The sequence below is a fragment of the Pseudonaja textilis genome, chromosome Z, assembly GCF_049901715.1.
Source record: "Pseudonaja textilis isolate UNSWEBS1 chromosome Z, rPseTex1.2, whole genome shotgun sequence".
NCBI classification, from domain to species: domain Eukaryota; kingdom Metazoa; phylum Chordata; class Lepidosauria; order Squamata; family Elapidae; genus Pseudonaja; species Pseudonaja textilis.
Window position 1 is genome coordinate 99,512,955 of NC_142008.1, and position 72,089 is coordinate 99,585,043.

At 37.6% G+C, this 72,089-nt stretch overlaps 1 protein-coding gene across 3 annotated transcripts; it reads left to right on the forward strand.

The window, feature by feature from the left end:
* The first annotated feature begins 546 nt into the window (after positions 1 to 546).
* KAT7 (lysine acetyltransferase 7) lies at positions 547 to 38,137 on the forward strand. Of its 3 annotated transcripts, XM_087916854.1 has the most exons (15): positions 547 to 959; positions 3,987 to 4,134; positions 4,926 to 5,102; positions 5,545 to 5,784; positions 5,893 to 5,975; positions 6,284 to 6,373; positions 7,030 to 7,128; positions 7,756 to 7,866; positions 8,588 to 8,779; positions 10,370 to 10,459; positions 11,701 to 11,841; positions 30,814 to 30,907; positions 32,196 to 32,342; positions 33,146 to 33,252; positions 34,852 to 38,137. In XM_087916854.1, the coding sequence occupies exons 1-15, from the start codon at positions 945 to 947 to the stop codon at positions 34,951 to 34,953; spliced, it is 1,836 nt and encodes a 611-aa protein (XP_087772980.1). In that variant the 5' UTR covers positions 547 to 944; the 3' UTR covers positions 34,954 to 38,137. The 3 variants fall into 3 exon arrangements, with proteins under 3 accessions (XP_087772980.1, XP_087772982.1, XP_087772981.1); XM_087916856.1 differs by lacking the exon at positions 33,146 to 33,252 and having other exon boundaries at positions 711 to 959; positions 34,852 to 37,022; XM_087916855.1 differs by lacking the exon at positions 7,030 to 7,128 and having other exon boundaries at positions 716 to 959.
* Positions 38,138 to 72,089: the final 33,952 nt, after the last annotated feature.

Sequence of the window (72,089 nt, forward strand, 5' to 3'; positions counted from 1 at the left end):
AAATAAATATTAAAGGATTATATTTGAAATAATTGAAATGAAACAAAAAGATGTTTCGTTTGAGATAAATGAAGGTGGCTAGAATTAATGTGTTTCTCTCCTTACTGAAAATTTGGAATGGAAAAGGTAATAATAGAATTAAGTATGCATATATGAATGTATAATTGCTGTCATATTTGTATGTAAAGGTGATGACCCGGAAATATGTTGTCCACTAAAAAGAGATGTTTGTTTTTAATGTGAAAAACTGAATAAAATTTGTTTTTTAAAAAAGTTGTTCTTCATTGATCTGACCTACAGTACTGTGAACAGGCAACTTTGGTTTATAAATAATTATTTTTTCCCTAACGGAACGATTTTTCCTATTAGAAGAAAATAACGCAGTCTTTCGGTATAAACCAGTAGACTGCGACACTCTTTCACGCTCTCTGAGAGAACGCTTTTTGATTACAAAAGCCCGCCAAGTTCCAAAACAAAGATGGTGAATTAAGACGTCGAAGAGAAACACCTTACGGCAGTAGCCACACTGTACCAGCGATTCCAATTGCGGACAATCAGTTGCCCAACCAAAAAATGGCTGCCTTCCCTATTCGGAGATAGGGCTGTAGCCCACATTAAACATGTCCAATACACTTCACCGGCTAGAGACGCTCGACCCGATTCTAAGATGGCGGAAGGCCATTGGTGTGAGGTGAGTTCCTGTATCACGTGACAAGCAAGACGGGGTGGGGGGTGGGGGTGTGTGTATCCCCGTCGTGTGTCCCGGCGGAAGAGTGAAGGGAGTCGTCTGAACAGCAACATCTTACAGCAAAGGGAAAATAAGACGGCGCGACTAGCGCTGGAGAACCGGAGACACGCCAGTCACCACGGATTCATCCGTAGCCAACGCGGCGGCCGGGGCGCAGCCACCATCGCTGCCTCCGCCGCCGCTGCCTCCATTGAGGATGTCGCGCAGAAAGGTGAGCAAGTGCGGATCGAACCGGCCACCTTTTCCTCTTTTTCCTTTTTATCTGCTTAAGACCTTCGGGCTCCAAAACTAGTTAAAAACGTAGGCCTTCAAGCCCGTTTCATCTCGCGATACGATTGGCTAGTCCTGCCTCCCGCCGCATCTTCAATGGCTACCTTCGCCATCAGTCAAGCGCAAACTCTCCCCTCAACGGTTATTTGTTTCCCTCCACCCGTTCGATGACTGTTGTAGCCCACCTCCTTTCATTCCTAATTGGCTCGAGTCTGATCCATCATTGGTTGATCTCCTTATCACTTTCTACTGGCGCGCTTCCCCCCCCACCTCCTCCCGCTCTCCTGTATCCATTCTTGGCTGGCGTGCTTTAGGAATGGATGTTGAGGACGGCATTGATTGGCTGGGGTTCTGAATTGGCGTCCCTGAAATCCCACCCTCTACAGTTTCTCAATTTCTCATTGGGGAAGAGAGTGATACAAAAGTCCAACCCCTCACACTGGTAACGATTGCAGGCGAGGGAATATGGTAGAAATCAATCGAAGTATGGTAGACAGGATTAAACAGGTAATGGGTTGTTTTTTGGACCATTACAATTATATTTCCGTATTTGTTAGAACTCAGTTGAGTCTGCCTGTAAGTTAAATCTGTTTATAATGGAATTGCATTTTTAACATGCCAAACATTTTTAATGAGCTTAAAAACCAGGTTTCGTAACAAATTTATTTCTATTATTTTCTATTGAAGAGCAGGCAAATAAAATAGGGGGGTTATTTTGGCAGTTCCTACAAGAACGAGCGTTATGATATCGTAATTTAAGGCTAGAAAAGTTATTGTGGCTGAAACTTTTGTAAAAATATCGCTAGCTTTGCCAGGTCCGTGAAGAAGTAATTCATAATTATAGCTCTATATTTAGAGTTATAACAATAGATATATACTAGAGTCTTCTACCCTTATAGTGATCATATAATACCAAATGAGTGAAAAGTAATGTACTATCTTTAACTTACTTGAATTGTGTACTTGGTAATTATGTCAAAACTAGATTTGGGAGATGATAATTCCTTATAATTTTTTTTCAAAAGACTGATGTAGAAGATATATGGAAGTTTAAAAAACATAGGTCGTAGGATTACACCTGCCATAGGTGTAACCTTTCCTTCCCTCTGATATATTTTGATACTTTCAAAATTTAGCAATAGATAACAAATATTCAGCATGCTTTCTTGTCATTACATTCAGGTATTGGAATAAATGCACTGAATAAATTTACTGATGATACTTAACTGTTAAATTAACACAGTGCACTGAAAATGTATGTTGCTTTGTCTTTATGTATTGTAGGAACTCAGTCACTGGGTTGTAAGCCATGAAGTAAGGCATAGTATGATATATTATATAGCTGTTTGTTTGTTTGTTTGTTTTTGTTTAGTATGCTATGATTAAACTAAGACAGTTTGTGAATACAGAAAAGTGTGCTGTTGCTGTTTGCCCCCTTAGTCAATAAAATGCTTATAGCAGTGAATGTTTTGTAGTACTGCAAAAGAAAACGATTAGGCCTGGGCATTTGGAAAAGTTGAATATAACAATATACTCCTAAATGGGGCTGCCTTTGAAGTACATTGGGATATGCTACAACTTGTTTAGAATGTAGTGGCACATGCAGTTTGGGGTACATCTTGGTACACCCATGTAGCTTTCTTGCTATGTGTGATCCATTGTCTCCCAGAGATTTTCAAGTACAATTCAGGGTGCTGGTTGATATCTCTAAAGCTCTTGATGGTGTGGATCAGGTTATCTGCGGGTCTGTCTGTGGTTTTTGTGTATCCTACCAGATGTGACAGAATGGGCATACTCCTGGTACCTTCAGAGTATCTTCCTGATAAATCTCAGGAAGCATGCCTTTTCTGTCATGGTGCCTAACAAGTAGAACAGCTTCACATATACCTCTAGCACCATAAGATTTGGACGGCCTCAACTCTATTAGTCTTTTGAAAATCCAAGAAGATCTGTCTTCCCCCAGACATTGGGGTCAGGATGTCAGTGATGGGAACAGCTAGGCTAGGGTGTTTGTGATTGGTGTTTTCAATGATTATATAGAACCTTGACCTGTGTTATTTTCATTTAGTTTTTTTAATACATTATATGATACTAGGCACCTGTCTCAGAACTTATAATAAACTAATGTTGTTGTGGAGAAAATACGAGAGGAGGAATTAATTTTAGGTATGTTCTCTGCCCTGAGTCATTTATAATCAAGGCAGGATTTAAAAGTCTATCAAATAGTAAAATAAATAAAGGTTTGGGGCCACTAGTTTTGATAGTTGCCATTTTCCCATTAATTCCATGTTTTTACTGTGATTTCATTGTAAGAACCTGGGTGATTTTTTTAAAATCATGAGCTTGTTAGTTTAAAAAAAAGTATATTGATTTTTCCCTTAATGTAAGAAATGGCTTGCATGACCTGCCAATCTAAATTAGGAGGAACTAAATTTCATATGTGATATCTATGGCAAATTGACTTTATGATATATCACTATAGTCTTTCATAATTAAATGGATATTGGATACAAAGAGAGAATTTTGAAATTCACCTAGGTTTTAGTCAGAACTAAAAGACTCTTAGGAACATGAGCAATATTCTAAATTTAACAGTGCGTACTAATTTTTGAAGAAGTCCCCATTTGATATAGTATTTAAGGCATCAGACTCCAAACCAGGAGACTGGGAATTCTGATCCCACTTTAGGCACCACATCAACTGAGTGACCCTGAACCAGCCTCTCTCTCTCAACCCTAGAAAGGAGCCAGTGGCAAACAATTTATAAAAAACCGTGCCGAGAACACTGCAGGAATTTTATTGGGGGGATAATCAGAATTATCACCCCAATAAAATTGAGGAACATATCTGCATTAAAGTATTTGTCTTATGTGCTCTTTATTTACTTCTTTAAAACACGTATATGGCTATTCAACTTTCAACCAAATCTGGGTGCTTCCCAATTAAAAACTAAATGTTGGCTTTTCAGAGAAATGCAGGAAGCAGTTCAGATGGAACAGAAGACTCGGATTTCTCTACAGATCCAGAGCATACAGACAGTTCAGAAAGTGATGGTACATTACGCCAGTCTGCCCGTGTGACACGATCTTCTGCTAGGCTCAGCCAGAGTTCTCAAGGTATATCTAGATCTTTTAAAATTCTTCATCTTGGGTCTTAAATTTTTGCTTTGAAAGAAGATGCTTGAAATGATTAGATGTTTTCTCCTAAACTTTGTCTAAATGTAAGTTGTATCATATGTCAATGAATCTCCACTTATTCTTCATGAACATAAAGGTGAGATTATGGTGAACCATCTTCTAGTTTTGCTCTCACTTATCCTGTGGCAATGTATATATGAATTGTTTCAAACTCTGTTCCTTTGGAAAATCCAAAAAAACCTAGTATATAATAGAATATTCTCTGAATCATACCATCTTTAGCACCATCTTTGATCATTATTTAAACCTAATGTTGGTTATCAACATTTCAGGAAAGGAAAATCCAGGTTATTAAAACAATTAACACACGTGTGTGTGTACGCATGTGTGTATATGTTATGTAGGAAGGATATAGATTTAGATAAGTATTTAGGCAAACTAATATAGCACAATAAAGAACTATTTTGTTTATATTCCAGGTTCCTGTATTCCAATACCATTACGAACTGAAGATTTATATTATGAACTGTTTGTGATTTACACTTTCCTTTAAATTTCATTTATACATGCAGTAATGCAAGGAAGTAGATATCATTAGCTGAAGAATGTATAAAACTTGCCCATTTTATAGTTTCTAAATGAAATAGCCATTTTTGTCTACTAGATAAGAACCACAATGAACTTGGTTGACACGTAATATAGGCTCTGCTGTGATGTTTCCTAAAGCGAGATGCTACATTTTTTCTTTAACAATCCCTTTCAATCCATAGATTCCAGCCCAGTTCGCAATCCACCATCATTTGCAGTAGAAGACCCTGTTTATTCTACTCGAAGAATAACCCGCAGTCAACAGCAGCCTACTCCTGTAACTCCAAAGAAATATCCTCTGCGACAAACACGTTCATCTGGTTCTGAAACAGAGCAAGTGGTTGATTTTTCTGATAGAGGTTTGTATATGTGAATTGTTGTGGAGGGTGCCCCTAATAAATGTTGTCATATGGGAAGATGGAGAATTGATTCTTAGACTAGTATTTGGTCAACTTCCTTTGTAGAATGCTTCTCTAGTAACATACTAGATTAAAAAACAATATCTTTGCTAAGACTGTTTAACATCCTAGGTATTGCCTGATCTCACATGTGTGAAAGGGATAGTGACAAAAAAAAAACCCCATCAGTGTTTTAAGCTAGTCTTGATTATCACAATTTTGGTTGACTGATTTTCTTGTTTGTCTCCAGATTATCCTCAGTCATTTACTAGGAAGGAAACAATATTTCTCTGACACTGTTCCATTTTTTGTGTAGTGCTAACACACAGAAATGACCCAGGAAGCATTCTTTGTACGTTTTCTAATTTGGCAACATTGTCCTAATTTTTTCCCTTCTCAACAGACACAAAAAATGCAGCTGACCATGATGAGTCTCCACCCCGCACTCCAACTGGGAATGCTCCTTCATCAGAGTCTGATATTGATATCTCTAGTCCCAACATGTCACACGATGAAAGTATTGCCAAGGATATGTCCATGAAAGATTCAGGGAGTGATTTATCTCATCGTCCCAAAAGACGACGTTTCCACGAAAGCTATAATTTTAACATGAAATGTCCCACCCCTGGCTGCAATTCATTAGGTACAGTGGAATAATTTCTGATCTGACTTTTAATTATTAGAATTTTCTGTTGTCCAAACGTATATTCTTTTGGTAAGCCATAAACTATACTTCTTTGGCTTTCAACAGGACACCTGACCGGAAAACATGAGCGACACTTTTCTATATCTGGATGTCCTCTATATCATAATCTTTCAGCTGATGAATGCAAGGTAACTTATTCTCAGGATGTGTGTAATGAAGAAAAGCAAGTGGAAAGCAATAATTGTAACAGGAACCGAGCAAGAATTCATATGCTTTAACACATCTTTGCACATTGCAGCTACCGGAAGATAGTCTGTTTTTTACATTGTACCAAGATATGAGTTATTTTAACCATGGCTTGAGGCTTGGTGGTTCCATGAAAACAGTTTCAGCAATTTCTAAGTTCAAAATCCATACTGTGGCAGATTCATATTATTCCTTTAAATTACACGATGTAGGAAGGAGATTTATATGTAATATTTCTCTGGGTTTCAAGGTGAGAGCTCAAAGCCGAGACAAACAAGTGGAAGACCGGATGCTTTCTCATCGACAGGATGACAACAATAGACATGCTACCAGGCATCAGGTAATTTCTACTAATTTTGTATGTATTGTTCAAGTCTGTGCTGGCTTAAAGAACTTCACTGGGGACTTATTCCAATTACTCAGTTTTTTAAAAATAGCAATAGCACTTAGACTTATATACTGTTTCACAATGCTTTTACAGCGCTCTCTAAGTGGTTTAAAGAGTCAGCATATTGCCCCCAACAGTCTGGATCCTCATTTTACCCACCTCGGAAGGAAGACTAAGTCAGCCTTGAGCCTAGTGAGATTCGAACTGCCAAATTGCTAGCAGCTGGCAGTCAACAGAAGTAGTCTGCGGTACTGCACTCTAGCCACTGCACTACCATAGCTCATAAATCTATTTTGTTCACTTATGTACACATTGTTTTATGTTTTTTGCTCAAAAAGGGAAAGGAGGAAATTTTTGTGTATGTTTATTACTGAAGAATTACCACATTGCACATACAACAGCTATGCTGATTTGAATAATCTTTTCATCTCATGTTTGATGCAGTTATGCATTATAAAAAGCTGTCTGATTCTAAACTAGAGGGGGGGATACAGAAAACAAATTCATGAAATACTCGAGAACCCGTGGAATATTGGCAAAGCCAGATAGTCATCTGTCTGTGTTTGTCTGTCTCCCAATCAAATATTTTATTTCCTACTCCCTACAAGGCACCAACTGAAAGACAATTGAGATATAAGGAGAAGGTTGCAGAGATGAGAAAGAAGAGGAATGCAAGCTTAACTAAGGAGCAAAAGGAAAAATGCATGGTATAGAAACCTCATTTATTTTCCTTAGAGAATAAGCCAAGTGTCAAGACATCCTTTGTATTTGGTCTCTCTAAATGTGGTTTTACTGTGCGTAACCAGTGTATATTAAATCAGAAAAATGAAAGTTAAAACAAATGGCATCTGAATCAATACTTTTCATGCCATGGATTTGCAAAGAAGAATTACTTTGTTTGAAACAAGCTCTGAGATGGATAGCAGTAGCTGATATGGATAATAGTGATCTAGTGAACATTGAACTGTGTTATGAGCTTTGCGATTACAGCATGTCTTTCTATAACACAGGAAAAGAAGTGAGTGGGGTTGTAATAGTCTTTTTTCCCCACTAACCATGTCAACATTCTTTGTATTTTTTCCCATTATCCAAGCAGCTGAATTTTCTCTTCGACATTAAATGTTTTTCATAAAAGCCTTTCAGTTCTCTAAAAGTAATCTGGAATATAGTGATATCACTGGAAATAAATTTTTAGACTTTTTCTTCGACTCTTTATCCATCCATGCCCACCCCTGAAACAAATAGGAGGTGGTTATCAGGAATTGCTTCCCTAAACAGAGGAGTCATTTTTTTCTTTGGGTTTTTATGAGATATTTCTTCTGTTGTTACTTCAGGAGCACAGACAAACCTATGGTAACACAAGAGAGCCCCTTTTAGAGAATCTGACCAGTGAGTATGACCTAGAACTATTCCGAAGAGCACAAGCAAGAGCTTCTGAAGATCTAGTAAGTAGAGCTGAGCTCATTCCATTTCATGTCCCAGCTGTGAAGTAATAAGCCAGTTGTACTTGATTCACTGCAATGTATGCAAATATGTATAAATGGATAGAACCAAACCAAGCTGATGGGAGGAAGCAAAGCTAAAAGGTTGATTGCACACTTCATAGCTGAACTCACAATGTTTTGAAGAGTAAAGATTGGTCTTGACCTAGTATATATTGGGGGTACACACCAAAAATAGATAAGTACAGGATCAAAATAATTTAGAATGTATTTCAATTTTATTACATTGAATGTAATTAAATAACTTAATATTTGCTCTCAGGGTATTTCATTACTTATCTCTTTGGCTATTTAAAAAAGTATAATTTAATTTATAGGGTTATAGCTAATTTCAATGCAGTAAAAAAAACCATTAAGAGCAGATGAGTGAATCAATGAATCACTTCATATAGAAATGAATGTTTCTCACTTGATGGCTATAATAAATGTTTGGCCTATCTAAATAACATTTTTGCCAGTCAGCCTTGATTTTGTGCTGCTTGGCATTTTATCATTTTTATTGACTTATAAAGAATCTTACTACGGTTTTTCTGAGGTTTGATTCAATGTGAACAGCAAAAAAAAAAATTTTTTTTCTAGCAATAATTATAAGATTTTTTATAATGGCTTAAATCATTTTCTCCATTTTTCTCTTCAATAAATGAGTCATTATTTCTGTGAATAGGAAAAGCTGCGACTTCAGGGCCAAATCACTGAAGGTAGTAACATGATCAAAACTATTGCTTTTGGCCGCTATGAACTGGACACCTGGTACCATTCTCCCTACCCAGAGGAGTATGCCCGGCTTGGGCGACTCTATATGTGTGAATTCTGCCTCAAGTATATGAAGAGTCAGACAATACTTCGTAGACACATGGTAAGTTTTTAACTTCGAGGTGTACAATGGAAAATAATTTCTTCATTCAAATTTGTTAGAGGCAGTCAGCCAATCTCCAAAACAGTCTAGACAGTATACAAAATAAAATTTAAAAAATCTAAAAAACAGGTAAAATAAAAAAGCACATGGACAGCCCAGATTAAAACAATATTAAAAATAACATATTTTAAAAAATCATTAATACTTTTTATATTGTTTTATTTGTACTAATGTGTAATGCAAATATGTATATTAAGGTACATTAAATTATTTTTAAACTTGAAACAAACAACAGCAACTTTGATGACCTGGCAATTCAAACCTGGTAGCTTTAACCTCTTGCATTTACAGCTATTTTTTGCTCTGGTGATATGCTCTAATTTCAGGAAGATGTTATTTTAATCATGTTTTGTTATATATTTCTTCTAAATCTATATTTTCTATGTGTAAACATAATTTTGCATATGGTAAGGCCTTTTATTGCTTTGGAAATGTAATCTTGTAAAAGATGCAGTTTGTGAATTTTCTGAGAAATGATGGGAAACGCTACAGAGAAATCAGTTCTGCTGCCATGACCTCATCTTGAGTAATCATCTCCAGCAGCAGAAAATCTAGTTTGGGTCTTCAGCTTCTTTTTTCCAGTGCTTATTTTTGACTACGTTACTGCTTTAGAGAAGAACACCTTTCTCCTTTCAAACAGCTTCACATTCAACTTCCAGTATGTGTGACAATGGTTACTTTTGCCTGTCAGTCATAGCTGGGATAGAACCTGCAATGTTTATGACAAAGGGGAGGGAGGCCAAATCACTTGTTGAGTTATACAGGCTTAGATGCACTATTCGTTTACGATCATCTTAAATTCAGATGCAGTCATTGATTATGTGCAATGAAGTTGGTGTCGACACGTAGATTTTCTCCATGACAATCTGTCTCTAACTTGGTCTTTCAAGATTAATTATTAGAATCCAATTATTAGAGATCTCTGTAATTTTCTTTTTCAAATTCTGCCCATTCTGAGCCAAGCATAGTAATTCATATAAGTTATTTCTTGTTGAACACAGTGAGTATTCTCTGCCTGTAAATGTATATATGAACATTGTTAGAATGATCTGCTCATATTAAAATGAATTTTATTGTGGAAAAACTTTAGCAGACCTGTTTTGTCTGATTAAAAGGAAGGGAGGAAACACTTTTGTTCAAAAGATCCATGTAATATAAATTAAAAGCCTTCAGTAGAATGAACAGAACCTGAAAAAGGCTCGATTGTTATCTAGTGAAAGGTTTGAATTTACTATCGGTATTAGAGATATTTATTTTATTTTATTTTATTACATGTAATGTACTATCATTTATGTAGATGTAACTATGCATCCTTTTAATTGATTTCATATGATGAAATACTTTTAAATAGTTTACCTATTCTTAATCAGAGCTCATTAGCCAGTAGCCTATATCAAATGCCATGTTCATTTTTTTTTTCTGAATAGAGTAGGCCTCATTGCTTCTGAATCCAAAGCAATTATTTTTCCTGTTCAGTGGTATATTTGAAAACTAATTATGACAGTAATGATTGTTTATCACTGTCCATAGGCAAAATGTGTCTGGAAACATCCTCCAGGGGATGAAATTTATCGCAAAGGTTCAATCTCAGTATTTGAAGTAGATGGGAAAAAGAACAAGGTAACTGTGTTAATGGAGTGGATTTTGGGAAGGGAGAGAGCTTGTGCATTTTGTAATCAATTTGTAGGTGGTTTTGCTAGAAATTTTTCATGAATGTTGCTTATCATCCTGAAACATCTCACTTCATGCTAGTCCCAAAGGTGCTTTTTTTTAAGAGGCAACTGAAATCTGTTGCTTTTCTTCGAAGACATTTCGCTTGTCATCCAAGAAGCTTCTTCAGCTCTGACTGGATGGTGGAGAATTGAATTATATGCCTTGCAGATATACTATTTGCATTCTTTTTGCGGGTTATTAAGGCCACCTGGAGGCTTATCTGTGTCATCAGGTCCTTTGAGTAGTGCAGATGGGTGTGTGGAGTCTTCTTGGAACTGTTGAAAGGACTGTGTTGTAGACTGGAGATAGATGATGTCATATCTCTCTCCCTCTGTTGAGAGAGGGCTGTTCAATTTTGACATAAATGTCCTCTTTGACCCCTCTTCCAAATGATCAGTCAGTTGTCTGCAAGAAATATAAATTCTTCCATTCCCTGCCATCCATTCAGAGCTGAAGAAGCTTCTTGGATGAGAAGTGAAACATCCTCAAAGAAAAACAAAATCCAGTTGCCCCTTGAAAAAGCACTTTTGGGAAAACCATGGCATGGATGACTGAGAATTTCCATAGTCACTCCATGCTACTGCTTATAAAGGTTTGAAGCAGAGATATGTAGATAAGGTGATGGCAGTCCTGGATTGTACCAATTCATTGCAGATATGGATTCATGTTTTTGTTTATTGCTTCAAAGCTAAAGGGGGGAGATTTTGGCTCACCGTTGTTTGGTCTGCAACAATCTTTGGAATAGAGCACCCGAAGGCCAGACAAGGAATAATGGGTGGAAACTGAACAAGGAGAGATTTAACCTGGAAAATAAGGAGAAACTTTCTGACAGTGAGAACAATCAACCAATGGAACAGCTTGCCCTCAGAAGTTGTGGGAGCGCCATCACTTGAGGCTTTCAAGAAGAGATTGGACTGCCATCTGTCAGAAATGGTTTAGGGTCTCCCGCTTGGGCAGGGGGTTGGACTAGAGGTCCCTTCCAACTCTGATTATCTGGCATCTGAATACCAAGAAAGCTCTGCCTATTAGCTATCTATAGATTTTTTTGTTCAGTTTCTATGCACTTATCACTATCTTGTGATAAGTACTGGGAGGGTAGATGACCTGCTAATCAATAATATCTTAATTCTCTTTCTGATTTTTTTCAGATATATTGCCAAAACTTGTGCCTCCTGGCAAAACTATTCTTGGACCATAAGACTTTGTATTATGATGTTGAACCATTTCTTTTCTATGTCATGACAGAAGCTGATAACACAGGATGCCACCTAATAGGTTATTTTTCTAAGGTTAGTAATAATTACATGGGATCTGCTGTATAATATAGTTCCCAATCTGACAGAGCAAACCCCCCTCTCTTTCTGCTATCCTGTAACAATTTTAACTTTATTCACTATATTTTTCCCAGCCAAATAAACTTTGATATTAATTTGTTTAACTCTTCAAAAAATATCTTTCCTAACTTTATTGGGGTCACTTGGAACAAAAACAAAATTTTTGGCTATATGTTCATTTTTATTGTGGCAATTTGTCCTATAATTATGTGAGAGTTGTAAATTCTTCCAATTATCCAAATCTGTCTTAATTTTTGTTTACAATTTTGTATAATTATCTTTTTTAAATAAATATACTTCCTAAATGTTTAACTTTTTAAACAATGTGCATTTCCAATTTTTCTTCCAATTCTTTGTTCTGTTTCTTAGTAAGATTTTTTTGTTATGATCTTTGTCTTATTTTTATTTATTTTAAGACCTGCCACTTTTTCAAATTCTTATATTTCCCGATTCTAACTGTTCCTCAAGCACAAATACCAAATCATCCGCAAAAGTTTGGACTTTATATTCCTCTTTTTAAAATTTTGAGACTTTTTATTTTTTGTTCCCCTCTAATCTGTCCAAGTAACACTTCCAAAGTCAGGATAAACAACAATGGTGATAGCGGACATCCTTGCTTTACTCCCTTCAATATTTGAAATTGTTCAGTTAACTCTCCATTTATTATTACTTTTGCCATTTTGCTTGTACCATTCTTATATTATACAGCAGCAGCTGTTACGTGGATCAAACATTGGGTAATGTTGAAAAATAAAAGAATATTGACAATTGAAGGACATGACTTAAAATTAGGGTGGCATGCATTTTTATGGGAAGGGAAAAACAAGATGCATAGTTATTTCCAAAGATACCAAATAAGAAATGCCTTGCTATAGATTTGGGAAAAGATTAAAAGAAATCATAATGACAAAATTCCGATCTGGTTATCAATTATGGAAGCCTCAATATATCCAAATGCATTAAATCTTAATAAGACAGTAAGGTATAAGGACATCTTAAACGAGCAAAGGATATTAAAAATGAAAGAAGAATTAAAAGAGCAAGGAATTGAGGTAGAGTGATGGATGCATATGCAAATATAAGCAAGATTCAAGAAAGATACAGAAATATATGGGATACATAGAGAATTATCGCAATTAGATAAGATTCTACAAGGTCCAGAGGAGAAATTGATTAAAAAATTATATAATTATTTGTTGGATTATAAGATGGAAGTGGAGAGGGTTAAACAATGATTGGGCGAAATTTTTTGGCTATATGATAGAATTGGAGAAATGGGAAAAATGTGAGAAAAGAATTATAAATTGATGATGTCTGCATCATATAGAGAAAATTTGTACAAAATGTTCTACAGTGGCACTGTTAGATTAGCAAAAATGTTCCCAAACAGACCATCCGAACATTGGAAATGCAAACAAAAGCAAGGAACATATTACCATGCATGGTGGACATGCCCTGTAGTGAAAAAATATTGGATGACAAAAAAAATGGATAGAAGAAATAATTAAACAAATTGAATTAAGATCGGAGACTTTGCTATTAGGTATAATAACGGGAAAATATGATAAGAAAACAGAGTATTTAAGGCTACATTTATTAACGGCAGCAAGAATAACTTATGCACAGAATTGGAAAAATGATAGTATGCCACCAGAGGACATGTGATAAGAAAAATACTAAAGCTAAAGAAAAGCACTTGCTAAAGGAAAAATTTGCTCAATAGGATTGAAATGACCAGGCTATTAAAGGGGTGGGATTATATAATTTTTCAAATGTAGAGACCCACTTTTATTATATCATATTTTTTATTACAGATACTTAAATACAGATAGTCCTTAAATACTAAATTACAGATAGTCCTTGACTTATGACCACAATTGGGGCCAGAATTTCAATTGCTCAGGGTGCCATTGAATTATGTCACCAGACCTGATTTTATGACCATTTCACATGGTCATTAAATAAATCCAGTTTTACCAATTGACTCTGCTTATTGGAAGCTGACAAATCATGATCATGTGACTGTTTTAAATGTGAGTCAGTTGCCAAATACCCAAATTGCAGTCATGTAACTAAGGGGAGGAGGTAGTGTGATGGTCATAAATTGAGGAAGGGTCATAAGTCTTTTTCTGAGGCCCTTGTAGCTTTGAACTTGTGGTTAAATATTTGTAAATCAAGGTCTACCTGTATATGTAACTTGGTTTGCTTATGAAAGTATAGTTATATAAAATGGAAAAGTAATTTATTTAAACAACGATAAATAACATTGATTAAACTTTCTTGAATATGTTTTTAATGTTTATTCTTTATTTGTTTCTCTTTATTGTTTTGCCTGCCTATAACTCCTAATGCTGAAAACTGAAAGTAACAACAATAACGTAAAGCAAAATAAAATCATTCACTGTGTCAAATAGTAAATAAGGAGCAAAACTCAAATTTTAACATATATATTTTTACAACATGAAAAGTTATCCATTCAATACTATCAATAGTTTCTTCTTTTGATCTTTTGATTTTTTTTGAAAACTAATCAGACTCCTCTCTCTTTACATGTTAATTGCTTGATTTTTGCCTCTTTTTAAACTGACTAGTGTGTTCACTGTCTGAATTTTTTTGAAAATATTTTATTTAAAAAAACAAAAATACAAATCTCTATTCACATTAACAGTGTTCATGTCTTGCTAATAAATACATCTCCTTTTATACATAAAAATCAAATCTTATTTCTATCCTCCATCCATTTGTATCGCCTATCCCAAACCGTGTAATAGTCCGAATCATCTTTGCCTCTTAATTCCATTGTGATTTTATCCAGTTCCGCACAATGCATTATTTTTTGTGTCAAATCTTCTTCAGATGGTATCTTTTCTTTCTTCCATCCCTGTGCGGAGGCTATTCTTGCCCCAGTTATGATATGTATAATGATGACCTTGCTCAAATTTCCCTTAATTATTCCTAATAAGAATATTTCCGGTTCGAGTTTGTGTATTTGTGATCTGTAATTTTTAATATCCATCTTTGTACCCTCATTCAATATTTTTAACCTCTGGACACTGCCACCACATATGGAAGAACGTTCCTTCTTTATATTTACACTTCCAAGATTCTGCTTTGGTGTTTGGATACATTTTGGCCAGTCTTGCTCTGGCTAGGTTGCCATCTACAAAACATTTTATATTGATTTTCTTTAAATGCTGTTGACAATGTCAATTTCCAGTTATCCGTCCACATTTTTCCCCAATCCTCTAAATTTATATTATGCCCTATATTTTTTGCCCAGGCAATTATTGATCCCTTTACTATTTCCTCTTCTAATTCCACTTCCAACAAATAGTTATACATTCTTGTTATAAATTTTATCTCCTTGCCTGTCAAAATTTGGTCCAGTTGTAAGTCCTTTTCTATCCCTTGTTCTTTTAAATTTTCCTAAATTTTGTCTGAATTTGTAAGTATGACCACCAATCTATAATTATATCTTGTTCTTTTAATTTATCAATTGTTTTTAAATTCCCCTGAATATCTAATAATTCTTCATATCTGACCATTTTCCTTGTATCCCTCATATTTGGGTATAATATTGCTTCCATTGGGAGACCCATTTTGGTATCTTCATATAATGTTTTTTTTAACTTTTTCCCAGGTTTGCAATGATTCACTTATCAAATGTCTATGGAAATATGAATGTGTCTTGTTTTTTTTTTTTTTTTTGTTTTGTTTTGTCCCATAGGAAAGCATGCCACCCTGTTTGGAGGTCATGGCCCTCAATTAACAAAATTCTTTTATTTTTCAAATTTATCCACTCCTTCACCCATAATAGTACTGCTGCTTGGTAATACAGTTCCTATTTTGGGAGTCCAAGTCCGCCTCTACTTCTACTATCTTGTAGCATTTTTAGGTTTATTTGTGCTTTTTTACCCAACCATATAAATTTCATAACTATCTTGTTTAGCTCCTGAAAAAATCTCTTATCCAATTTTATAGGAATTGTCTGAAAATAGTATAATTTTGGTAGAATATTCATCTTTATCGCTGCTATCCCCTCTAATAAAGATAGGTGCAGTTTTCCCCAATTTGTCAGGTCCTTCTTTATCTGTTGAAGTAATTTCTTATAATTGTCCTCCTTTATTTTTATTTTATTTTATTTATTTATTTGATTTGATTTGATTTGTCAGCTGCTTACGAGATAATAGGTATAAGTATAAACATGAGTAAGAATACAGAAAATAGGTACAATTAAATGGGGACATTAGGACAGGGATGGGAGGCACGATGGTGCACTTATGCATGCCCCTTACAGACCTTTTAGGAATGGGGTGAGGTCAATAGTGGATAGTTTGAGGTTAAAGGAGTGGGAGTTTGAGGATGTAACTACAGAGTCAGGTAGTGCATTCCAGGCATTGACCACTCTGTTGCTGAAGTTGTACTTTCTGCAATCAAGTTTGGAGTGGTTAACATTGAGTTTGTATCTGTTGTGTGCTCTTGTGTTGTTGTGGTTGAAGCTGAAGTAGTCATTGACCGGTAGGAAATTGTAGCAGATAATTTTTTTTACTACTCTTAAGTCCAACCGTAGGCGGCGTAGTTCAAGATTGTCCAAGCCCAAAATTTTAAGTCTGGCAATATAGGGTATTCTGTTGCGAGCAGAGGAGTGTAGTACTCTTCTCATGAAATACTTCTGGACTCGCTCAATTGTATTAATGTCCAATATACAGTGCGGATTCTAGACAGATGAGCTGTATTCGAGTATTGGTCTAGCCAAAGTTGTGTATGCCCTAGTTAGCAATTCAATTGTTCCAGAGGAGAAGCTTTGTAAGATTAGATTTACAACTCTTAATGCCTTTTTGGCAATGCTGTTACAGTGAGCTCTGGCGCTTACATCATTAGATATGAGTACTCCTAAGTCCTTGACAGTGGGGGTCATCAATGAGGTCATATCCGCCTAGTTTGTATTTGGTGTACTGACTTTTTTTACCAATGTGTAGGACAGAGCATTTGTTGGTCGAGATTTGGAGTTGCCATATGTTTGACCATTCAGACACAAAATCAAGGTTACTTTGAAGAACAGTAGTATTATCGGTGGTGTTGAATAGTTTTACATCATCTGCAAAGAGGATGCAGTTGCTTATAAGGTGATCACAAAGGTCATTTATATAGAGTATAAAGAGTGTAGGTCCTTTATAGAGGAACATGTCCTTGATACCAAATTCCCAAATATTTAGGTTTTTTTACCATCTGCAATCCCATTTTTTTCTTATAAATCTTTCTGTCAAATTTTTAGCTAATATTTTGGTTTTTTCCTTATTAATTTTTAATCCTGCTACTGCCCCATATTTCTCCAATTCTTGTAATAAATTTATCCCTGTCTCCATTGGTTCTTCAATAAAAAACACCAGGTCATCTGCAAAAGCCTTTACTTTATATTCTTATCCTTTAATCCTCAATCCGCCTATTTCCGTGTTTTGTCTGATCTGGGTTAATAGCACTTCCAGAGTCAAAATGAAAAGTAGAGACGACATTGGACATCCCTGCCGTTAACCCTTCATTATTTTAAAACTTTCCATAGTCTCTCCATTTATAATCACCTTAGCTTTTTGGTATACGGTACTTATCATTTTTCTACATTTGCTTCCAAACCCCATATTTTCTACCTGTTGAATTAGGAACTGCCAATTGAGATTGTCAAATGCTTTCTGAGCATCCAAGAAAATCAATGCTGCCTGTTTTTCCGGGTGGGCCTCATAGTATTCTAATACATTAAACACTATTCTGGTATTATTTCTTATCTGTCTGGAAGGTAGAAAACAGTTCTGATCTCAGTGTATAAAATCATTTCAACCTTTTGAGACATTATTGTTGCAAATATCTTATAGTTTGCATTCAATAACAAAATTGGCCTATAGTTTTTAATTTGGTTGTGGTCAGTGTCTTCTTTGGGGATTAATGAAATAAATGCTTCTGTCCATGATTCGGGTAGCTTGGTGTGCTCCAATACATCATTATACAGATCTACCATCACTGGTACGAAACATTCATACAGACATTTATAAATTTCTGCTGGGAGACCATCCAGCCCCGGAGTCTTATTTTTCTGTTTTTTAACCGCCATATCTAATTCTATAGGCGTTATTTCTCTATTTAATATGTCCCTTTGTTCTTCACTTATTTTTGGTAGACCTTTCTCTTTCAAATATTTTTCTATCTTATCCTTGTTCATCTTATCCTCCTTATATAATTGTTCAAAATATTTTTGCACTATTTCTTTCTTTTCTGCCATTGTATTTGTATTGTAGTTTTCCATTTTCATCTCTCAACTCCTGAATCAGCCTTTTCTCTCTTTCTATTTTTAACTTATGGGCTAACCACCTCCCAGGCTTATTAGCATGCTCAAAGAAATTCTGTTTCACTCTTTTGACCTCCTTTACTCTCTCTACCTGGTTCATAATATTTAACTTATGATTAACTAAAATCATATCCCTTCTCATTTTCTCATCTTGTGGTGTTTTTTTGTAGTCTGCTTTATATCTCTTTAATCTCCTCTTGTAACCTTTTTTGTTTTCCCCACCTTTCTTTATTTCTTTTAGCTATACAGGCTATTGTTATTCCCCTCAAATACGCTTTTGCTGTGTCCCATAATGTCTGTATTGATGTTTGTTAAACAGTATTCTCCTTAAAAAATAACTCCATTTCTGTTTTAATTTTTGATGCAAATTCTTTCTCTTTTATGATCTGGGGGTTTAATGTCCATCTTCTCATTTTTTCCTTCCCTTCCAAATTATTTTTAATGGATTGTGGTCTGCCCATACATTTGTCATAATCTCTACTGACTCTAATTCATTTCCCAGTTCTACGTTCATCCACGCCATATCTAATCACAACCATGACTTAGGTGGATTGGAATAGAAAGTATATTCTTTTCCCCCCCAAATTTAGTCTCCTCCATTTGTCCACCAGGTTCAATTTCTGTATCATCTCAAAGAAGGATATTGGCAGGATTTTCCTTTTTATTTTTTATACTAACATAATTCTTTCTTATGTCTATCACCACATTAAAATCCCCCACTATACATATATTTCCTTGTCCAATTTCTAAAATTTTATCATATAAATTACTCTAAAATTGACTTTGATTTTCATTCATAAATTACAACTAATAGCCTTTGCTTCTGACATATCTCTAATTCAAGTATCAACACTCTTCATTGGAGTCTACATATTTTTCTACTGCCTTTATTCCTTCTTTGATATATACAGCTATCCCTCTCTGTTTCTGATCCGCCAGAGCTGTAAATAACCTTCCTAGTTTTGGGTATTCTAAGCATTTCCAAAACTGTTCTTAAATGTGCACTTCTTGCAGACATATTATTTCTACTTTTTGTTTAGCCAATCTTGTTAATATTTGTTTTCTTTTAATAGGTGAGTTCAGTCCATTAATGTTTAATGATATTAGCCTGATTTCCTCTTCCATCATCCTACCTACGAGTTGATACCTGCCTTCTATTCTTGTGTCTCTTTATGGGTGTGATCTTAGTCTCATGTCTTCCTCCTCTCCTTGCTCATTTTCCTCTTTACTTTCTTCTTGTTCCGTTTCTCCTAGTTCCTAGTTCCTGTCATTGGTCTTCTTGGCTCCCTGTCTCCAGCTCATCCCTGCTACTACTTTCTTCTTCCATTCCTCCTATTTGATCGTACAGGTCCTGTGCTTATCCTATTTTCAACCTCTTCTCCTGCCTTGTTACTAACATCCCTTCCGGGATAATCCATCGAAAAGCTACATTTCTTTTAATCAATTGAATTGCCAGAAATTTATAATCTCTTCTGTCGTTATCTGATATATTATACCTTCTTCCTAGCAAAACTAACATGGACTTCTCATGGAAGTCTTATTATATCTCACATAGCTGGTTTGAATTCTATAGGCTTCGTCAATTTCTAATAGGATCTCTCGACTTTCTGTAAAACTGGTGCAATTAGTTCTGCCATGATAGTGCTCAGATCTTCTTTGTTCTCCATGATGTTCTGGAACCTCAGGTAAAAAAGCAGCACTGTCCATTTTGAGATGTTTAATTTGTTCCTCTAATTCCTTATTCATTGCCATCATCTTTCCGTTTACTAACTCCAGTTTTTTCTCATTTTGCTCAGATGTAATTTCCACTACTTGTAATTTTTGTTCATTCTTTTCAATAGTTTGTTGTATTATGTCTACTTTGTCTTCTAACTTGTTGATGTTCCCCTTCATTTCCATATGGTTCCTTGATACGTTCTCCTGCATCTTCATCTGCTGCTCCTGCATCTTCATCATGGTTTCTTGGATTGCCAGCAACGATGCTTGTATTGTTTGCATGTTAGAAATTGTACTTTGCTTTTCGGCCCCCAACATTTCCTCAATCGTCTTCTGGCCAGCAGGGGATGGGACTGTCAATACTGGGCTGGATGTTGTCTTCTTTTTCGTTCTTAAGGTTGATATTATGGTACTTGATATGTTTTTGAAACTTCTATTTACTTTTGCCCACACTAGCATCCACTTTATGTTCTATTTTAAAGTTTTACTTTGGTTGATCTCTTTTTTTTCCTTTTCCCTTCCTACTTGTTTCTACTTTAGAACCTACTCCTGTATATCGGGCTTTCCTTATTTTAAATATTTAAACCTTTCCAGTTCACTGTATCCCTACAAATCACAAAACATTCCTATCTACTTCTCAGCCAAGCTCTTTCTCGCTATTCCTATCCTATTTATATACTATATCACAATAATTCCTTTTAATTCATATACTAAATGTTCTTAAATCTATTCAATTAACTAATAGATATCTCAGATTTATCTTAAGTAACAATTCATTAATATTTCAATAAGTGAAATAATAATAGCACTCTAACAAACTAATTGATATTTCTCCACTGAGCTGAAGGGAGAATCCAGGATGGGTAGTCTCTAGTCTCCTAGCTCTGCAGACCAAGTTGAAAAACAGGACACCCCCCCTGGTAACGGTCCCCAGTTCTTCACTCGGCCTCAGTGTGTTCAGACCACCCTTTAAGGGCTCTGAATAGTTAGGATTGTAGAAGAATATTCACCCCCTGGGGTAAGCTTTTTTTCTCAGAGAGGCTTAGATCAGGTTTAACAGCTAGCCGGCTAGCCAGTTTAGCATTTTCATTTTTTCACGCTTTTTTCCCAGTTCATGTTTTTTTATTATTGTTGTTGTTGTTGTTGTTGTTATTTTACTTTCCTTGCTGGTAGACTGTTTTTTTTCTGATTCTTTGTTAAAATTTGGGAGGAGGTGACCCTGAGAGCCTGTGTGGGCCGGGCTGTGGGCGGGAGTCAGCGTCTTATTCAACTCGCCTTCTCCCGATCCACTTTCCCTTGCCTGGGACGAGCCACAACTGCCACTAAGCACTTCTGTCCCTTTTTGGCGGCGGTGGCAGCCATTTCATTTGGGGACAATCTTGCAGTTTGTCTCTAGCATTTTTCCTTTGGGGGGTGTTCTGGCCATTGGGATTAAATCCTGACCCCCTATCCCCAGAGCACCATGGCAGCTGCACTAGTCTCACAAGCCTCTGACCTGTCAGGGCTTGCTGCAATTCAAAGAGTCAGCCATTTTTCACCTTTTTTTCTCTGACTCAGCTTTTGAATTGCAGAGCTGGGCTGAGCTCACCACTTTGGGTTGCACTAGCCTCCTGAAGTTGTGGACAGCTACTGTGGCTGTAGCAGACAACATTAGGCTAAATAATTTTTTTCTTTACTTCTTTTTTCCTTTCCCCCTGTCAAGTGACATATTTGGTGGGCTCAAGATGGCTGCCAGGGGAGCTGATCAAGAATTGTCAGTTCCTCAGCAGGGTAGAGAGAAGGCTGTAAAGGGATCACCTAAGCCCAGGTCTGGACTGGAGACAGGTGGATTGGAGACAGGAGCTAGGATTAGAGCCAGGGCTCTAGCCCCTAAAAGACCCTCTAGGGCTGAGGATACGCAGGCCAGGCATAGACAAAAAGCCATAGACAAACAGTTTTACAGGGCAGTGAGAGATTCCAGGATGGCTGAAAACAGGGCCACCTCTCCTCTGCCTCCACAAGATGACAGCCAGCCAGACCAACTCGCAGATAGGCAGTATATGACTGCCTGGTCTCCTGGTGGCTCAAGTACTAAGGATTTGCAGGGAAACCTCCAAATCAGGGCAGAGACCTCTCACAATTTTTCTGAGCTGCCTCAGGGGATCTTGATTGCGGCACCTGCAATGAAAGTCTCCAGCAGAGCCAGACCTGTGCCTGCAGCCACCTTTACACCTACAGCAACTGGCTTATGGCCTGAGGGGACCCAGATGCAAGAAATGCCATCCTTCGTGAGAGCCTGGATCTCCCAAACAATAAGACAGGAATTGCAGGCAGAGGTCAAACAGCTGCACAGCTGTCTTATTTGGACACAGAGGTGTGTCTTATTTGGACACAGCCGATCCACTTCACAGAGCGCTTGGCCTCCCCTTCAGAAAGCAGCCAATTTTATGGCTCCGAGAGGGACCTCCTTCCAGAAAGGGATTTTTCAGATGAGGAGTCGGAGGTAGCAGCTCCCCCCTCCTTTAAGGGCGTTTTCTAGCCTGCTCTCTTCAAGACTCTGCTGGTTAAGGCTAAGAGCACAGCTCATCTTAAAAAGGACACGGTCACTCAGGACCTTCCCACGGAGGGTCAGGATCAGGAGGATTACCTGTTCACTGAGAAAGCATTTGTGGTGGACGCTGTACCTGTGCCCCAGATGTTTCTGAACCTGATCAAAAAGCAGTGGAAGTCTCCTGGGGTGTACACTCGCCCCAGTGGGTCTGAGTCTACCTTAATGTGGACAAGGACCTTTTGGACATTATGGAAATGCCAAAGATAGATGGCCCAGTGGTAGCCCTAGCTTCCTCTTCTTTCATCTCACCTGATGTGGAGGACATTTTAAAGGCGGAGGACCAGAAGGAGGAGATGGTGCTCTGGAGAGCTCATCAAGCGGCTGCCTGGGCCATCAGGGCATCAACGACCACGTCTTTTTTTTATTTGGGCCTCTTTGCAGTGGCTGAGGCAGTTACAGTGCAGGATCCCACTTGAGCCAAATTTTCTTCTAGAGCCATGGCCTCTTCCATAACAGCACATAGGCTCCTCTGGCTAAGAAATTGGCACATGGACGTCAGAACCAAATGGAAGCTGGTATCTGCTCCCTTTAAGGGAGAGAGGCATTTTAGGGAGGCCCTAGATCCCTTTTTAATGGAAACCAGGGACAGGCGAAAGATCCTGCCCTCCCAGGAGAGGCGCTTTGATTACAGGTCTCCAACCTACTACAGGAAGCCCTACTTTAAACAGGGGGAAGCTGGGGCAGGCTTTTCCCGTCAAAGTAGGGCCTTCTTCCAGAGATCCTCATCTCAGGCCTTTGCCACCAGAGGGTGTCAGAGGCAAGAGGGCAGAAGGTCCTTTAGGAGTTCCAACAGAATCTTTAGGCGCAACAAGTGATGTCCGAGCCTCATCTCCCATAGGGGGCTGTCTGAGACGGTTCTGGCAGAGGTGGGAACAGACCACAATGGACACTTGGATCCTGTCAACCTTATGGTCAGGTCTCTCTCTGGAGTTTCTCTTCTCTCACCCCCAAGAGCCTTTGTGTGCTGCCCCGTCTCCAGGGACCCCTCAAAGAGGGATCTCATGGAATCGGTGATCCACTATGTGCTGGACATTCGGGCCATCCAGATGGTTCCGGAAGACCAGGAGAGACAGGGTTTCTATTCAACATTGTTTGTGATTCTAAAGGCCCTCAGGGGGGGTAGCAAGCAATCCTCAACGTGAAAGGGCTCAACAGACATCTAATCTACCGAAGGTTCAAGATGCACTCCCTCCACTCCATTCTAGAGGGACTGCAGGAGGGAGAATTTTTGGCCTTGGTAGACTTGACGGAGGTCTACCTCCATGTGCCCATACATCCCAACCACTGTCAGTTCTTGAGGTTTTGCTATGGTGGCCACCATTTTCAATACAGGGTTTGGCCTGTCGTCAGCCCCACAGACTTTTACCAAGCTCCTGGCAGCTGTAGTGGCACACTTCATAGTCTTACCCATAAGGATCCAATGCTATTCGATGACATCCTGATAGCATCCTCTTCCCGACCCCAGGCAGAGGAGGATCTGATGTTGACAGTCAGGATTCTTCAAGAGCATGGGTTCTCGATAAACCTGGACAAATGCCACCTAGTACCATCGACTTGGCTCTTGCATTTGGGGGCTATCATAGACACCTTAGCCGGCCAGGTTTTTTTCTCACAGGAATGTCGAGACAATATCAGGGAAGTCACATTGCTGATCCTCTCTTCCAGAGAGGCGCCTATCATCTTGCTGTCTCAACTTCTCAGCAAAATGATATCGTGCATCGGGATTGTCCCATGGGCCTGCTTCCATTCTCGAACCCTACAGTGGTTCCTGCTCCCATACTAGAGGGCGTGCAGGGGTGACTCACCAAGGAGGGTTCGTGTGCCCTTGCCAGTACTTCGTTTTCTCCATTGGTGGCAGTCCCAAGCCATGGACCAGGGATGCTTCTACAGGGAGCCCCAGAGGATTACCATCACCACCGACACCAGTCTGTATGGTTGCGGGGCCCACTTGGAAGTCCAGGTCAACCAGGTGAGGTGGTCACAAGAGGAGCTCGCCCACAACATAAATTGGGTAGAGCTCAGGACTGCCTGCGTAGCGCTCAAGGATCTAAGGCAGGAGGTGGTGGGGAGACATGATGTTCTCACGGACAAAGTGGCTACCAAGGCCCACATAAGGGGGGCACTCGCTCCAGATCTCTAATGCAGGAGGTGACTCAATTGTGCAGTTGGGCAGAGAGACACCTGTTGTCCCTACAACCAGAACATATCTGGGGAGTGTCCAACGTGCAGGCAGACTGGTTGAGCAGGGCCACGGTCAACCAATCGGAATGGCGACTGCATCCCAGTCTGTTCCAGGAGATGACGGAACGTTTCGGCTGTCCGATTCTGGATCTCTTTGCATCACCAGAGAACATGCAGCTCCTGAGGTTCTTTGCTCAATTCCCTGCACGGGGAACAGAAGGGGTCAGTGCTCTCCAGTGCAGGTGAGCCCAGGGACTATTGTATGCCTTCCTCCCCCCTTCCCCTAATTCTGGGGGCAATCAGGAAAGTACTGATAGAGAGGGTGAAAGCTCTGTTGGTAGTCCCTTACTGGCCCAGGCGCCCTTGATTCGCCAACCTGGTGGGCCTCTCAGTCGTCAGACCCTGGAGAATTCCACTGCACAAGATCTCCCTCAGCCAGGGACTGTTCGAGCACCCAGATCCAGCCTGGTTTCGGTTGACCATCTGGCGCTAGAGCGGGGGATCCTGAAACAAGAGAAGTTTTCCACAAGGGTCATTCAGACCATCCAGGTGGCCAGAAGACCTTCCATGACCAGGATATATAACGCAAAGTGGAAGATTTTCTGCGGTTGGTGCGCTAGTCACCAATTGGAACCCACTGTTGTTTCTGTTGCAAATGTGTTAGAGTTCCTGCAGGACAGGTTGGATAGAGGTCTCTCCCCCTTGAAGAGATAGGTGGCTGCCTTGGCCTCGGTGATTTCAGGCAAGGGCTCTACTACTCTGGTCCAACATCCTAGGGTGAAAGCCTTCTTAGGGGAGCCCCAAATTCGAAGCCACCAGTGGTCCACCACTACCCCACCTGGGATTTGCCTAAGATCCTGCAGGCACTGACTTCTCCCACATTTGAACCCTTGCATAAAGTCACCTACTCATGTGCAAGGTGTCATTCTTGGTGGCTGTTACCTCGGCCAAGCGTATCTCAGAGTTGGCGGCCTTATTCATCAGGAAGGATCTGTGCGTATTCCATGCAGACAGGCTGGTTCTGCGGTTGGACCCTACTTCTCTTAGGAGGACAGAAGCCCTATTTGTTTCCTTTCAGCTGTCAACTTTGGGTCACAGGGTGACGCTTTCTACAGTGGGTTGCTGGCTCAGAGACTGCATTGCAAAGGCCTAGGAGTTACAGAGCCTTCCTGTACCCAGGAGAATCACTGCGCACTCAACCAGAAGTGCAGCGACCACCACAGCCTGGGCAATGCAGGCATCGATTCTGGACATTTGTAGAGCTATGACCTGGTCATCAGGAACCCCATTCATAAGACATTACAAAATTGTCTCCTTTGACTCAGCAGAGGCGTCCTTTGGAAGATGAGTCCTGCAGGGGGTTCATGTAGAGTTGGGGACCTCCGACCAATCCAGATCCCACCCGTAGGACAGCCATCAGCCAGCTTTGGTATGTCCCATTCTGGATTTTGCCTTTGGCGCAGTGAAGAAGGGGCATTGGTCCTACTTGAACGCTTCTGTTCAGGTAATTTCCCGTTAGGAGAATGAGCTCATACAGGGAGACGTATTTGAGAGTAGTGTTTGAATAATACACACACAGCACACAGATAACACTGTACAGTAAATGTAGGGTTTTACTTCCAGAAACGGTTTAAGCAAAGTCCAAACAAGCAATCCAAAGTTATTCACAAGTAAATCAGTCAGTTTTCAATCCAGGGATAATCCAATGACAAAGTCCAGTGTCAAAAACAGTTCAGTATCAGACTTACATCAAATCCAGTAATATCAGTCAATTAGGAGGAACAGCAATACTCTCCAACAGAAGAAAACAGAGATTCACTGAGACTTCTTCTGAGACTAAGACTAAGACAATCCAGGTTTCTGGCTCCATCTCATGGCCATTTGAGAAACCACACCCAATTAGCATTCTTTCATTTTCTTAAAGATACAGTTTTAAAATGTCTATCCTGGTTTATATATTTCCAACCCAAATAGCTGTTAGGTGACTTACATTCCTAACAGCTTCTTCTCAGGGAGCAGAAGAGAGAATCCAGTCCCACCCTGTATTCTGCCAGGTCGGAATAGGGAGGAAATGTCCCCCCTTTTCCCAGTATCAGCTAAGCTATCAGTTTGAGGACGAGGAGCAGCTGAATTTGCTTACGTCGTTCAGAATTGGGAACCGTTACCAGGGGGTGTGTCCTCAGTTTTTCAACTCTGTCTGCAGAGCTAGGAGACTAGAGACTACCCATCTTGGATTCTCCTTTCAGCTCCCCGAGAAGAAGCATTCAGGTAGGACCAACGCCCCTTCTCTTACAGAAGGAAAAAAAAAAGGAAATGTGGTTATTGATTATAAATTAGAACTTAATTATGCATATGTATAGAAGTAGTATAAATATAAATATTTAAGTATAGATAAACCACTATAGTTTATAATAAGTTGTAGTAGAGCACAAGATATATATGGTATATAACTATAAATGTTCTGTTCCACCTGTATCCACAGATAAAACTTTGAGTAATATAGTTCAAATACTTTACGTAAACAAAACCGGAGTCAGGAGATTAATTGCTCTGTTATCACAGTCCTTTGGCAATCCTCCTAGAATCTGTCCGGCAATTCTGTAAAGCTCACAATGCAGTAAATCAAATGCAAGTCTTTCCCAGGCAAGATTCACTTTGTTTTCCAGCAAATATCTCAAAGTCATGCGCTCCCTTATATCCTCTAAGAAAGGGCATGTTAGTCTCATTAATTAATCTTTTGCTGGATCTCTCTTTTCTAATTGAGATTGACGTCTCAATCTTCTCCTGTTCTGGCATCCAGCCAGCATCCGGCAGTTTCATCACAGCTGGAATCCTCTGATACACTTTCCTGATTAACAGTCAACATCTGAGATGCAATCAGGGAGGGAGTTCCAGAAGAGGAAGAGGTCTCTGAAACTTCTAATAAATCAGGTTCATCTCTCAGATTCAACTTCTTGTCCCCCAGACTCCTCTCAAGGTCGCTCAGCAATGCAGGCTCGAATCTCAATGCCAGATCTTCTTCCTCACTCGAGCCCACATCTGCTGACTTATCAGGTTCAAGTCTTGGAGTCACAACATATAAATATATAAGTCATCTTATGGACATAGTCAAACAATATCTATAGATCCAGTTTTTTTTCCTTCAAGCTCCTTAAGTTTCTTAATTTAAATTTAACCAACAATCCAACGTTTGGAGTTCAATCACTCACTGTCAGTACCATCAGAAACTATCCTTCAATCCAGTTCTATTCTGTTGTCTCTAGTGTTCCAATCTCCTCCTTCCTCACGTCTCAGCTCTACTTTCTCTTTCCTTTGCTACTTTCTGTTTCTCTTCTCCATCTTAAACTTTCTCTTTCTCCTTTCAATCTCCTACAGTTTAGCGTCCGTCTTGTCTATCTCTTCTTCACACCTCACGGGTCTCACCGTCTCCTTCAATCAAATGTCTGTCCAGTCCTTCCACTCTCTCCAGCTCGCCATTCTTGCCATTTCCATCCTTCTCGTTTCACTGCCTCTGCTTTCCCAATTCCTTCTTTAAATCTTTCAAATCCTCTTCTTTCCGTATCCTCCTCTGTATGTCCGCTCGTCTTTCTTCGCCACTTCCCGGAATCCTTCACTTCAGTTCTGTGTCCTCTCTTTTCAGTCTATGCAAATTTGCTGAATCACTGTTCGTTCCATCAAATTGCCGCCCGTTCTTCAGGGATTTCCCACCTGCCAAAGCTTCCCTTTTCAGTAAAAAAAATTCAGGACTCACTTTCTTTTGGCAAATCACCACTGTTGCATCTCTGGGATTTTCTGATCAGCTTTAATGACATGTTCTGTTAGTAATCTCTTCACTTCTCATCTGTGGCTTAGTCACAGCCTCCGGTCTGCCATACTAGTATGACAGGCACTTTCACTTCGGGTTTCAGGAGTTTCTTTTCGTGGCGGCAGGCAATCGCCTTTCACTTCGCTGTCATCCAGACTTCCCTTCTATTCTGCTCCGCTCTCCAGGTTCTTCATGCCGCCGAAGGATCCCCAAAGCAAAAGAATGGGTTCCAGGAACGGAGGAGACCGTTCTCCTTTCACCATGACCTCACCACCGGAAGTCCCCTCTGTCTGAACTTTTTAATGTGTCAATGAAAATGTATAGCTATTAGGAAATACTTCAGAAATTCCAGATTTGGAAACAAGTTAAAACCCTATAATGATAACAATTAGGAAAAAACTTGGTTGGTTTTCACATTTTAATTTAGGCACTATGATACTCAAAGAAAAATCCAGAGAAAAGTAGCTTTGGGGTTTGTGTGATTTAGGCTCATATATAAAGATAAATGCATATGTTTAATTGCAGATTTTAATTTTTTTAATGCACGTGTGGCTTTCAATTCCATATATAAGCACATATATAAACACTTTTTTGGTACAAATGTCAGTTTTGTCTACACATTAACTCTTAACTAATCCAGATTTTAAATATATTCTTGTTTGTGTGGCAAGGACCTCCAATTGCAAGCACAAGCCTTAATAAAGCTACTTGCTAAACTAATAGCGTCTGGCTACTTTCTGAGCTTTCTTGAACAATCTAGAACTTTACCAACCTATGAATTAATTCATTAGATTAATTGAATTATCAGAATTGTCAGTAACAATTATATAAGCATCAGGAGAACCAGATTGGGATAAACTTATCTGACAAAAATTTGGCTTATTCAATCAGTTTAACTAGAATTGGTTTATGATAAGTTTCATATGTCTAGGAAGATTCTCAATCATCTAGATCTTGGCTGTCCCAAAGATGCTTTTCAAAAGGAAACTGCACCTTTTTTCCTTGATTATGTTTTACTTCGCATCCAAGAAGCTTCTTCACTTATGAACTGAAGAAGCTTCAGAATGGAAGAAGTTTCTTGGATGAGAAGTGAAACATATTCAAGGAAAAACGAAGTCTGGTTGCCTTTTGAAAAATGCCTTTGGAATATAAGTTTCATAGCTTTGCCTCTGAACTTTTACATAAGAAACATAACTAGCAGGCTGCCTTTAAAAGAGTTGGATAATCTAGTGTGATAAATATACCAGTTAAGTCTTCATCCCGGGATTATTGATTAAAAAGTATTGAAATTCTTAAGAGTAGCATGGTACTCAAGTAAAATACTTAAGTGAAATGGGGAAGGCAAACTCTAGGATGTGCTGAATATCTAAACAGTCATTATTTTTATCAGTCATGATTTATAAATAATTTTTGAGTTGATGAATGCAATGTAAGCAGCCAGCTTGGATTTTCTCTTTGTTTGGTAATGGGAAGTCATTTTTGAGAAGGGTCTTCAAGATTTGAATTTCATGTAAGACAAAAAATGTACAAGTTGACTGTTAAGATTCCAAAACTTTTAAATTTTGCTTTGCACATGATTTTATTGACATTATGTACATTCTTGCTTAGCTGTTTATCCTAAATTAGTTTTTAATTGCGCGCACACACACACACACACACACACACACACACACACAAACATACAATGAACTGACTGTATGCTGTTGGTACTGTTTCTATGGTTTTTTGAAGCCTTTTACTAGGCTTCTAGGCTTTAAACTTCTTTTAAATTTTTGGGGTAACCTACTATCCTGAGATGTGTCTCCCTATATCTGCTGTTTAAATCAGTAGCTACAGGCATGGTTCCTAGAGAATTGGCCCAGTGATAAAATAGGGAGAAGTTATTGCCCTCAATCCTATTAGTGAATGTTCTGATGCTAAATAAATGGGGCCAAAGATTACTGGTAAAGGCTGCTGAAGCAAGAATAGAATAATTGATTAAGAAACCAGATACTCAGGATTCCAGAATCTTCTGAAAGTAAGAGTATTTTGGAGAATGGTTATTCAAACCAAACAAAGAAAAGTTTGATTTGTCTCACTATAAGCTGAGATTCCATAAAATATTATTTGGCATACCAAGACAGAATGGAGGTAAAGGCTTAATAGTTCTTGGGTAGATAGGACAAATACACTTCACTGGGAATATCTTCATTTATTTGTTTATTGTTTTGCTCAGTTTTGGGCAGGTCTGTTATTACCTATATGCTTACGTAATTCTTACAAACCACTAGCCTGAAATGCTGCTTTGTTCAATTTTAGGAAAAGAACTCATTTCTCAACTATAATGTTTCTTGCATCCTGACAATGCCTCAGTACATGAGGCAGGGTTATGGCAAAATGCTTATTGATTTCAGTAAGTATATTTACTTATATGTGTGTTGTCAATACTGTAGATAATATTAGTCAATGATAACTAATAATAAACATAGAGGTATTCCTTGATCTACAATCATTTGTCCACTCCATTTATAAAGTTATAACAGTGCTGAATGAATGGGTAGTTATGACTGGTCCGTGGAGTTCTAGCTATCCCAGCAGTCTCATGATCATGTGATCATAAACCCTTTTAGCCCATTCACACTTAAGTTTGCAATCTTTCTAGCTGGCATTCCAGAAAGTCAACAGGGAGGGCCACAAGTTGCTGGCTTAAGTCTCCCCTGCCTGTCCCCTCACTTCCCCATCTCTTCTTCACTTGGACCATCCACTTGTGCACCTACCCCAAAGAACATGATGCCTCTAATGCATCTTTCCTAACCTACCTAGTGCTTCTCATACATTGTAGTGGGCTCTTCCTTTTTATTTCAAACTGCAAATAAAAGTGCCCCCACTTAATTTGAAGCTTTCATGGTTGTTGTACGAACTCAAAATGGCTTGAGGATTTTGATCATTCGTTCCTTTGTTTTTCACTTCAAATACCACAAGAAGAAGTGATCGCAACCCATGTTACCTGCTACTAGGAAGTCAGTGAGATTTGAAAGACATTTTTGAATTGAAAAAAAAATCTGTAAGATAAAACGAAAATAATGTCAGATTGAATCAGATCTTGGCAGAGAAACTTGACTTTTGATTACTTAAATAACAGTTCTGAGTTACTTAGCCAAAATAGAAGATAGTTGCTCACATTAGACATTGTAGGAGGTAGTTGTGATACTCCACAGTAGCTAAAAATTAGGAGGACTGTGGTAGCACTTTTTCTAATTAACAAATATTTGTTGAAAGGCATAAGCTGTTATGAGCTACCGCTCTGTTGGTTGCATACTTATTCCTGTTAATACAACTTGTTGGTCTGAAAGGTGCCAACAGTTTCCCCCATTTTTTTATTGTTCATACTTTTTTTCCCCATTAGCATCCATGGGAATTAATAGATATTTAATAATTTGTCCTGCCATTTTCAGCTCAGAACACTGCACTCAAATATTTTGCACATCCCTGGTGAGTACCAGAAAATATGAGAGCACCCTCCCAAGTAATTGCTAGTAACTACTATTTGCTATAACAAACAAAGGCAGCTCTCAATTTTTAAAGGTGATATCTTTTGTCAGCTGAAGAATTCTTTAGAACTATTTAAACTTTCTAAAGCAATAAATAAATATTTTATTTATAGACCAAATTTCAAAAATGTATCTGTGCTCTCTAAACAGGCTATTTACTCTCCAAAGTGGAAGAGAAAGTTGGCTCTCCAGAAAGGCCTCTCTCAGACTTGGGACTTATCAGCTACCGTAGTTACTGGAAGGAGGTTCTTCTCCGTTATCTGCATAATTTTCAAGGCAAAGAAATCTCCATCAAAGGTAAGTTCTACTTTTTTCCACTCTTTCCTTAAATTTTAACTCTCCCTTTACTGTGGCCACATGGAGCAGTTTTTCTCAATTTACTTTTGCTGTGAATATCTTTCTTACCATGTTGCAAAAAATGAGGTATTTTAAAATGAATAAAACTTAAGAACCTATTGAGGAATAGGTCAAGGTGACCAGAGATTAAAAAGTCTGATAATCCCTCATTTATCTTTCATTGCTGCTTTTCCCTAGATGCTTACTCCCCCATTCCCTATCCTTACTTTTTATGCCTGTCCAATGAATTCCAAAATAATCTGGAATCTAAACGGAGAATAAATAAATGTATGCTTCAAAACACAAATGGTTTGAAACAGTTCCAGCCCAGTTACTTCAATCTATTTTTCTTCCTATAGGAGGAAAAATGTGAAATTCCTTCAAATAATAGAAGCTTAAAATTCCTCTCTATATTCTGTATTCTGTCTACCAGAAGACATGGTATCTCATAACTGCTGAATTTGTTTGGTTCTGTTTTTGTGCTTCATCTGGATGAGCAAAGAGTTACGGAAAGCAGTTAATCCTTGACTAGAGAAAATCACATTCAGTCTTTTGCCTTCTCTTCTGAAAGGCATGCTTTCAGTCTACCGTTGAGATTATAAATTCTGAGAATGGTATATTCTGTTTTTTTACAAAGCCACATGAACTTGCCTTCTGGCTTCCAGTCTTTGTGTGACTGGGCAGGAAATAGCCTTTTTTAAAAAAATAGATCATCCCATGTATTTGTTTCATTAATAATAGAGTCTTGTATCTCTTTATTCCAGAGATCAGCCAAGAGACAGCTGTCAATCCTGTTGACATTGTTAGCACCCTGCAAGCCCTTCAGATGCTCAAGTACTGGAAAGGCAAACACCTGGTCCTAAAAAGACAAGTAAGAGTTTGCCTTGCAGTTTTGCATCTTTGTTTGGGATGTTTGTGGGTACTGACTGTATGTTCTGAATTTTTTGGGTGTGTGGGGGAATTGCTCTTCTGCCCTAGATAGGCTGCATCGGAAAACAGGAGTCTGTATGCACTATCTGAGCACAGAAATCTCTTGCAGGACTCTTTTCAGTTTTCCTGGGAACCATAGCTGTCTGAATATTGTTGGGAATCCAGTACTGGAGAGCTAAAGAGCTTTCCATCCCACCCTCATTGTAAACATTCTATAAAGCAAAACCAGTTGCTTATAGAATTTTTGGATGGCTGAAGAAAATAATATTTACATGGTATCCCTGTTTCTCCTTTGATATCTTAAATTTTTCACTTATGGATATGATAAGTACTGATTCCATTTATTATGTTTGCTTAAAAAAACAGGACAGATACATATTAGGAAACAAGATTATAAAACAATGAATAGGAGAGGCATGACACCAAAAAATGGAGAAAATGAAATATAGATGGTACCAACTACAGCTGGGATGCTTCATTTAGGACAGGGTGTATATTTTTTCTTAAGATAAATTGAACTTATCTAAAAAGAAATTATCTCCTGTTAATAGCTTTATGGATACGGAACAGTCCTAAAAGAAAGTCTCCTTGTGTTTTTAATATTAATTCTTCAATAATTTTTGTTTGTTTATGACTGCAATATTAATTGATCTGCACCAGCTCAATCAAGAGTGAGCAGAAGATAAATATTGTTTTATTTTTATAACTAGCTCTGGATGATGTGGAAGAATTGCTCGGGTTTCTGAGTCAGAGAGTCTAATAATAGCAATCAAAGTACCCTCTCCCCCACATCATATTGATGAACTTAAAAAAAAATTAATATACCAGAAATGAAGTGTGTGGAGGAGTTGTGAGATCTGTCAGTTCTGGTGTTCAGAACAAATTTTTATAAAACCTTAAAAGTATATAATGTTTAGGTTTTGATTAAATAAAACAAAGCTGTTGTCATTTTGGTCTAAGGCATTCTGACTTATGAACAAAATGGTCATTTCACAAAATCTGTGGTGACCATGGGAACAAAATCAATTGATTATGACAAAATCAATACAAGTAAACACATTGTTTTCTAAACTTTCCTTCAGAACATTTCCTTCTTTTTTATGCAACTAAGTTATTACAGCTTCACTTTCTAAAACAGTAAGCCTGAAATGGCGTGGTATCAATTTTCTACCTATAACAAAAACACCGGAAAATAGGACTCTTTCAAAATTAATCAGTTTTTTGGACCTACATACAGAGGTTTTTACTTAAGAAAGCAACGCTATTAAACTATCCTTCTGACATAAAACCATTCATGTGTTTGCTTGTATATATAGGCCATTTTAATCACAAATGATTCTAAGCAGCATTTACTTCTTCAGAGCTTTCTTAAACAGCAGGATTGGTGCGTATCTGACTTCAGGTGGAGCACTATTCCAAAGGAGAGGGGCAATAGCAAAACGGTTTTAACTTTCTTAGCTTGAAATTTCTGTCAATATTAGTTATAGTTATGTCTTCTATAGATATAGCCTTTAACCTGCCTTTCTTTTTGTCTTCTCAGGATCTTATTGATGAATGGATAGCCAAAGAGGCCAAAAGGTGCAACAGCAATAAAATCATGGATCCCAGCTGTTTGAAATGGACCCCTCCCAAAGGCACTTAATTAACCAGTCTCTCCAAGAAGTGTGAACATCCCATTCATGTGCTGCCATCATCACCACTGTGGGTACTTTTTCTTTTCCCAGGACTAGATTCTTCCAGATCTTGGACATGTGACTGTTCTTGGTACCAACTCTTCCCTTTCAGATATTTCTTCAGTGTTTTACTTTTTATAGAACATTTTTGACCAGATACCTTGTCTATAAGGCAAGATGGAAAAGATGAGAGTTCTGGACAATATTAACATGGTTTCAAGAAAATGCTGTAGGATTTAGTTGCTCCTCCATCAGTTATTTGCTCCTAGCACAAAAACTTGTTTGCTCCTCACATTTTTAGTTTTATAACTTCTGTTTAGCCCTCTGAGATGTAGTTCACCTATGCAATATAGTGGAATTGCAAATGTGATGGAAAGGATCATATTGCTTCATTTTAATGATGGGGAAGAGAAAGAGAAGAGAAGAGAAAAATCAAAGCTAGTGGGGATAGGGACAGACATTCTCATTAGTCCCATTTCTATACTAGCTTTCATCTGCACGTTTTTGATAGATGAAAGAGCACTAAAAAAGCCCCCAACAATCCTGTGCCTGTGTTCTGAAATACTCCAATCTATCCTATTCACCTTACATTTCCCTGCCATTCTGCTGCATGTGTATATACAGTCTAAATGTATGTCCGTGAGACTATTTCCTAACATGTTGACAAGGTACAAGTAAGAAATGATCCGGTGCTTCCTGGGATCCTGAACTGCTTCTGGATGTGCAAATTTCTCACATTTATTTGCAGAACCTAAAACTTTCTTGATCTTGGCACCTATGTCTTCCAACATTGCCATCAAAATATTTTCCCCAGTTCAATCCACCAAAAGAGCTGATGGTAAGGAAGCTCCAAACTGACTTTGGTTTCTGAGAATAGTAATGGTTTTATAATTCTGGATACAGGGTATCAGAAGCAATTAGTCAGCCCTCTATGAATTGGATTTTGTAACCGGGTTAGTCAGATCCCCGAGTGGGAGATATCAGGGAAGAAAGATACCACATTACCTGTTTTTGATTGCATGAATGGAAAGACAAAAATCATTCAATCCACTGTAATTTTGGACAAGTGACCCTGATGGCAGTTTTTGAATAGGCTCTGACTGCTAATATACTTCAAGAGTCAATTTAATTAACTTTGTAGGGAAAAAATTGCAAGATCAACATTTGAGCCTTGGCATAGCGTTGTCTCTCTAATTTGGCATGCCTCATCATTTTGGATTACCTGCTTCAAGCTCCTGTGCTTGAAGCCCAAGAATATGCATAGAAACACATTTCATCAGCTGGTGGGGGAACATTGCTCTTTTTGGCAGTTATTTCTTTGCAGTACATTGCTATATGCATTTGGCAGTTTTGTGATTTATTATTCAATTTGTGAAGCTGCTGGATATACTAATGCCAGGCTTCAGGGCAATTCACTGCAGCTGACTGAATGTAGTCTTCATGATGGCTTGTATTTTTTTGGCCCTACATTGGCAATTTGCAGATTTTCCCTGACATTGAGACTGCCTTGGTCTGATAATTTTCTTATTCTTTTTTAAAGCAGTCTGTGAGAAGATTGACAGCTTCAGATATGTTGCTCCATAAATGGTTAAGAGTTGGCTCAGAAGCCACTGAGGGAAGGTGGGCAGTTATGGCTATGTTTAAATTAATTTTTAATGTTCTACAAATGAAAAGTCTATTATACAAGATTACCCAAAATAAATTTTAACCTCATTTTAGGATTTGATACCTGAAAGTTTATCATAATATGACTCTATATTATGACAAATTAAAACTGTCCCAATTTTAATTAACATTGTGACAAATTAAAAATAAAACTTCAAAAACAACTGTAATAGACCTCCTTCATTGGTTCCATAGTAAGCATGCCCATTTCAAATGAGAATTTTTAAATCATCTTTTAAATAAAGTCTTTGATTCAAGGGAATCCTCTACCAGGAATAAGTAATACCTACTTGTAACGGCTGGGAAGATAGGAGTCGGAGTATTTTGTCTGATGAATGGAAATTTATAAATTGTTAAGAATAAAACTCTTGACTAGTATAAGTCGGGTGCTACAAGTGTTTTAATTTGCCCATTTCTAAAACCTCAATCTTCCTATATTAAAAAGAGAAAAAGAAGAAAATTCTGGCTAGTCTGCTAGCCTCTTATCTGCTGGTTCCAGTTATATTTAGATGGCAATGTATACATAAAGAATTGGCCTACGAGTAGTCTTTTTAAGGCTTTTCTCTTTGGCTATATTATTGGTGTGAAGTTATGTCTCAGCTGCTGGGCTGTGTCTCTGTAGTTTCTGCTGTATTGGGTTGCTCTACTGGCCAATTCTTGGCCACAGATGTCCATGATAATATACAGTAATATCCCAGTATTTGAGATATGAATCTTTTTCCAAATGAGACACAGAGTAACCTGGCATTGGGAGTACACTTGCATACCTGAAGATCAAAGTAGTCGCAGTAGAGGTTAACAGATGATTGTGCTCACTCACCTTGAAGTATGGACATTTACATCCTGGGTTTCATCTTGAGAATACTTCCTATGCTAAGGCAGTGATTTGGTTTTTCCTGACATGGTGGACTATGAAAGAGACAGTATGTTTTATTTGTTTAGGGGCTGCAGAAAAATGGACGTTGTATTCTGCACTCTTAATTGCAGTTTCCACAAAAGGAGGAGTGTTGCTTTTAATGGTAAGATTAGGTGATGTATATGAAGGATCCTGAAGATACAATTATCCATACAACTATGCCTTTCATTCCTGCCTAGCATGCAATTTTCAGTAGTAGACACCTGCATGACATACAATCTGTTTTCAACTAAACATGTTTTTTAAAAATGTCCTTTCATCTCCCATCTTGAAAAAACAAATAGACTTGTTCAATCTCCACCAAGGATTTTTAGATAAGAATTCCTATCCGTTGGTTCTTGTGTTTGGTTCTGCCTTTTTATTGCCATCTTCAGTCTGCAGGATTGCTATTTCTGAACATTGTCTGGCAATTGTTCTCAGCTTCTAGATTATTGCAAAAAATGGGGTAATACTCTTTTTTGTGACAAAGGGAGGCTGCTTGTTCCTGTACAGAAGCAAAACTGTTTTCCTGGATATTTTAGAATATGCTATCAATGTATCAACTTCTCAATAAAGCATGTTCTCTGCTCTCACTTTCTTCTCAAGTATTATTCTAAAAGGATTACTTGGGGGGAACTGACCTCTAATCAAGATTCTCTAGACACTACTTGTCCTTTTAACTGATGTATGAATTAAGTCACCTCTTTTATTTGTTCTGTTGAATATTCTACATTGCACTCAGGGGACCAACCAGTTGGGAAGATTCATTGCTGATTATCAAGTACAGAGTTTGCAAATGAAGTCTTGACATGCAAGCTCTTTAAAACTTCAGTTGGAAAGTTGAGGAAATAAATCAGAAAATCCTTACTAGCAGTTTGCTGAATGGATCAGTTGATTACCAGGCAATGCAGTTTGCATTGCATCTATTCTCTTCTGAGGCCACTGATAGTCAAGAATAACTCTAGATAGACTGATGGAAGGGGTTTCCACCCTTTTTAACAAGAATATGAATTGCCTTATGATGAATCAGGAATGGGTTCAGGATGAAAACAAGATTAAATTGCTTTTTGATTGTATACTACTCAGAGTCAATTGTGTTGGTTCACCAACATTATAAATAAACAAATTTTGGAAGAGTACAAGTAGTGCTCGACTTACAACCATAATTGAACCCAAAATTTCTGTTGCTAAGCGAGACAGTGGTTAAGTGAGTTTTGCCCCATTTTACAATCTTTCGTGCCAGAGTAGTAAAACAGTACAGTTTTTAAATTAGTATTAATAAGAAGAGGTATTAAGTGAATCTGGCTTCCCGAGTGACTTTGCTTGTCAGACATAGTAATGATGTATAAGCAAACAGCACGAATATTTATATATGAAAATGATGAACGTTAACCATATTTTTGTGATTAAAGCATTACACAGATAACACCTACAAATTAAAATCTAATAAAATGTAATCAAAGATTTATTACAGCTCAGAGGCCATAATTTTTAAAAAATATTGTTGGTGTTCTCTTAACAAGTGGAATACTTTCAGAGCCAATAAAAAGGTGTGTGCTTTACAGGCCATTGAAATAGGTTTATTTTCAGTCAAACACTATAGGATTATTTCATATAATATCCACATCGACCATAGACTTGGAAAAAATATAGCTAGTATTCAGATTGTTGGGAGTTTTACTTCTGCAATTATCTCATGGCCTGGCCTGGGGGAATCACCATTTTCACTTAACAGATAGGCAGCTTGCAGTTTGAGACCACATATGGCTTCCAAGTCCTTTTCTTCATCCTTGGAGCCAAGACTTATCTACAGGAGGAGTGTCAAACTTGATTTCATTGAGGACTGCATCAGGGTTGTGTTTGACCTCGTGGGGGGAAGGCCAAGGTGGGCGTGGCCAATTTGATGTCATTCCTGCAGCTCTCTGCTAGTGAAAATCTGCATGCCTCTCCCAGACATAGTTTTGGCCACAACGGTCTCCTGCAGCCATCTTCCAGCAAAAACAGCTTTCTCCAAGCTCAGTTTTCTCTGACAGAGGGCTGCAGGAGGCCATCGCAACCAAAAACAGAACCTGGGAGAGCCATGTGTGGACCTCCCAAGGACTTTTTCACTGGCAGAGGCATTCACTGTTTCCAGGGCCAGATCTAAGGACTTACGTGCTGGATTTAGCCCACAGGCCTTGAGTTTGACACCCCTGTTCTACAGGCTATTATCAAGACAAGATGATGGGTGCAATGATGGGATTGAGACTCAACCTGTTATTTTTTATCTGCAACCCACATCCTGCTGGCCATTCTTGCTTAGAATGCTATATGTCCATAGTTGCTGAAAATTGAGCTCATAGTTCATGCCATATTGAGGTATGATGCCTATGAAAATTGAACTATAAGTTCTAAAATAAGCATCAGAGCTTTGCAGTTTTGAACGGGATAAGAATATACTTTCAAGTGTAGAGGAATGCTTAAATAATATCTACTATCCACTTCTTAAAGCAAACAAGCTAGGTTTCTTAAGCAATTTGTGTAGACAGCTACTCCATAAATATTTATTTAATTTGTATCTTTATTATTTTTACAAATAACTCAAGGCATTGAACATATTCAACACACATTCTTCCAATTTTAGGGGGCAAGCCAAGTCAGACTATATGTCGTGAATAATTTGAAAAGGAATACATATTTGCTACTTGCATTGTTCATAAACTATAATTTATTTATTTTGACTTCTATGCTATGTAAATTCAACCACTCTGGTTGGTAAAGCATGATTTACTGTTGCATCAGTGACAGGATGCATGTACCGTAAGTTTTCATTTATTTATGATTTCTTGAATTTAGTGTACTGAGTATCTACAATACATAAAACATAACTACAAGCTACATGTTTGACATCACACAATTGAAAAGAACCTACATTTTGGTTTTGTCTAATGTGTACATTCAATCATGGTTTTTTTAACAAACCATCTTAGTTTATCATAATAAGTGAACTCATCTATTGGTGTCTGGTTTTTTTGTTTGCTTCCCTCTGTGTGTATGAAATATCTTTGTGTAGGAGGTAAAAAGAAGGAGTTTGAACAGCCTTTGGTTTGGGAAGTTGCCTCCAAGGAGATTAAAAATAGCTCCTGCAGGGAGCAGTTATTCTGGAAGAACATTTTGTTCTTTATTATTTTTTTAAATGTTAGGGTTTTTTTCCTTCCTGTTTTCTTAACCTCTTGGTTTTTCAATCCGCCTCGTTGGCATTGCTCAAAATTAACAACCCATCGATCTATTTGCATTGCTGCAGCTATATCTGGTACATTAGAAGTTTGCCAGGATGCACCTGGTTTTAAAATATTTGCTCAGAAATAAACATTTTCTTTAAGTAAGGATTTCTGTTAAACAAAAGCTTATTGCAACAATACCATCTTATGTTTCTTAAGGGCACTGGTTCATAATGGAAGAAAAAAAACATTAATTTGAATTTAAAAAAACCCTCAAATGTCTTGGACTCTGATCTTTCTCTTTTATTCTATTTAGGGACTTTGGAGGGCTGCAAATAATAGGATACATTACCTTTCTTCTGCAGCTGCCTGGATTCTCTTCCTTTCAAATATTGCAGTGACATGCTTCAAGGTGATACTATTAGAAAATGCTGGATGAAACTGGCCAATCTCATGCATTTCACATTGATCCTCCCACGTGAAAAATAGAATCCCAGGAAAGTCCATTCCATTCTTCTTTTATCAAATGTCTCCACAAGTGATTGGTGTAGAGATTAAGGTAGCAGATTCTGAATTCTAATCCTGCCTGAGGCATGAAGCCAGATGGATGACTTTGGGCCAGTTACTGTCTCTTGGCCCCCAGAAGAAGGCAACGACAAACCACTCAGCAAAATCTTGCCAAGAAAACTGCAGAAACTAATTTAGGTAGTTGCCAAGAGTCAACATTGACTTAAAGACAGAATATATAAGATAGTGTTCTTTGACTATTTAAGAATGAGTTTGTTCTCAATATATCAAGATAGGATGATACAGTAGTATAATATACTACTGAATATCATATAATATAGATACTTTCCCAACATCTAAATTAGTTTAAAGTTAATTGCAAAACTTACAATTTAGTAAAAGTCTTGCTGATTATAGTCTCTTTTCGTGACTGGCAAAATCTAGGATTTTAAAAATGGAGCATGTCAGAGGAAAGCAAGCAAATTGATAAGCGACCAGGAAGGAAAAAGTATTCTGATTATATGTGAAGTATATTTAGTTCAGAGAAGAGAAGATAATGAGAAGAGATGGTATCTACCAAGTATCAGGAGGGCTATTGTGTGTACAACTGGGGTAAATGAGATCAATGTTGTTCTGAAAGATGACATGAAACAATGGGTTTACATTATAAGGAAGCGTATTATGATTATACATCAAGAAAAATTTCCTAATATAGGAAGTTCAGTGTGGTCTCAGGAGGTGTTTTAAATCTACTTTGTTGCATTTAAACTGAGTAAAAATCAGACCGTACCAAATTGAATTTTTTAGATGTGGAGAATTTGTGTACCTTCCAGAGAGGAAAATTCCAACTGACCAATTTTTCTGACAAGTGATTTCAGAAGCATTTCTATTGATTTCAATGATACTTGATGGTTTGATATAGTAACGATAAAAAAGACACCTTGGGACATGAATGTGGCTTGGTAATGCTTAAGCACATTTGTTTAAAGAAATGGAGCATTAAGAACAAGGGGTTACAGCATCTGGGACAGTCTTCCTATTTTGAGGACTGACTTTATCTTGGAAATAGCCTTGAGGAAGGGCAGAAACAGTTGCAAGTGGATTCAAGAGTTCAGGTAGTATTACCCAAGATTCATACTGAGTAAATATGAACACAGAACCATATATAGTAGAGTTTGTAAAGATTGATATTTCTAGAGTTCTAATATTTCATCCTGCTTATTGTAGTTTAAGACGGGTAAAACCACTTTTCCAAAGTAGGCTTCCTTCATTTCTCTGGACCTCAGTTCTCAGAACTTTCCAAATAGCATGGCTATTATTACATTTTGGAAAGGATTGCAAAATGAAAAACTTACTATGAATAAAGATCTTTTTTGGAAGAGGATGCTATGCAGAGATGTAAGCAGTGCTCTTTGGACTTCAAAATAAATCACTCAGAGGAGGCATACCACTCTGATAATGGTCACCAGTTAAAGACCTAATCATTATATACAAGGGAGCAGCCCTGTTTTGGTTCCCTAGTTTGCAAACATAAACAATTCTTAGGAAAGAAGTGCAGGAAAGGAGACTTGGGGACAGGAGTGTTCTCTTATTGGATGAAGTGTGCATCAATAAGAATCAAGGCTTACTGTTCTGAACTGCAAAAAAATCTGGATGTCCACCAGATAGCAGCAGAGTTAGTTTTTTTTCCAGAGACTTCAATATCATCTAGCAGTTGCTCTAAGTCATTAAAACTTGAAGATTTCTACACATCCCCATTTCTACCAACTGTTCTACTCCTTTGTGCTGCCCCTGGCAAATGCCTAGGTTGCTCCATGGGCGCATAATTGGTCCTGCAGCCGACCATTTACTAATTTAAATTTCTTAAAAAGATCAAAGATCCACTGATGTGCTAGATGTGAAGGATTCTGGCAAAATTCCACCAGTGATTTACAGCACATTGCAATGTTATCTAACCAAACTAAGTGTATGTTTTATCAGTAAAGAAGAAATTCCAAAGCAGTTACGATCTTTCTCATAGGAGGATTATGTCAGATGCTGTTCATGACTTATTACTCCAATTGCAGTGGACCAGAAGGAAATTGGTTGCACACCAGCTTGTGCTTGAGGAGGATAAAATTCCAGCTTTGATTTGGAAAATATCTCTTTAATTAAAGAGATAGTATATCTGATTGGGGGAAAGGATATAAAAAAACCCAGCCAAGGCAACTGGAAGCCTCCAAAAGAATTAAGAAAATGAGATTTTGGAAAACACAGGCTATGGAACAAGAATATTTTAATATTTTTAAAATAATGCAGTATTTAAAATATTTAATATTTTATAATAAATACCAGACTTGTAATTTAAGTATACTGTAGTATGCCTAGTGTGCTTAAAAGAATCAGGAGACTTTTAAAAATTGATTTTCTATTAAATACATTTCTTAGTGCTTAATAAACGTCATGTTGTCTGGGTATATAATTTGCTTAACAATATAAATTACATTCTTAATCTCCACTCCTTTTTTTCCAATCATTGATAAAATAAATTCCATATTTGATAATATTTTAATCCTCTTTCTGTTTAATTTTCAATCTAAAATCTATTCATTTCTGCATTTCTGCAAGTATCTTCTTAATTATTTCTTCATCTCATATATCTTCATTTTTCCAATATTGTGCAATATTGTTGCTGTTAAGACATGACAGGAGACTTAAAGAGACAGGTCATTCATTGCTCAGAAAAATGCCTTCGGATGGAGATCTAGAGCTTCTGGGCATTTTTTTTTTCTTGAGAATATTGATCACCAAGAAGATGCTGATCTTCAAGCAAGACATTCTCAGGTCTGTCTTGTTGGAGAATCTCCAAGGGATAGAATCAAGATCATATGGAGTATTAGTACTGCTTTATAAGGCCTTGAAAGACTAAACTTGGAATAGTGCATCCAATTTTGATTACAATATAAAAAAAATGTTGAAAGTCTGGAAAGAGTGCAGAGAAGATCAACAAAGATGATTAGAGGGCTGGAGGCTAGAACATATCAAGAATTGCAGGAATTGGGTATGTCTAGTCTAGAGAAAGACTAGAGGTAACATGGTAACTGTTCCAATATTTGAAGGGCTGCTACAAAGAAGAGTGTGTCAACTCATTTTCCAAAACACCAGAAGACAAGAAGAAATGGACGGAAACTAATCAAGAAGAGAAGCAACCTAGAACGAAGGAAACATTTCCTGATAGAATAATTACAGTGAAGTTGATTGCCTTGCCTTCAGAGATTGTGGGTGTTCCACCACTGGAGAAGTTTTTTTAAAAAATGGACAGCTATTTGTCTGAAATGGTATAGGGTCTCCTGCTTTAGCAGGGAGTTGGTGTAGAAAATCTCCAAAGTCCTTTCCAACTTGACATTATTTTCTGTTTGGTTCTGAACTTTTCAGGATTATTAGAAGTTTGAGGAAGTTCTCACATCAACATAGTTTAGTGCTTTCCAATCTTCTTCGTCCATCACTCAAAACTGCTTATCAGAAAGTCTTTTTTTGCCCATTATAGGTAAAACACTTTAAGTCAACTTAAATGTCCCTCTTGTGATTGTTAATGTCACTCAAAGAACTACAACTACAATTGCTCTTGGACTAAATCCAGTCCAAGGAAAATGTTAATAAATCTCAAACCTGAATATTTAAGAAAGTAAAAGTGAGGTTTTAGCTTTCTTAAGGGAATATGTGTGCACAATTATTGGGCAACTATTAGTGGCAAAATTATGCAACTAAATGGAAAATGAGAATTTGCCCATCACTTGTTTACTTGTATATGTTAGAATGAGTAATAAACAACTCAAAATGTACAAATAAACATTTCTGACATTTCAAAAAAAAAAAAACCAATAGAACCATCCTTCTTTTCAATAACAGATATACCCTTTCCATTCATGGAGTCTGTCAGTTTCTTGATCTGTTGACAATCAACTTTAGGTTCAGCAACCACCACAGCCTCCCAGACACTATTCAGACAGATATACTGTTTTCCTTCACTGTAAATCTGCCATTTAAGAAAGGCCCACAAGTTCTTAATAGGGTTTAGGTCAGGTGAGGAAGGGGGCCATGTCATTATTCTTTCATTTTTAAGGCCTTCACTGGCTAGCCAGATGGAGCATGGTCCTGTATAAAACATCAAGGTCTTCTTTAAAAATGAAGACTTTTTCCTGTTCCGCTGCTTGAAGAAAGTGTCTTCTAAAAACTGGCAGTAGGTTTGGAAGTTGATTTTGAGTCCATCTTCAACCCAAATAGGTCCAACTAACTCATCTTTAATAATATCAGCCCCTACCAATACCCCATCTCCACCTTGCTAGCATCTGGGGCAAAGTGGAGTTCTGTGCCCATTACTGATACAGCCACGGGCCCATCCATCTGGTCCGTCAAGAGTTATCTCATCAGTCCATAAAACCTTTGAAAAATCTCTTCAGATATTTCTTTGCCCAGTCTTGCCATTTCAACTCATGTCTTGTTCAGCAGTGATCAGCTTTCAGCCTTTTTTTTTTTTTTAACTTTGGCTGTGTCTCCTAGCACTGAATACCTTGTACTTCTGGGCACTTCAGGTAGGTTGTAGTTGTGGAATATGACAGCACTGGAGAATAATGGGTTCCAAATAGCTTCACATTTGATTCTTCTCAAATCTATGCCAGTTAACGTGTGCCTTTTTTTCCTCAACATGTTTCTTGCAACCCTGTTGACTGTTTGCAACAAAACATGTGATGGTCCCATTTTGCCTGAGGAAAAGAAGCTGCCTAATAATTACGCACAATTGATTCCTTAGGCCACACCCTCCTTCATTACACAAATACACATCACCTAATATGCTTATATCCACTAAGCCAGGAGTATTAAACTGGATTTCTTTGAGGACCAGATCAACATTGTGGTTACCTATGGGCTGGTGCGGGGGGATGGATGCCCCCGTCAGCCAAAAGGGGCATGGGGGGTGCGTGTGGCCCCTCTGCCTCATTTCCACCCTCTGTCCTGCAGCACTCTGCTGGCTGTTTTCGGGTCATTTGGGGGTGAGTTTTGGCTGTTTTGGGGGCCTGTTTGGGGGTCATATTTTGGCCGACAGTGCTGCAGGAGGCCATGGGTGGGTGAAAATGAAGCATGGGGGGGGCCACCTAGCCCATTTTAGCCGCCAGAGGCACCATGGACTAGTCCTTTGATATTTCCCCCGGGCCGGATATGGCCCACGGGCCTTGAGTTTGACACTCCTGCACTAAAGTATTCAAGTTTATACAACTTGGAAGTGGAAAATATACATAAAAATGATGATAAGGTCAAAATACTTACCTAATAATTGTGCACACAGCATACAGGATTTTATTGTTAATATTACAACTGCTGCTGCTAACAACACAAAGTGTGGTTCTGACTTGAAGAACTGAAGAAATCCTACCAAGCAGTATTTCTCAGCTTCAGCAAGTTTAAGAGGGGAGGACTCCAACTCCCAGAATTCTTCAGCCAGCATCTCCCCACCACTGTGTCCTGTCTGCAACAGCATTGACCATTGTGGCAAAAGGCTTCTTCTTGAGACAGCTTCTTTCATGTAGTTCAATGAACTTTTTATTTGAGGAAAGTGTTTTGATTCTTCAAGTTGAAAGCTAGATTAAATGAAAGATTAAGCACCAATAAAAAATTTGGACTGTTGAGATGCCAACTGATATCACTGTGTTGTACCCTTAAGTTTCTCCTCAAGATATTCCAGTTCTATCCCAGCTCTAGTCAAAGAAGCGGCAAATCTAAGCATGTACATATTTTAGAAAAATATATATTCTGTGGGAGTATTGTAAGAACCAAGCCTCTGGTAAAATTTATGACAGGAAGTAACAGTAGGTGGCAGTAGATACCCACTATTATTTTTATTTTTTTAAGGAATCTAGCAAAGGTTTATCACCTTTGTCAACCTTTCCTATCTTGATAACTTGATTTTTAAACAGCTGGAAGAGTTTGTTGGAGATAATTGTGTTCAATTTGTTTTTAGTATTTAGTATTTTTATTTTTTAGTATTTATTTGATTTGTCAATCGCTTACAAGATACAGGTATAAGAATAAACATAGTTTTGAATACATGAGATGGATACTTATCAGAAAAATAAGAAGAAATAATAAAACAGGGACGGTAGGCACGATTGGTGTGCTAATGCATGCCCCCTACAGGCTTCTTAGGAAGGGGGTGAGGTCAATAGCAAACAGTCTAAGGTTAAAGTTTTTGGGGTTTGGGGAAGAAACTACAGAATCAGGTACAGCAGTGGCCCCCAACCTTTTTTGTGCCACGGCCCGGTACCGGCATCACAAAATGATCTGCGGCCCGGTACCGGCATCAGCACGCATGACAAGGCAAGGCGAGCTGAGCAACCGGCCAGCCAGCCTTCCCCCGCTTCTCCCCACCCCCTTCAACTCCTCCTTTGTACCTTTGTTGATGGGTTTCACTTCGGGACGGCTTCGGGATGGTCGCTCGGCTCGCCTTGCCTTGCGTGCTGAAAGAATCCTCACGCCTTAGTTTCATTCGAAGCCCCCCCTTCGATGAAACTAAGGCATGAGGATTCCTTCAGGACCCAAACACCGCTTTCCAACCGGAAAAGCTCACCCGGGAGCACTTTCTCGTCAAACAAGATGGGGGCGCCCAGCAAACCAGTGGCTTGGTAAGAAATGTTCCACGGACCAGTACCAGTCCGTGGTTAGGGACCCATGAGGTAGAGTATTCCAAACATTGACCACTCTGTTGCTATGTCGTATTTTCTGTAGTCAAGTTTGGTGCGGTTAACCTTGAGTTTGTATCTATTGTGTGCTCTTGTATTGTTATGGTTGAAGCTGAAGTATTCATTTGCAGGTAGGACGTTGGAATGTATGATTTTATATACTATAGATCGGACCAGAGATGGCGTAGTTCTAGATTTTCTAGGTCTAGAATTTCAAGTCTGGTGGCATAATGTATTCTGCAATGAGTGGAAGAGCAGAGAACTCTTCTTGTGAAATATTTCTGGACTTTTTAAATTGTGTTAATATCAGATACATGATATGGGTTCCAGAATGATGAGCTGTATTCAAGTATTGGTCTAGCAAATGTTTTGTATGCTCTAGTGTATTCCCTACATAGGATTAGATTAACAACTCTTAATGCCTTTTTGGCTATGTAGTTACAGTGGGCTCTAGCATTTAGATCATTTGAGATGAATACTCCAAGGTCCTTGACAAAGTTTGGATCCTCAACAAGGTCTTGACTATTTAGCTTGTATTTTATTTTCTGATTCTTTTTCTGCCAATAATTTACTTCCCTTTCATTCCTTTTAAAAGGTAAATGCACCCTAGCATTCAGATTCACTTGCTATTATTGTTCAGAAAGTGAAAAAAACGTATAACAAAGGAGACTTGGAAGATATACAGTAGGAAATAGAGGGGTTGTGGGGAAACCAATAGAAATAGGGCTCACACCTCCGATCCCCTTTTCCCATTTGCCTCCTGCCCTATTTTTAGTTTTGTTTTCTGGTACAACGCTGAGTAGCACCAGGCAAACAGATCAGTCAGTGACATAAGGGCATTACACGACAGGAATGTGATGTGGCATAGTAGAAAATTAAAATAATGGTTAGTCCCTGAATGCCAAAGCACATTCCCACTATCATCTGACATTAATAGATAACTCTTGTTTGTACCCTATCTTCTTACCTTCACTAGCAATAACTAGAATCCATCAGGGTCTCCTCAAATAGCCACCACAGTTTTTAGTAGGTTTGCTGAAGTATTGAGGCTGGCTGAGTAAAAAGCAAAGCTTTTTGGGTGCTTTTTAAACCAGCCTAGAACAATTCAGACTATTCAAAATAAAGAAATAATACAATTTTAGCCAGTTTTAATCCTTAGGCAAGTACTTTTGGACTTGAAGATCAGTGGTGCTGTCAAGTCATTTTAAATGTTGGATTTAGTGGGTTTTGTGGAAGGGTGGGTTTTTTTTTTAATAAAAGGATTATATTGTTCTTTGAGAATGAGTTATGCTTGATGTGTTTGGGGCCCTCCTGCTAATTGAAATTATACTGACCCCTCTGGCTTCACTTGTTCATAAGATGCTACTCAGGTAGAAAGAATATTTCTTCTCCAAAACTCGAGTGAGAGAAGGTCTGCTCTTGAAAGTGTTCCTATCAAAAGCATGGAAACTGCAAAAGCTTTCATTTCTTAAGCATTAGAGCCGGGGTGGGTTTCTACCAGTTCTGTCCACCTCTGTAGAATCAGTAGCTCTGAAGAGCAGCAGACATAGAACCGGTTCTATGTCTGCTGATGTTTTTGGCTACCCACCCACCCGGGCTCTTGCCTGATCTTTATTTCCTGATTTTTCAACTTCAGCTGCCGAACGAGGAAAAAAGGGCTGTTTCAAAGGCTGCTTCTCTGCAGGCAGCTGCTGATGACGGGTCACCTCTATGACAGGTGCACGGCTCGCAACCTGCAGGGAAGCTCGTAAATCCTAAACCAGTAGTTAACCCTGTCGTATCCCACCCCTGATTAGAGCCCCAATAAGGTAGGATACAAGTGTTCTAAGTTTACAAAAGTTGATTGGGAAAAGTTCCTATTCATACAATCCTTTCTCCCAATGTATTCCCAGTTCAGAGTGAAAGGATAAAAACCTCTGAATGGATAAGAACAGGTGTCCCATTAGTCCATCTATATGTCATATAGTGGCACCCAATAAACAGGGAAAGATCAACTGTACTGTTGATAGCATAATTGCCTTCTGGATTCTCTAGCACTTAATATTTAAGATATCTAGCCAGTCATTAAGGAATCAAGAATAATTGCCATTAACCAGCTTGATTTTCTCTCCTTGAAGTGCTATAATTTGTCACCTGTCCATTAGAGGCCATGGAAAATAGAAGGAACTAGATGGGGAATCCAAGAGGGAAATAAGAGGTGTCCACTGGTGTAGCCAAAAAGTCAAGATGGGAGTTCCAACAGTGTGATCAAATAATTGCTGCCTGGAAGCTTGAGCTGATAGAATATATGGATATGTGGTTTATTATTTTACAACTTGGGTACCCTCCAGATATGTGCACTTCCATATGACTCCACAGCCAGTATGGCTTTTGCTGAGCATTTTGGGTACAAGACCTATACATCAGAAGAATGCCCAGGTTGAGGAAAGCAGACCGATTAGCTCAGACCAGATTCTTCTTTCATTACACAAACTGTACCATTTTGCACAACTGCCTGCCATTGTTATTTACATGTATCCTCACACCACCCATAAAACTAAACCATCCTAAAAATGAACACATTTGCTATGACATGAATTTTAGTGAACTGCATTCTTTAAGTGCATATTATAGACTGCTGCTAACATACTAGAGATTCTTCCAAATGTTTTATGTCATCTCAAAACAACTTTCCCTAACTAGACCCATATTTTTTGGATGATAACTCCCATAATTTCCAGTTACAATTGCTTAAGCTAGAATGGAAACTTTCTGAGATACCAGACAAGAAATTTATATTCCAGTAGCCTCAGCTGACAGATTTTGGAAACTGTGGTTCAGCAACATTTGGAGGGGAACAGCCAATTCCTGGCGTATACATTCATTGGTTTTAGTAGCAGGATATACAAAAATGCATCCTAACAGTCCAAAGAACTATCAAAAGCACAGCTTTTATTTAGCTTGCATTTTATCTGCACAGAGCAATTTAAAGGATAACAAACGGTGGTGGGATTCAATTTTTTTTTACTACCAGTTCGGTGGGTGTGGCTTGGTGGGCGTGGCAGGGAAAGGTTATTGTAAAATCTCCAGGCAGAAGTTATATTTGCTGGTTCTCTGAATTACTCAAAATTTCCTCTATCAGTTCTCCAGAACTGGTCAGATGAATACCACCTATGATAACAAACAACGTAAATGTTAAAACATAACTAACAACAAGACCAAATTGCACAGCCACCAGACCAAATGGATTGGTTTTAAAGCTGCTAGATCTTCTTGTTCCACTCATGAGTAACTGATGACTGAAATTTAAAACAATTACAACCCTACTTATGCAGGTCCAGCTGTTGGACAAGAGAGGGAGACAGTAACTTTCTATATTGTTGATACTGTTAATAGATGACACATCCTATATTTTCTTTGCTTTGCAAATCGGTGGGGCTACACATCCCCTGTCTCCTACCTTGAAAAGTGTTAAACTTCCTGGCTGGAGATAATGAGGGTTGTAGTTCGATATGTCTGGAGAGTGCCAGATTGCAGGAAGTTGCTCTAAACACTAATTTAACTTAATCTGTCTTCCACAAAAAAGAAACACCTTGGGAAAACAAGCCACCTCCTTGTACAACAGGGTTGGTTATTCCACAGGAAAGTTTTTTTAATATGAGGATAAAAGATTAAGAAATAGACTCAGGTCACTCAACATCTTTGCTTGGTTAGGTAAACCCAGCTAATTGTGGTTTATTCAAGAAATTATGGTTAATAAACCATAACTTGGCATGATGAAAAAAAAAGATCAGTTAACTGTAATCAAGTAACAATAATTGAGTTGAACTATACTGATAACCTGATAACCTGTCCTCATCTCAACTTTTTAATAGCAGGTCCTTCATAACCAAAAGAAAATATGTGCACAATACAGAGGGATGATTCAATAGGCTCTGAGTAACTTCTGGGTTTGGTTCAAGAAAAAAAAAATCTATTGGGGGAGAAATAAGCAACTGAAGTTGTGGGAGAGATGAGCATTCTTAATGATCACAAAATGCTAGCTGAAGATTTGGGAGAAAAAAAATGTGGAATTAAGTGTCTGAAATCTTAAGCCAAAACACTGTATGCAGCAAGGGGCATTTCCTACATGCTTAATTATATATTGCAGTCCTACCCCTTAGCAAAATACTTTATGGAGTGAAGAACATGGGTCCCTGCCCCAAAGAGCTTACCATTCAAAACGAGAAAAGCAACACAAGGCAGGTGAAATATTTATTTAACTCATTCAATAGGAAATACAAGTGGCTTCAATTACTAGAAAGGAAACGGGAATGGAAGGAGGTTTACCTATTTTTCATATTTATAGTAATTGTGTAAAGATTATGTTCAGGTGGTTTCTTAATTTCAGACTTAAAAATACAGTGTTTTACACAGTATGATCGAACATGCTGGTTATCATCTAGAAAGCCCTTGTAGCCTGGTTATTTGAAAGGCTGCTGGTCTCCAGTTATTTTTGCACATCTGGTGAGATTAGGAAGAGGAGGGGGCATTCTGTTCCCCCTCAATTGAAGGGCATCATCTAGTGGGGATCCAGAAATGGATCTTTTCTGTCATGGTGCCTGTTCTCTGAAATGGGATACCAGGCTCCCACCTTGATGACATTCAGAAAGCTATTATGGAATTAGTTTCCAGAGTTTGGGTATATAGTGCTGGATGGGATTTTTGGTTAGATGATGCCTTTCTGGCCACTCGTGATTTCTTTGTGTCTTTTGTCATTTTTGTTTACTTATTAATAGTGAGCAGCCCAGAGAGGTTGGGAGTTGACCAGCAGATAAATTGTGAACATATATACACAACAAGCAAAGATTTGAAACCCTGAAACTCAAATATTCAGTGGAGGCAACATATTTTTGTTATTCAATGGGAAGGGAGTATTCTGGCTAAGCTCTAAACTCAGGTTAGCTAAACATAATGCTGTATTCCCATAGCATGGATTTCCAAACAATAACAGATTAATACAATGACCTAGCTCAACATGCCAAGAAAATGGCTGGGTTCACACAACGTTTTGAATATCAAGTACTCATTTTACCCTAGTCTGGCCAATTATGCAAACCCAGCCTGTATATCCTCACAAACACTCATGTTTCTTACCGTGCCACAAGTCTCTGGGCTGAATGTTCTCAACAGACTCCATAAGGGTCAAAATTTGGTGAGTCCTGGCTCACTTTAGCAGCCTGCCATTGGAGGAACTGGCCACCACAGGCGCCGTTTGCACAAACTGTCCGAGGGAGGAAGTGTGGTTTTACTGTTGCTGTGTGTCCGTGGGAGCTATTTGGAGACATGGTCCCACCCCAAAGGCCATGATAGATGACCAGCCTCCAGGATAAAAGACTTTCCTCTGAAACCAACACTGCTAAATATAAACCAATGCTTGCTTTCATGTGTCTTAAGACTTAACTAAAACCAGCTGCTGGGGCACGGGCAGCTTTTTCTGTTGCTGCCTTGCCTGGAGGCCAGAGTGCTTCAGACCTAGTAGAGAGGAGAAAGACTGATACTGAATGGGTGAACATATTCAGATTTGCTGGCAGTCACATGAAAACACATAAAATATATTTCTCTGGTTTAAATTTGAAACCTACCCAAAGATTTAAGTTTCTTTTTATCGTTCAGTCACGTTGGCCGCAAATATTTTGAATTTTGAGCTGAAGGAAAATATGGGAATCCACCAATATTAGCATTTCATCTACATGACCCAGAAATGGACAATGATGAACCATAATTCTTCTGGTCTTAGACATTAGAAGTTGGGAATCATAATTCTATAATAAATGTCAGGTTTTAGATCTTTTGACACTGATATAACCAAGAAAAACTTCAACACAGGTAAAAGAACAATGTTGTTTGCAATTTATGAAGGCAACAGGCTGGCTTAGGGCTACAGAACTGTCCATTTGGCATACAATTAATTATCTGTTAATAAAGTGAGGGGAGAAATCAGAATGATTGCCATTTCTGCCCCTAAGATCTCCTATTTTTATTTATCTGGGGCAATCTCATAGTGCTAATAATTGACCTAATCCTTTGAAAAGTCCGCATGTAAGTTCCAGACACAAAAGCATTCTCACAAGAGCATCTTCATATATATGATCGTCCAAAAACAGTATTGCAAAGCATGTTGGTGGTAGTATTTAAAGTCAACATGCCTTGCAGCCCTTTATAACTTTATTGAAACCACCTAAGTTGATGACAACCACCACACTATGAGAGTTAATTCCAGTGTTTAATTATACGCCACATGAAGAAGTCTTTCTTGTCTTCTCTTCTGAACCTTACACTGTTCAGCTACATTGATGACTCTGGATTGGATTCTATTATTATAAGAGAGAATTTTTAAAAAGCCTAAGATTTTATTTATGCCAAGCTAAACTTTATATTATGTTATAATATCCTGTCCTTTTTACAACATCTAGGAGTGATTTCTCCTACAATGTAGAAGGCTATTAAGGCATCGCCTCTGCTCTTTCTCCTTCCAGGAAAGGAAAGCAACACAGAACCTTTGATTTCTCTGCTAGGGAGGCTGTTTTTGGCCATTGGAATTGCCTTCACATAGGAAGTGAAAGTGAAATCATTGATTTTACTGGATCCATTCTATCATTTAATTCTTGTAAATATGAGTGAAACTTGCTGAAACTCCATCATAAACTATGAAAACTGATTCATGTTATAAGTTCAATGGAAACAAAATCCAAAGCACTGGTAGACTTGTCTTAGCAGAATTCATTGAATCTTTTTGTAACATTGGAAAATTTTATGATCATTATCCAATTCAGTGGGAGTAACGTCAAGAAATTAAATATACATTGCCGAACGAAGGATTACAGGTAGTCCTTGATTTACAACAACAACTGAGCCCAATATTTTTGCTGCTAAATGAGGAGGTTGCTACATAAATTTTGCCCCATTTTATGACCTTTTTAGATATAGTTGTTAAGTGAATCACTGCAGTTATTAAGTTAGTAACATGGTTGTTAAGTGAATCTGGCTTCTCCATTGACTTTCCTTATCAGAAAGTTGCAAAAGGAGATCACATGACCTTTGGACACTGCAACAGTCATGAATATGAAAAGTGTTCATAACTTGCCTTGTTCAGTGGAACTGTAGCTTTGAACTGTCACTAAAGGAAAGTTTGTAATTTGAGGATTATCTATATTTTGGATAATCCCAAATCACCACAGAATCTACTCTATTGGATACCCACAAATTCTAGAATTTTAGATAGGAGAAAAAATTATTTTCTAATTTTCTCTCCCTCAGGGATATTATTGCTCCTCCTGTCATTTTAATAATTTCATCCCTGAATCCAAACTGCAAATTGTTTATGGTTGATGCTTGATTTATAGGGAAAGTCACCTTTATATATCAAGCTTTATATATTTCCTCACTAGTAAGTTTATACTGCCTCCAATAGTATGGGTTGAAAAACAAACAGTGGTATCTTTTTTTGGTACAGAGTCCTCGACTCATAACCATTCGTTTAATGACCATTCAAAATTAGAACAGCACTGAAAAAAAGACCATTTTTCACACTTATGACCATTGCAGCATTCCCCTGGTCACGGGATCAAAATCTGAACGGGCATGTATTTATGATGGTTGCAATATCCTAGGGTTTTGCGATGAGCACAATCAATGGAGAAGCTAGATTCACTTAATAACCATGTTACTGCATCAATTGCAGTGATTCATTTAACAACTGTGGGGAAAATGAGCAAAACTCCTTAACTTGCCTAGCAATGGAAATTTTGGGCTCAGTTGTTATATGTGAAGGACTGCCTGTGTCTGATTTGCCAATTTCTCCTTCAAACTGTAAAATCCATAGAGATGGTTTCAAAATTCACTGTTCTTATTCTGTACCAATATCTAGATGCTTGCCAGTGATCTAACTGGCATATATTCTGACCTTTCTCCAAATGTTGCCACAAGGTTTTTGGTGGCATGAAAACATACACAAATCGTAGCACTGGAGCTGAATATCTACTAAGATGCCAGAGTTCTGCAACTTCACTTTTGCCTCACATGCTTAGGACAGGATGTCTGTTATGAATTCCAAACTATTTCTAAAGGTGAATTTGCTGGGTTCTAAATGTTTGTGATTCAGTAAACTGCCACATATATGCCTGACACCCCCACCCCCCCAGGGACCTGGATATATACATTTCTGTCCAGTGAACAGTTTGGGATCCAATCAGACTGAGGACTGAGAGCTCTTTTCCATTTCTCCTTAATTGGGTTGAAAGGAACCTTTCATCCAGATGGATACCTTTTACTTGGGTTCCCGTATTTTTTTCTGAACAATGAAGGGGAAGTCATCAGACTCGCATCTGCTCTGTCCTTCATGAAATGAAGGATGCTTGTGAACAAGACAATTGCAGATCATGCTGTTGAAGAGAAAAATCTCTTGGAGCTAATTCTAGCAGTTTCCAAATTCACTTCCATCAGGTTTGTGGTACATGGTACTGCATATGACGGTGGGAGATGTAATCCCAACAAATATAGAGAGCAATAGTTGTCAAAGTAACTTCAAAATCTGTGATGGATACTAACAGCAGCTAATTAAATTTAAATAATAATAGCAATTAAACTTATATTTACTACTGAGTCTATGCATTTGCCAAGCAGCAGAAGTAGAAGACCTGGCTCACATCCTATTTGATTGTTGCCTGTGTAAGCGGGTGAAAGACAGGTACTTTGGTCTATATACCAGATGAATGACCCATTGTGATCCCCTTATCAAAACAACTGTCCTTATGTGAGGCCAGAACTGGAAAACAACATTTTTATTACTTTACAATGCTTAAGCAAAATGGTTCAGTTAAGATCTGCACATATGGGACTGATTGGAGTAGATTGTAGGGGTGATATCGAAATATAATTTTATTATATTTTATCTATATTTTAAATTATTGTATTTTATTCCAATTTCATTTTAGACTCTATTCTAATTTCATTTTAAATCATATTTTATTCTAATTTTATTTTAAATTGTATTTTATCTAATTCCATCTTAAATTGCTTTTATCAAATTTTAATAATAATTTGTTTCTGGAACTCTGCACTTTGATATGGCCCAAGAGCTAATCAATAAATAAATAAATACTGAGTTGCCAATGAAATGTATTTGAATGCAGGCCACTGAAGGACCATTTTTAAGGTATGTACAATAGAAAATCCATGTTGGGCAAAGAAGGAAAATTTCCACTGTATAGCCTGATATACTTTCAAGTGGCCTATAATTCCTCCTCTTCCTTTTGATTGCTAAGAAATAATAGATAAAATAGTTTCTGGATTTCAGGAGATAGGTAAACTGTCAATCTCCAGGCCAATCATGTTTCAATATATAAGTAGTTGTTCCAGATGTATTTATGTATACCCCACCTTTCTGTTATTCCATCATTTGTGCTATCTTAAAACAATAAAAAACACAATGCATAAAACAAGCAAAATTAACCATTAAAATAAAATATGTTAACATAATCAGCTATTCTAGTGCAGTAGTGTGTTTGTTTAAAATATGAGCATAAAAGTACATAGTGCAACTGCAGGACAAATTGGAAGTGTTAGCAAAATTATATATTAGGGTTTTTACAATTTATAATAATGATGCTGATTTTTGTTGTGCTTGTAATTTCTTTCATTTTCTTTGAAGATGCAAATCTGCATTCAAACCATGTCTTTAGTGACTACTTAAAGTTATAATGGCATTTAAAAAGTGACTTATGACTGTTTTTCACATTTAAGACCATTGTAACATCCCCATAGTCATGAGATGAAAATTTGGGTGCTTGGAAACTGGCATGTATTTATGACAGTGCACTGTCCCGGAGTCATGTGATCACCATTTTAAACTTCCCAGCAGGCTTCCAACCAGCAAAGTCAATGGAGGAAGACAGATTCGCTTAATGGCTGCATGATTTGCTTAACTGTAGTAATTCACTACTATGGAAAAAAAAAAAGGTCTGAAATGGAGCAAAACTTATTTAATTGCTTTGCTAGCCACACATTCTGGGCTCAATTATGGTTGTAAATAGAATACCTCTATTTATATCATGCAGTTCTAATTCAATGTCATCATTCAGGCAAATCATTTTCACAATGCTGTAGAAAACTCCAGGGGTGGTATTTTATCAGTTTGCACCAGTTTGGGTGAACCGGATGTTAAATTTTCATGTGGTTTGCCAAACCGGTATTTCAACCAACCAGCTGGCCCCTCCCACCCTGCCCTTCCCCTTCCAGGTGTCTCCACACAACCCATTTTTGATGCAGGTAAGTGCAGGGTCTGCGCGTAAACTCCAGGAGGGGAGAAAACAGGCCTTCTGGAAGTCTGGGAACGGGACTGTTTCCGGCTTCCAGAGGGCCTCCAGAATCTGGGGGAGGCCATTTTTGCCCTCCCAGAGGCCTGGGGGAAGCCTCTGGACCCTTGGGAAAGTGAAAAATGGCCCTCCCGGAAGTTCCAGTAGGCCACGCCCACCATGGTCACGCCTACCCAGCAACTGGACAGCAATCTGGTTGCTGGGATTTTTGAATCCCATCCCTGGAAAACTCCCATTATATCACTGGTGACCGATCTGGATTGAACCCTGGAATATTATTCTGGGACACGTATATTCACCTTCATTCATGAAAAATCCCTATTCTTGATTTCTGCTACTTGAAGTTTTCTAGTAGTAGAAACTGAAATCTCTCCTGCCAATCACTAAAAATAGCAGATTTAAAATGTGTTGTACTTGGCAATGCAAAATTATGATCTAAAAAAGACTATTGGTACTCTTTGATTTACAACCACAATTTGAATGAGTTTCCATTGCTGAGAGATAGTTGTTAAGTGAGTTATATCTATTTTTATTACTATTGTTGTTAAGCAAATCGCTGCAGTTGTTAAGCGATTCTGGCTTCCGCCATTGACTTTGCTTATCAGAAGCTGCAAATTGTGATCATGTGACCCTGGGATGTTGCCACCATCATAAATAGGTGCTAGTTGCCAAGTGTCTGAATTTTGATCACGTAATGGTGAGGATGCTGCAGCGGCCATAAGTGCAATAAGTGCAATTCATTCATTGCTATTTATATATATAACTTTGAAACTGAGTGAACAAATGGTTGTAAAGTGAGGATTATCTGTAGCAGCAGGAAGATGGGTCACAATCTGATACATGTTTTATGAATAATATGGTCATCCCATGATATTCTTCGGACATGGGTATTGAATGAGTCTAACCCATATTTAAAGTTGTTTGAACTAAGGACTATGACTTCTTCTGATATCAGGGGATTTTATTCCTTAAATATGCAGAGTTTGTAAAAGACCCTGTCTGTCCGGTTCCCAAGGTCGAACAACTGTATTATTCGTAGTTAAAATTAACCTTTGCTATTTTCAAGGGTAGGGGAGCTAGCTCAGGGGTCTCTAAACTTGGCAACTTTAAGACTTGTGGACTTCAGCTCCCAGAATTCCTCAACCAGCAAGCCGGCTGAGGAATTCCGGGAGTTGAAGTCCACAAGTCTTAAAGTTGCCAAGGTTGGAGACTCCTAAGCTAGAGGATCTATAACATGGGTTTCCTTCAGATAGATTTAGTTTGTACAACCTGCCGGTTTGTGATTGGATACCTTATGGTTCAACATGATGTGGAAACTCAGCCATTAGGTAAACTTGTTTTGTGTTCCAGATCATCCTATAAAGCACCACATAACATGGTGATACTTAGTAATTATTTTGGAGCTAGCATATTATATAAATAAGAAATTCTGTTCTATTCACCCAGGTTTATATTTAGCATCTTTAGTAACATATATTTGGGAGAGAGAAACTGCAAATTTCTTCCCCTTTTCTGGCGAATGTACGTGATCACTGCTCAGAGAAGGAAACTTATTTCATTTATTTATCAAATTTGTTGCTCATCCATGATTAAACTGACTCTGAACAACTTACATCAAGATAAAACAAATATTCAACCATTATATAAATATAAAATTGATTGAAATTATAAAAATTAAAACCAGCTAATAAACAAGGGTTTGGAGTGGGGTGCCTTCTCTCTGAGTGTATCAACTATTTAAAGTGAACATTAAGCCTGATGCAGAAAAGAAGGATCTCAGTCCAATTAAAGCTTTTTTTTCTCTTTAAACCAGAACTGCACAGTTTAAGGCTGGCAGGAGAATTCTGGGAATTGAAGTCTACACATCTTAAAGCAGCCTAGATTGAACAGTACTGGTCTCAGTCAAGCATTCCATTAACTTCTTCCACATCATATATCACTGTCAATCTGTCAATCCCTTGTCTTTTCTAGACTTTCTCTGAAATCATCTCTGATAACATCCCCTGGTTATTTATTTATTTATTTATTTATTTATTTATTTATTTATTTATTTATTTATATAAATATATATATATAAATATAAATATATATATAAATAACCATCATTGTAGTTGTGCTTTTAAAGTTGTAGCAACGTTTCGACAGAATCTCATCTGCCATCATCAGGCTTCTGTATAGTGTTCATATATATATATATATATAAATAACCAGGGGATGTTATCAGAGATGATTTCAGAGAAAGAAATATTCAGGAAATATCAGACTGTATTCAGGAAATACCAGACTGTTCAAACCTATCAGTTTTCCCACGTCATTGTAGTTGTGCTTTTAAAGTTGTAGCAACATTTCAGCAGAATCTCATCTGCCATCATCAGGCTTCTGTACAGTGTTTATATATATATAAATAACCATCATTGTAGTTGTGCTTTTAAAGTTGTAGCAACGTTTCGACAGAATCTCATCTGCCATCATCAGGCTTCTGTATAGTGTTCATATATATATATATAAAATAACCATCCCCTGGGATGGTTTTCCGTGGGAAAACTGATAGGTTTGAACAGTCTGGTATTTCCTGAATACAGTCTGATATTTCCTGAATGCTGAATCCCCAACATAATTCACAGTTTTGAGAGCAAAACAGAAAATTTAATTAAAAAATAGTGTTGCATTAGAATAATACACTCCTGCTACAGGAGGGTAGCAGGATCAGAACAGCAGGGCCAGAAAGAGAGCTAGTTATTATATGTAGGCGGAATCCATTCAAGCAGTTGGATCAGCAAGAGGAGAAGAAAATCCTTTCCTCCGGCTCCTCTGAGCACTTTGAACCCCTGTCACCCTCTTCCTCTGTAATTACACTTTATTTTTAGGCATCTCTTCCCTTTTCTATTTAAAGCCCTGCAACCTCTTCAGTATAAGGCTGAAGAAGCACTGAGCTGAACCTGTGGTGGGAAGGGAAGGCAGTACAAACTAGGCCTCCAACAAGCATGAAGTGGGAGGCCTCCAACTGCTGGCATGCAGCCTGACCCACAAGTTTGGCCTTGATGGAGCTTCAGGGGAGCAGCTGCCAAAGTAGGCTGTGGAGGGGGTGGGAGGAAGTGGCTGCTCTGGCCCTTTTCATCAAGCAAGTAAGCACTGGATGGAGACATGTCTTCTGTTATCTTGCAGCACGATCAAGACAATTACAGGGTTGCCTTCTTTTCTTTGGGGCTCAGCCCCAGTGCCATTTCAAATAGCAACTTGACATTCTTCCCCTCCCCCTCTGCTCCCCAAATCTGTGATATGTTTTTTGATATGATGGTGACAAGAATTTGTCAGTTATATTGCTTTTAAACATTTGTTTTTTAAGGAAAATAATAACTTTAGGAAATTTGCCAGAACCAAAGGATGCTACACAGTATTTTTATATAAAATATTTTACACAGGGCAACTGAATAAGCAAAACTTTGTATCTACAGTATGTAAGTGGCTGGAAGAAATCCTAAGTAGTGTTTTCAGTTGGCCATGTGGTAAACTTTGCTTATGCAGTCCTTTAGAATATAGCTGCCATTTTTTTCTTTTCGTTTCCAATTTGTATTGTGCCCTCAATTTCAGCGGTTTAATTGCCAATAGTTGATATTGTAATTTCCTGCCATTTTGAGGTAGAAAATACAGAAAAACTATAGAGTAGTCCTAAGGATAAGCTTAGAATTCTTATAAAGAAGATAGAACAAAATACTCTTGCCCAGAATATTATACCAGTCCTATCCATGGTATACCTCTTCTATTTCTTTGGCTCTTGCCCAGGTTTATTCTTGAGTTGCAGTAAACTATAAACTCGTCTATGATTGAACACTGAATCCTGGGACTAGTCACTTTTGCAAACTTCTAATAATTTTGTTATGATGATTGGCTTCTTAAAAGCATACAAAGCTGCATATAAAGGTAAAGGTTCCACTCAAACGTACGTGCTAGTTGTTCCCGACTGTAGGGGGCAGTGCTCATCTCCATTTCTAAGCCAAAGAGCCAGCAGTGTCTGATGACGATTCCATAGTCATGTGGCCGGCATGACTAAACACCAAAGATGCATGGAACACTGTTACCTTCCCACCAAAGGTGGTCTCTATTTTTTTACTTGCATTTTAAAATGCTTTCGAACTGCTAGGTTGGCAGAAGCTGAGACAAGTAACCGGAACTCACTCGTTATGAGGCACTAGGGATTCAAACCGCTGAACTGCTGACCTTTCTGATCAACAAGCTCACTTAGCCACTGAGCCACTGTGTCCCTATTGCATATGTATAGATTCAAATTGATAGAAGACATTTCTCATATAAGCATTTCTCAAATTTGGAGTCTAAAGAACGGAATGAACCTACAACTCAAATAATTCTATCTAGCTTCATCATAAAATTATATAAATGAACACAGATAGTCCTCAACTTACAATCATTTGTTTAGTGACTGTTTGAAAAAAGTGATTTTTGATTTACACTTACAACTGCAGCATTCCCTTGGTCAAATGGTCAAAATCTGGATGCTTGGCAACTGGCATGCATTTACAATTGCTGCAGTGTCCCTGGATCATGTGATTACCTTATGACAATAGGGAAGCCAGATTCACTTAACCATGTTACTAATTTAACAACTTCAGTGATTCACTTAACAACTGTGGCAAGAAAAGTCATAAAATGGGGCAAAACTCACTTACTGTTTTGGTTTTCAATAGACATTTGAGCTCAATTGTGACCACAGGTTGACAACTACCAGTATGTCTAAGATTACAATAAATTGATATTGATATTGCTTTGAAGATCCTCAATTAATGATACTCACTACCTTTAATGAATTTAAGGCTTCAGAGATTAAAAACAATCCACTAAAGATTAAGAATATTCAATGATTTTAAAATATTGAATGGACATTGCAGAAGAGAACAAAAAACTGAACTGGGTTAAATGGAATGGGAGTGCTGTATAATGCAATGTTTTGTTGTATGTTCTATTTGCATATTAATTATATTCTTTCTTCTACAATGGAACAGAGGGTGGGGATCATGGACCTCCAAGCCCATTACCTCACCAAGGATTAACTATACAAATTTCCCAGCTTGGTGCCTTCCGTTGACATTATCTGGAATCTGACTTAGCTTTAAGGAAGTTAATCCTATACATTTCAAGATAGCCAATCGAGATACAGACCTACTTCACTTCCACATGATTCCTGCATGCTGTGCCTTTTTGCAGTGTTCTAGAAAAGTAACAAAACACACACAAATGGACAAGAGAAAGTGTGTGTGCGCGCGCACATGTATATATCATGTATTTATATTTGTGTATGTATCCATCTATGTAGATGTGTGTATATGTTTATGTGTATATCTGTATGTATATATGTTTATGTGTATACTTGGTTTGCAATTTTTTAATGAATTAGAATGTCATTTTAAAAATTATACAAAACTACAGAAATAAAGATCCAAACTACAAAGCTTAACATAAAATCATAATCAAGTATGCAGAGCAAATCATTTATTAAAAATTATGGCACTGATTATTTCTGTAGCATTTTCAGAAGAAATATACTTTCCCCATTGTTGATCTTATCCCAATCCTTTACTCTCTTGTTACAAATGAAATAACCTATTAACTTGTCCAAGGTAAGAGAAAATGTATAGCATGAATTAGAGCCAAAGTCTAGATCTAAAAAATTGCTCATGGGTCATATTGCATTTATTTCACTAACTTCTTTGCCTTTGCAAGTGTTCATATTTTGACATCTCATCAGACCATCATCATTGTTGGTCGGAAGACCTCCCAAGAAAGTAGCCCTGAGGCTTTGGCAGCAGACATTGGAAGAAGAGGGTGGAAGTACTCTATACGTCCCCCCCCATCTCGGAGTCTCTGTCCCCACAAATTGCAGGTTCCCTGTCTGTCTTTTGTTGAGGGGATGATGTTTGTGTAGGGTGTCTTACCAGAGAACAACCCCCACATAAACGTCCACCTCAGCCTCTTCTAAGCACATAACCCTCTGTTATCTCTCTCTGCTAGGTAGTATCTTGTGGTTTGGGGAGAAGGGGATTTAGCAAAGCCCAAAGAAGGACCGAAGTTCTGTCTGTATGGAGCCAGTGGGTGGGCGGAAGGCAACACAGCCGGCTCACCACAGTCTCCCCTTCTCTTCTTTTTCCTGGGTTTTCAGGCACAGGCATGTTGTGGCATCTCTACCGCCCAGCAGTAGAAATGTTCAAGATGAAGTGTATGAGGTAAAGGGAAAAATGTGCCAGCAGATTTCCCTAGGGACATTTGCCTTTGCCTTTCCTAGTGATCATGGAAATTGGTGAGGGTCTTTGTTGCTTTCGGGCTTTGGCTGGTCTGGTACAACTGGCTGTTAATCCAGCTAGAAAGGAGAATTATTAGGCAAAATATTCAGAGCATACTTGTTTTGCAGTGTGTTTTCAGTGGACAATTTTATTAATACTAAATATCCATCTGGCCCTACAGATGTATTTTCATTCTTTGTCTTCTGTTATTTTTGTATTTTTAATTAATTCATTTAATTAATTCATTTTAATTAATTTAATTAATTGCATTAATTCTCCTTCACTTTCTAGTTATGCTAAATTAGTTATGGAACCTTTGAGGTTTCATGGAGTCAGGGAGGTTTTGTCAGTGGAATAAGTATATTTTGAAAGAAAATACACTTTCAAACTTATCTTTGTCATGTAAGAGTAAGATAGAGCAGCCTTCCCCAATCTGATTTTCTCAAAATATGAAGGCATTCCAATTTCCAAATTTTCACCCTACACAGCCCATAAAATGAGGCCTTCTGGGAGCTCAATGCATCTGGAGGCTCATAAGTTAGGACAGGATCTTCTGAGGGGAAAAAAAGTCCTTTGTTGTTGATTTGGAAGTATCCTTATTTTTAGGAGTGTCTGTTTTTATGGGGATGATTTTGTTATTGCAGTTTTCTGCTGAGGCACTTGAGGACTCGGGACAGACAATCCAACAGGGTTTATTTGGTACAATGGTAAAAGTTGGGCAATTAGTGCCCAAGAGAGGAAATGATCCATTTTCTCTTCAAAGTTTCCTGACATTCCAATTAAAATATTGTTTTCAACATTTATACTTTAAAAAAAAAAGCCCTTGACATGTAATGTTGTGTGTAATCTTGACCCTTAGTTATGACCCAAAGTTATGCTTCTTGCTTATTTTGGAATTGGTTAGGTACTGTTGACTTTCTTGGCAAGCATTTCAGAAAACTTTCCCTACATCTGTAGAGTTCCCACCCAACTCTCATTGTTAGAACCACTTTGTTATACTTGAAAAATATGATCATAATGATGATATATTAATGATTCATAACAATGAATTATTTAGAATAGAGTAGAATGAATGAGTTGGAAGGTGCCTTGGAGATCTTCTAGTCCATTCCCCTGCTCAAGCAGGACAACCTATACCATTTCAAATAGGTAACTGTCTGGACTCTTCTTTAAAACATCCCATGGTTGCCCATGATTTCTGGAGGCAAGCTGTTCCACTGGTTAATTGTCCTCACTGTTTGGAAGTTTCTCCTTAATTCCATAAAATCATAAAATCTCTTTGATAAATTTCCAACCATTGTTTCTTGTCCTGCCCTCCAGTGCTTTGGAGAATAATTTGACCCCCCGCTTCTTTGCGGCAGTCCCTCAAATATTAGAATACTGCTATCATGCCACCCTAATTCTTCTTTTCTTTAGACTAGCCAAACCCAAATCCTGCAGTCTTTCTTCAAATGCTTTAGTCTCCAGGCCATCTTAGTTGCTGTTCTCTGAACGCTTTCCAAAATCTCAGCCTCTTTTTTGCAGTTTGGTGACCAAAATTGGTTGCAGTATTCCAAGTGTCTTAGGGTTTTATACATTATACATATGTGGATAATTAAAGTGGCATAAGAAAATATTTGAAATTCAAGTGCCTCATTCTTAAGAAATACATCTGAGAACAAGACAAGTTCTGACATTTGGGTAAGGAACACTTATTGTCCTTTGCTAGTGAAGAATGGGAATCTACAGTATAAGGATCAGTAGGGGAGCTTGTTTATGGCAGCCAAAAATTGCAGGACCTTGGAGAGTTCCCCCCTCCCCCCACAATTTACTACAAAAATTGTTAACACTTAGGTAGCACTTTTTCTCTAATTTAGGCCATACCGAATTCTGCTTTCTACAAAAATCTTTGAAAAATAATCTGAATTTTCAGCACAAATGTCCTCTCTGTTTTGGTATTAGTTTTATCTAACCCAGTAAGCCTATTTCCTAACAGCCAGTAGCTTTGAAACCATTTGTATATAGGAGGGTTGTTCCTTTGTGCAATCTGGTCAGAGGTTGATATGATCCCATTTTTCAATCCTTTTGATTCTCAGAACTTCTTCCTGAGAATAAGCCATGTCTGTAGAGAAATAGAAATTATAATATGATAGAATTTGGGAACTTCAAGACTTTATAGGCATTACTAATTGTTCACTTGGACTCAGATTTTTTTCATATCTAGAGGAGATCAATTAAGATGAGTAAGATCTGAGTTAATCACAACTAACTTAAATTCTGGGTTCAAGTTGTTGTTTTTTTTAATCTAAATGACTCTATGAATTAATCGGGATCTAGCCATTTGATGATTAGTACTAGAGGCCACAATTCAATTGTTTTAACAATAATGCAATCATTTTAATACCGTATAAATGTTGTCATTTTCTGGTGAAGATAAATGCATATGCAAAATACTGTTGGCTGTTCCCTAGATTGTGTTTTCAAAATTGAATGGGAAATTGCCCATCTACAGCATGGTAATTTCATTCTAAAGTATGGGGGTTAATGTAACAGTTAAATGAGCATATTAAATTTTCCTTTTTCTGAAGAAAATCTATTTCTAGAGCTGATACTAACTTTTTGGCACATAAGGCACATAATCAATTAGTCAAGTTGTACTTAGTCGTAACACATATTTTAAAAATCCTTTGCCCATTCAGGGATTCGGTTTATTAAATGATGTCCATGGAGCCTTCAAAGGACAGTTTTAAAAAAGAAAGGCTAGAAAAGCCTTTCTAACCAATAGAAGGAATAAACATGGGAAAATTAGTTCCAGGAATAAATTTACTACTTAGAGCCTTATTGTACTTAAAACCTATAATATTTGTAGATTTATCACTGTGTGTGGTCCAAATATCCACATGTATTCACAGAAATGCTCCCAATATTTTGTCATTGTTCAATAATTCCATATTTCATGAGCATGACATAATCTAAAATGAAACCTTGCTATTTGGACAGCTCTGATTTGCTGTTGGAGACCAAATGGCGATAAAATATATATTTCCTTTGCATCCTTTTCCCGCCTCTTTGCTTTCCACTTTTTGCTGACCCTAGAAATCTGCATTGCTTGTTGCAGTAAGGAAATTATTTATTTTTCCACTCCAGGGTGCTCTTGTAACATATAGAGGCTCTTACCCATAAACACCATTGCAAATTATGCCCTCCTCAGGAGAAACTCCTTTAACAAGCAACTGCATCAGAAAATGTGTTTGACAGATTTCTTCCTGCATAGGGACATATTATTAAAGTGTCCTCCCATCTTCCCCACTTCTTCTAAATAACAGGGCATGTAATTCCATTGGAACCTCTCCTGAATATAGTCCACTAAATTTGCTTCTAGGACAAATATTAGCCTGATTTGGCTGATTGTTCATGGAATCTGATTGGGGAGGGTTTAATCTCCAAACACAACAGTTTGATTTAGACAATATATATTAAAATCAATTATTTGTTTTTCAAAAGAGCATAGTAGCAGTAAATGATACATTTATTATCATATCTAGCAGCTATTTGTTTTTTCAAATTTTTTATTTTTATTTTTTACAAACATCAGTACATGAACAGTGTAGCACCTCAGTGTCATACATTTTGATACAAATAAAATAGTATTAATCATATTTGTTTCATTTAAAAAACTTATATAATTCTAGTAATGCACATATTTTTATTAAATTATAATCTTTCATTATTTAGTTATTCAATATTTCAATGTGTCATTTTTGTGCCATTCACCCTATTCTAAATGTCATACCTTTTAATACAAATAGAATATTATTTAATCATATTTATTACATTTAGCAAGCTTATATAATAATAATAATAATAATACAAACATTTATGTTAAATTGAAATCTTCCATTATTTGCTTGTTCTATTTAAATCCTTCATTATTTGGTTATTCAATATTTCAATGTTATTTTTATGTCTGTCACCATATTCTGCATATCATACATTTTAATACAAATAAAATATATTTAATCATGTTTGTTACATTTAGCAAACATACACACATTCATATGGAATTATAATCATTCATTATTTATTTAATCAATAGTTCAATATATTATTTTTATGCCAGCCACAATATTATTTAAGTATACTCAGTAATACCATCATTCAAATTCTAATTTCCCCTCTTATTATTACTTCTCCTTATTATATAAAAATGTGTATTTTATTAATCCCCCCCTCTAGTTTCCATCCCTATTCTACCTTTGATTATGCCACTATGTATGTATTTAGTATGTATATAAACATATTCCCTTTCTAACCATCATCTCTTATTTGTTGTAAAGCTTTAATTGTTCATTTATAAGCTTGCCTCCCATATTCCTCTCTTGGATCTTTATTTCTGTCTGCTTCCACATCTTGACCACTCATTTTAAACAATTCTCCCTTCTCTGCCCTTCTTTGTTGTCTAGTTTCCAAAATATCTACTCTTGCCCCTATCTCTCTCCCATAAGAATCTTCCTGGTTCTGCAGTTCCCTTTTTTATTCCCTTGGAATACTCTCCTCTTGGTTTATGTCATCAATCCTTATTATTGTTGTTATGATCTTCTCCTTATCATCTTGTTTTGTTTATTTTGTCTGTTCCATTTTTTCATCTACTCTTTCAGTTAGCTCCTCCTCTTCCTGAGCCTCTTGATCACTCATTGTCCTTTGTGTTATATTTCCCAGCATTCCATCCATTCTCTCTATTCTAGCAGCTGATATGATTATCTTATCTGAGCTTGGAAGTTAATCCCTGATTAGCATATGGATGAAAGATCATTAGAAATATGAGAGCCATCAATTTGACTGGGAATTTTAAAAAATCCCAAAAGAAAATATGGCATACCTCTATATTGCTTTCAAGAACATTTCATGGACATGTCTGTGTTCTTGGCACAATATGTCAAGCTTTATTTGAAGGATGCTTCAGATGTATTTGTGTGGAATCCCTGCCCACCTCAAGCAAAAATAATCTTGAATGGGTAAAAGTGACCCTACTAATATTATTCAGCTATAATTTTCAGTGCTTCTTAAAATTGATTATTGTCTGCTGGTTGGAACTGTTGCTCAACTACAGCTCAGCAATATTTAGAAGACTCATATTTCATCTCTGTTACGTAGGTTTATATCTAAAATTACTCCTCAACTACTGGTTTAATAATTGTTCAAAGTTACAATGGCACTGAAAAAACTGACTTATGATTGGTTCTTGTACTTACATCCATAATAGTATCTCAATAATCGTGATCAGAATTTGGTTGCTTAACAATGACACATATTTACAGTGGTTGTACTATCCCACAGTAATTTGACTGGCACCTATGTCCTTTCCAGCCAGCTTCTGAAAAGCAAAGTCAATGGGAGAAACTAGATTTGCTTTACAGCCATATGATTCACTTAAGAGCTAGAGTGATCCACCAAACAACAATGCCAAAAAAGATAATGAAATTGGGCTTGATTCATTTAACAGCCACCTTGCTTAGCACTGGAAATTCTGGTCCCAATTGTAATCATAAGTCAAGGACTATCTGTTCTTAATTCTTAACATTGGGTTAGGTTGTTATCAAACTTCAAAAATTGTTACCAAATTGAAATGTAGTTGCAAAGAGAGCATTAATAAATACATGGCAAGAAAATAATTTTTAGTAAGTGTATTTAATTTTAATTATATATAAATATAATTAAAATTAAATAATTTGTGCTAGCTTTGTGCAATACTTTTTAAAATCTCTTTATTATTTTATGAATTTTTGGAGTATGGCTACCAGCACACTACTCAAACTAGCCTATACAAAGTTAGTTACTACATTTATTTTAAACTTACTGATATCAAAAAGACAAATTAGTCGTTACTAAAGTGAATTCAGTTTTCTGTTGTTGAAAAAGGAATATAAATGTTCCAAACATTGCTGGTCTTTTGAGGATCCTGGACTGCAGAGGCCTGGTTATGAGCTCAGTGATGCATTCCTAAGTGAATTAATGGCCAAAAATTCTTCATGCTTGAATATGAAATCTTTCATCCAATTTCCTAATGTTTCCATTTCTGTACACAATCATCCGTTTTTTCTTTAAAGAAGTATTTATTTTATAATTCTATCTATCAGTTGAGTCTTTAAATTGTAATGGTACTGTCCAATTTTACTAACAAATGATTTGAAAGGCGATCCGCCTTGCTTATTTTCTCCAGTGGAACTAATGATGTCTTTGGGTTTCACTGAGTCATGTTTGTGAGTGAAGTACATACCCCCTACTTTATTTAGCAATCAGTGTGACTCCTTTATTGGAAAAGCAACCACAAAGAAAGACGAAAGAGAGATGCAAGATGACTGATATGCAAGATGACTGATATACATCATTCCAAAATTGCTTCAGTTGTCTGGCTGAAGCATGATATTTGAACACACTCCTATCCTGTGGCCTGACACAGAAGAAGAGTGCAAGATATATGTAAGATTTACACTGATTAATCTATACTGATAGGAAAATGTTTACACCTAGGGCAAGCCAGAATACAGTATTTTGCAAAAGATCCAGTTGCAGAAGTACAGTTTTTTCTTGCAGAAGTTTGGCATTTATTTAATTGTAGTCTTTTCTTTCACAATGGTCTCCCACTGTGGAGCAGAAACTTAGTCCCCTCTCAGATGGAGCTTCAAATATACCATGCTTTTACAAGAGTTCCCCCCTCCGCAAATCATTAATTCCATTTCTTAACTACATTCCTGGGCAATCTGATTTTTCTCCCTGAGTCAAGCAGATTGTAATCATGGGGTTGTTTGCAACCTGGGAATTTTCCCACTTCTATGCTGTTAGGTGGCACCAGATGAACAGGCTTTCCAAGAGGAGAAAAAGCAGAGCATCAATGTCCAGACAGTTAGATTTGGGTCTAATAGAAGGTCTAATATTTTCCAGCCTTCTATTAACTATTTCATACAGCTTGTACTATGGGCACTATTGTCTGAACCAAATAATACTTTTACAGAATGGAAAACTCAAGTGAATTAAACCTCAGACAGAAATTGTCAGTATATTCATGAACTGGAATAGAGTTTGGTAACAAGGTCAGCCAATGAATAGACATAGCAACTAAAGCAGCCAATGAGGACTGTTTTGGAAATTGAAAGTAGAAGCAGCCTAGGCTGGAAACTGAAACTAAAAGTAGTCTAGGTGTTAAGCTCTGCAACTCTGCAACTATATTGAGCTCTGAGTCTATTGAAGATGAAACTAACTTTTTTGCTGAAGACTGGAGCTCTGTTCTGAACTTGCAACATGTTTCTTTTGAGTTTGCTCCATGTTGGAGAAATCTACAACTGGTTTGTAAAATCTACTTATGTTTATAAAGATGGTAAATGAAGCATCAGCCATCTCTTGTTTATTTTTCTGGCGCTGAATTATGCCTGCAAAACTCAGTAGAAATGATCAATTTATGTAGTTTTATGGCATTCTATTCTTGTGGTATTAGAGCTGCCTTATTTATTGATGATCAGGT

Coding starts and splice junctions, on each gene's coding strand:
- KAT7 (XM_087916854.1), top strand. Junction 5,976..6,283: donor TTTCAGCTGATGAATGCAAG/GTAACTTATTCT, acceptor CTGGGTTTCAAG/GTGAGAGCTCAAAGCCGAGA. Junction 33,253..34,851: donor ACCTGGTCCTAAAAAGACAA/GTAAGAGTTTGC, acceptor TTGTCTTCTCAG/GATCTTATTGATGAATGGAT.